Source organism: Chlorocebus sabaeus, unplaced genomic scaffold (assembly GCF_047675955.1).
Source record: "Chlorocebus sabaeus isolate Y175 unplaced genomic scaffold, mChlSab1.0.hap1 unalloc_scaffold_240, whole genome shotgun sequence".
Lineage (NCBI taxonomy): Eukaryota > Metazoa > Chordata > Mammalia > Primates > Cercopithecidae > Chlorocebus > Chlorocebus sabaeus.
The window spans coordinates 36,465-108,553 of NW_027327527.1; the positions used below are offsets into that span (position 1 = coordinate 36,465).

Below are 72,089 nucleotides of genomic sequence, written 5' to 3' on the forward strand. Positions count from 1 at the left end.
ACTGAATGATCCCCACAAAACACAGTGACCAGGATGGGAGGGAGGGCTGGAGGTCAACTCCCCCCCAACCCCTGCCACCACAACCAAGAGGACCCCATGGAGGTTGGCCCCGAGATGTGGGTCCCTGCGGGATGCAGGCTCCCACGGATAGTTCAGGGGATGAGCACGGGTCCTCCTGGCTGACAGGAGCCTGGTGGGCACTGGGTATGTGGGGCCTGTGTAGGTGGGTTGGACAGCACTGGGTTTAACCGGGGAGCCAGGGACTGGTGTGGTCAAAGTGGGTAGCAATATGTTGCTGGAACCAAAACTACAGTGCCACCAGCCCAGCTGGTAGGGAGAAGGAGGCCTGGCTGGCAGGACCACCCACCCCTGTCCTAGCCCCAAGCCCAGACTGCCTGCCTGTACGGGACATCGCCTGGTCCAGGAGGCCTGGGCATGAGGGTCAGGTGGTGTGTCCCTGGGTTGCAGGCCTTGGTGGTCCCTTGGGACCTGAGCATCCTCTGGGCAGGAGGATGGCGCGTGGTCCACTGTTTGTATCTGCCTCTGGGGGTGTGCCCCCACCCCAGCTTCTCAGTGCACACGGGGACGTGGCCAGGGCTCCTCACCTGCTCTGTGGCTCCAGCTCTGAGCAGCTCACTGGGTGACGCTGACAGCATCCTCCCCAAAGCTTGGGTCCTCCTCTGGAATCATATCACAGGGGTGGCGTGCACCCACTGCGAAATAGGAAGAAATATCATCCTGTCCACATTTGCGTCTTAGGGACACTATCACGGGGGAGGTCTACACCCCCTGCAATATTGGGAGTCATATCATCCTCTTCTACCCAGGATACAAGAAACAAGACGACCGAGGGGATACACACCCACTGCGATAGTTTCAATAACGTTATCCTATACCCCCTGGCTATCAGGAATAACATCATAAAGGGGTGTACACTTTATTCAATGTTGGCAGTAATATCATCCTCTCCCTGCCAGATATCAGGAACAAGTCTATTAATTATTAATATTAATAAATATAAAAAATTAATAATAATAATTGATATTAATAATCATAGTAAAGATAGTAGAAATTGATACTGGTTAAAAATATTAATGATTAGTATTAATAATTAATAGTAATATCTATTATTAATAATAAAATAATGATATAAGCAATTAATGTTGCTTCAATCACTACTAAGAGATGTTGGTAATAAAATAATGATTCATATTAAGAACTAATAATATTGTTATATGACATTAAAATTAATAATTAATTTTAAGCGTGTAGAATCATATATGAAAAATAGTTATCCAAAATTAATAACGGTATCATATTAATTAATAGTGTCATTGATAATTATTAAAATCGATCATTGATTATTAATAATTAATCATATTATTACTCCTAATAACGAAAGGGGTGTACACCTACCTGTGACGTCGTTCCTAATATCCAGGAACTGAGATCATGACATTAGTTTTCATATCGCAGTAGCTGTACAATCACGCTGTGACATTAATGCTAATATCTAGGGGTAAAGAGGAAGACATGACTCCCAACATAACAACGAATGGACAGCAACCTGGAAATATTGCTTCAAATATTCACGGATGAAGCGTATGATACTATTCTCAATATGGCAGGGAGGGAAGTGCTCTTCCGTGTTACGGTTAATAGTATCCGGAGGGGCACAGGATGATTATAATTCCAGTATCGCAGGCTATGTTCACCCGCCCTGTGATATAGTTATTAATATGTTGGAAGGGAGAGGATGATATGACTATCCATAGAGGAGGAGGCGTAAACACAGCCTGGGATATTGTTCCTAATATCCATGGAGGGAAGAGGCAGACCATACTTCCAATATGGCAGGAGACCAATAGCCACCCCCTCTCCCCCCCTTGGCTATTGGGAGCCACCTCGCAGGGGGGTGAGCCACCCCCCGCGCGGTGGGGACCAATAGCCACCCCCTCTCCCCCCCTTGGCTATTGGGAGCCACCTCGCAGGGGGGTGAGCCACCCCCCGCGCGGTGGGGACCAATAGCCACCCCCTCTCCCCCCCTTGGCTATTGGGAGCCACCTCGCAGGGGGGTGAGCCACCCCCCGCGCGGTGGGGACCAATAGCCACCCCCTCTCCCCCCCTTGGCTATTGGGAGCCACCTCGCAGGGGGGTGAGCCACCCCCCGCGCGGTGGGGACCAATAGCCACCCCCTCTCCCCCCCTTGGCTATTGGGAGCCACCTCGCAGGGGGGTGAGCCACCCCCCGCGCGGTGGGGACCAATAGCCACCCCCTCTCCCCCCCTTGGCTATTGGGAGCCACCTCGCAGGGGGGTGAGCCACCCCCCGCGCGGTGGGGACCAATAGCCACCCCCTCTCCCCCCCTTGGCTATTGGGAGCCACCTCGCAGGGGGGTGAGCCACCCCCCGCGCGGTGGGGACCAATAGCCACCCCCTCTCCCCCCCTTGGCTATTGGGAGCCACCTCGCAGGGGGGTGAGCCACCCCCCGCGCGGTGGGGACCAATAGCCACCCCCTCTCCCCCCCTTGGCTATTGGGAGCCACCTCGCAGGGGGGTGAGCCACCCCCCGCGCGGTGGGGACCAATAGCCACCCCCTCTCCCCCCCTTGGCTATTGGGAGCCACCTCGCAGGGGGGTGAGCCACCCCCCGCGCGGTGGGGACCAATAGCCACCCCCTCTCCCCCCCTTGGCTATTGGGAGCCACCTCGCAGGGGGGTGAGCCACCCCCCGCGCGGTGGGGACCAATAGCCACCCCCTCTCCCCCCCTTGGCTATTGGGAGCCACCTCGCAGGGGGGTGAGCCACCCCCCGCGCGGTGGGGACCAATAGCCACCCCCTCTCCCCCCCTTGGCTATTGGGAGCCACCTCGCAGGGGGGTGAGCCACCCCCCGCGCGGTGGGGACCAATAGCCACCCCCTCTCCCCCCCTTGGCTATTGGGAGCCACCTCGCAGGGGGGTGAGCCACCCCCCGCGCGGTGGGGACCAATAGCCACCCCCTCTCCCCCCCTTGGCTATTGGGAGTCATGGTGGTCTCAGAGCCTGTTTTGCATAATGTGAGTAGTATCGTCTCCTCCTGTGGAAATAATGAACTCTTTCACAGATGGGTTTGCGCCTTCAGTGTATTGCTCAGGTAACAATGATATAATTAATTATGAAACATCAAGAATCGATTGTAATAATTATCAATAATACTGTCAATTAATATTTTCTCATTATTATTGATAATTATTTTAAATAGATTATGATGGATGGCAAAAATTAATTTGTAATAATTATGTCAGTTATTAATATTAATTTTTAATATTAATGATTGGTTTTTTGCCAGCATCAGTTAGTAGTGATTTAAGTAACATTAATTGTTGGTATTATTTTATTATTAATAGTTATTATTAATTATTAATACTAATCATTAACATTTTTAATCAGTGTTAATGTTTAGTATCTTTATTGTCATTGTTAATGTCAAGTATTAGTATTAATTATTATTATATTTATTAATATTATTAATTAATAGACTTCTTCTTGATATCCGGTGGGGAGAAAATGATATTCCTCCCAATATCGCAGAAAGTATACATTCCTCTATGATGTTATTCCTAATAACCAGGGGGTAGAGGATGACATAATGGAAACTACCGCAGTGTGTGTACTTCCTTTCGGTTATCTTGTTCCTTCTATGCAAGGTGTGAGAGGATGATATTACTCCCAATATCGCAAGGGGCGTCGACCTCCACTGTGATATTTTCCCTCACATCCAGCCGGGGAGAGGAAGCTATTATCCCCAATATCACAGGGGTGTACATCCCCTTGTGATACTGTTCCTTATATCCTGGGATGGAGAAGATGATAGTAGTGGCAACATGGCAGGGGTTTTACACACCCACTGTGCTATTGTTCCGAATAACATGATATGACTCCCAGTATCACAGCGGTCGTACATCCTCCTGTGATATTGTTTCTTATATTCAAGGGGAGAGAATGATATTACTCCCATTATCGCAGGGGTTGTACTCACCTCCTGTGATATTGTTCCTAATATCCCGAAGAGGAGAGCATAATATTACTCTCAATATCTCAGCGGGTGTACACCTCGTTTCTCATATTTTTCATAATATCCAAGATGGGAGAGGATGATAAGACTCCCAATATGCCAAGATGTGTACAGCCATCTGTGATATAGTTTCTAACATCCAGGTGGGGATAGGATGATATTACTGCCCATATCGCAGGAGTTGTAAAACTCCCTAGATATTTAGCCTACGATCCTGAGGGGAGAGGATGATATTACTTTCAATATCGAAGAAAGTGTACACCCCCTTGAGATACTACACCCAATACCCACGTTGGGTGACGATGACAATATGCCAAATATCGCAAGGGATGTACACAAACCCTGGGATATTGTTCCTTATATCTAGAGTGGGAGAAGACGCTATTACTCCCAATAACGCAGGGACTGTGGCTGTACACCCCTCCTGTGATATTATTCTTAATATCCTAGGCAAGAGAGGATGATACTACCGCCAATATCGCAGGGGGAGTACACCCACCCAGTGATGTTGTTCTTAATGTACTCCACCTCCCTCCACCAGGGATATCGTTTCTAATATCCAGAGGAAGAGAGGATAACATTATGCCCAATATTGCAGGGGAGTGTACACACCCTCTGTGATGTTTTTCCTAGTATCCAAAGGTAGAGACGATGATGTTACTGGCCATATTGCAGGGGGTGTACACCCTTCTGTGATATCGTTTTTGACATTCAATGGGGGAGAGGATAACATGAATCCCAATATCGCTGAAGGTGTACAGACCCCTGTGATGTAGTTCCTAATGTACAGGGGAAAGAGAAGAGTATTACTCTTAATATCGCAGGCGGTGTAACCACCCTGCCCCCTGTATGCTGTTCCTGATATGCAGCGGGGTGGAGGCTGATAGTACTCCCAATATCCCAGAAGGTGCACACACACCTGTGATATAGTTCCTAATATCCAGCGGGAAAGAGGCTGATTTTACTTTCGATATCGCAGTGGGTGTACACGGCCCCCAAACCTGGGGTATCGTTCCTAATATCCAGGCGGGAAGAAGATGACATGGATGACAATTTCGAAGGGGGTGGACAACTCTTCTGTGCTATAGTTTCTGATATCCAGGGGGTGAATGGATGTTATTACTCCCAATAAAGTAGGAACCGTACAGCCACCCTGGGATTTTGTCCTTAATAATCACAGAGGAGAGGTGATATTAATACCAACATTGCAAGGGGTGTACACCCCTCCTGTGATATTGTTTCTTATATCCAGGAAACGAGAAGATGGTAATATTACCAATATTGAAGAGACATACAACCCCCATGGGATATTGTTCTAAAGTTACAGAAGGAAAGAGGATGGGACTCCATCCAGTATAACAAGGGGTGTACACCACGCCTGTGATGTGAATCGTAAAACCTAGAAGAGAGAATGACATTGCTTCCAAAAACACACGGGGTGTACACCCACCCTGTGACATCGTTCCTGTCATCTAAAAGAAGAGATGATGATACTACTCCCACTACCGGAGAAGGTACACACCCCCCTGTGATATTGTTCCTCATAACTTGGGGGAGAGCATGATATTACTTCCAGTATGACAGTGGCTTGACACCCAGTCTGTGATATTGGTTCTGCACATCAACTCTGTGCCCCTCGTTTCCCGTGCGTTCTCTCCACACTTTTGGAACCTCGGGGGAGGCTTTGTCTTTGGTTACAGATGAAGAGACAAAGGGTCTGAGAGGTTAAGCAAGTTTGTTACTGGAAAGTGGTTCCGATCCAGACCCCAAGAGAGGTTTCTTGGATCTCACAGAAGAAAGAATTCGGGGCGAGTCCATAAAGTGAAAGCAAGTTTATTAGGAAAGAAAAGGAATAAAAGAATGGCTACTCTGGCCGGGCGCAGCGGCTCACTCCTGGAATCCTATAACTTTGGGATGCCGAGGCAGGTGGATCACCTGAGGTGAGAAGTTCGAGACCAGCCTGTTCCAACATGGCAAAACCCTGTCGCCACTAAAATACAAAAAATTAACTGGGCGTGGTGGCAGGTGCCTGTAATCCCAGCTACTAGGAAGGCTGAGGCAGGAGAATCGCTTGAACCCAGGAGGTGGAGGTTTTAGTGAGCCAAGATCACACCACTGCATTCTAGTTCGGCCAACAGAGCAACACTCCATGTCAAAAAAAAAAAAAAAAAAAGAAAGAAAAGAAAAGAAAGAATGGCTTCTCCATAGGCAGAGTGTCCCGAAAGGCCGCTGGTTGCCCATTTTCATGATTATTTCTTGATCATACGCTAAACAAGGGTTGGACTATTCATGAGTGTTCGAGGAAAGGGGTGGGCAATTCCCAGAACTGAGAGTTTCTGCCCTCCCTTCTGAGACCACGTAGGGTAACCTCCAGATGTTGCCATGGCATCTTTAAACTGTCATGGCGCTGGTGGGAGTGTCTTGTAGCAGCTAATGCATTATAATTAGCATATAATGAGCCGTGAGGACAATCAGAGGTCACTCTCGTGGCCATCTTGTGTTTGGTGGGCTTTGCCCGGTTTCTTTACTGCAACTTGCTTTATCAGCAAGGTCTTTATGACCTGTATCTTGTGCCGACCTCCTATCTCATCCTGTGACTAAGAATGCCTAGCCTCCTGGAAATGCGGCCCAGCAGGTCTCAGCCTCCCTTTACCCAGCCCCCATTCAAGATGGAGTCGCTCTGGTTCACCTGCCTCTGACAAATTGGCTTGGGTTGAGTGTTCCCTAGTGTTGGAGCTGTTCCTAGGAGTAAGAGGTATTGTCAGTAGGAAACAGGCCTCTGTTAGCCCGGGGACTGGCACTCTGCACCAGTATGTCGGCCTCATTTTAGTGGTGACAAAACTGGGGCTCAGAGACATCAACTCCCTCATCCCGAACCCCCAGACTGTCAGTGGTGGGCTGGGGTTTGAATGTGGGGATTGAAGACCCATCATCTCCTCTGGTCCCCCAGTCTCTGCTGCCCAAGAGGAACAGGATCCCAGGATCCAGGCCCCTCATGGCACCAGCCAGGGTGGGTGGAGATGGGGAGGCAGAGTTCCAAAGCCCCCCGGACTCTGAGGCAGGTCGGGGGCCGAGAGCAAGCCGAACCTGCGGACCCCACCCCGAGAAGAATGGCTGCAGGCCCGGCCCGGCGGGCAGGAGTTCTGTGTCCTGAGTCAACGTGACGGCGCTTCCGGCTCCTCCAGCCAGGCCGTGCTGTCTTCACGTTTCCAATCATGCGGCCTCCTCTCCAATTCCCAAGCCCAACCCACAGAGACAGCGATCTGGGGTCTTCGTGAGGTTTGTCAGCAGCTCTGACCGGCTGCTTTCCACCAGCCCCGCGGCCGGTTCTGGAAAGCTCTCTGCTACCCCCTGGTGGGGAGGCTAGGGGCAGGGCTCTGGTTGCAAGCATGGGGTCCCAGAACCTCCTGGCTCTGTCACCTCTGCTGGGTGGAAAACCAACCCAGGACTGAACCAGCAGATGGGTGCCTGATTCCTTATTATCAGAGCTCCGCCCACTGGCAAGTCTCTCTCCGGGCCTCAGTTTCCCCTTCCATTCAACGAGGGGCTTGGGGGATAGCAAGGAGGGGTAACTGCTTAGTGAGGATGGGAGGTTTCTTCTGGGGAGATGAACACATTTTGAAATTAGATGGCGTGAGTGGTTGCACAGGACTGTGAATGCACAAATGCCAGCACATTAATCGCGTTGAAATAGTTAACTGCATGCGATGTGAAAGTCACCTCATTTAAAGTGTTTAAAAAAGGGGCCTGGGAGAGTGCAGTGTATGTGAGAATCACGTGGGACACCCGTCGTCTCTGAACCTCGGTTTTCTTGCCGTAAACTGGCAAAGAGACCGTGTGAGCTGTGTTCCCTGGGGCCTAGAGATTCCAAGAAGGAAATCCTGGGATTCCTGGGACTGGGATGAGGGCCGGGGGCCGGAAGGGGAGGGGCATGTAGGGACGGCTGGGGGGCAGCCCAGATAAGGCTTTCAATACTGGGTAGCAGCGTCTACACAGGCGGAGATCCCTGCATCTCACTTCTCGCAGGGCTGACCAGTGGCCAGAGGTGGGACCGGCCAGGCTCGGCCCAACCAAGTCTGGGAGCAGAGGACACTGAGTGACGGATCCCAGGGACTACCCTCACTGGCCTGTGGCTCTCCTGACACCACAAGAGAAGTCCAGGAGCTGACCTTGGGTCCTAATGGGGGACACCTTCCTGACTGCAGGCTGGCAGGGTGGTGTGGTGGTCAGTGTACTGGGCTCTGTGTCTCGGCCCCTACCTGCTGTGTGACGGTGGGCCAGACTCCTAACCTCTCTGTGCCTCTATTTCTTCAATGGCTAACAGAGACACTAGCAGCCCCCACATCCGATCACAGTGGTCTGAAGGTTAAAAGCAAGGGCGGCACGAGGCCTACAGCAAGAGCTCTGAGCAGGGAGCTGCCCAGGGAGTTCCACCACCATCTCCCCTCTGGCCGCCAAGAAAACTGAGGCTCATGGTGACCTGGCCCAGGTCTGTTGGACTCAGGGTCCTTCTCATCCCCACGATCAGAGGGCTGCCACCAGGGAAGGAGCTGGCCCCTAGACACAGCCCAGGAAGCACACAGGGAAGGATGCCATGGGAACTTCGGTATGTTATTGCAAAAAAACCCCACATTTATTGCTATTTGAACCCTGCTTTCATGCCTCCATTACCCAGAAAATGAGCCACGGGAGACACCAGGAGAGGCAGGAGATCAACCTCCTTGCACAAATCCCACTCCCTCGGATGCTGTCCTCAGCGAGGGTGACTGGGGGCCAACCAGCGGGCCCACCCGCAGAGTGGCAGAGGAGGTAGGTTGACCCTGCGGACGCTGAGCTCTGTGGCGAAGGTCCTGGCCTTCTGGTAGAAGAAGAGCGACTTCTCGCGGTCCAGGAGGAAGTTGTGGGAGATGGTGGCCGGCCGCGTGTAGATCTTCAGCTGTGCCTTCTTGTTGCCCAGGTCCACGGCGGCTGCCAGTGCCAGCTGGTAGTACCCGGCTGCGTCAAACGGGTCCTGAAGGGGACAGGTCATGGTCAGCAAAAGGGGGACTTGGAGCCCGTCTTCCCAGAGGCCGTTCCTGTGTCCAGGTCATTCCACATGTCCAGCCAATGCTGGCTCACCCCATGAGCCCCGAAGCCTGTGACACTGCTGTGGTCTCAGCTGCAGGAGGTGGGGACGACCCTGACACCCCTGGAAGCCTTCCTGACTGTCCCTACACCCCACTCACCCCAAGCCTCCTGCCCCAGTGCCACCCTCTCTGCAGGCAGTGGCTGCTTTCCCCATGGGCTGAGGTCAGGGCAGATCCTGCCTGCTCTGAGAGTTCCATGCAGGACCCGTGGCTCTAAGCCACAGCAGGGGCACTGCGTTGAGTGACCCAGGCTCCCCTCTCGCCCGTGTCCATGCTGACCATTTCCAGGCCCTCCACAGGCCAGGCCAGGTACAAAACCATCTCTCAGGTGTCCTCTCTGGCAATGTTCCCTGAAATATTTACGGAGTGTGACTCCCCAGACATCCACTCCCATTTTCAATGCATCTTTGGCTCAAACTCACCATCCCTGGGTTGGGATGCCGTCTCCCAGACCTCCTCCTTGACCCTCCCATGCCCCACCCGGCTTCTCCCTAGGCACCTCCTCCACATCGGGGTCACCCAAGGGACCTCTCTAAGACCCATGCCTGGCCTGTCCCTCTTTACCATCTCAAGATGGCTCCCATGGCCAACGACAAAGTCCAAGATCCAGCAGTCCATTCCCTCACTGTCCCGCCCCACACACGGAGCAGGGGCGTGAGAAGGCCCCGAGTCACCGCCACTGCTCATCCAATGGCCCCCGGCCCAGCCGAACACTGGAATCTGTGCTGGGTGTGTGGCTGAGCCTAACGTCCTTGCTCCCAGTCTGAGGGACCTGGGAGTGAACACTGACCACACAGGGTGGCCCGGGCTGTGGCAGAAGGGAGCCCAGGAGGCCCCAGACTCAGCCGGGGTGTGGAAGGGAAAGGCCTCCTGAAGGGGTGGGGGCTTCCCAACTAAACAGGAAGGAGCCAGCCAATGCATATGTCTCTGCGTCTGCCTGTGCGTGTTTGTGTGCCTGTGTGTGCATGTCCCTGTGTGCATGCCTGTGTGTGCGTGTGTCTGTGCCTGTGTGCATTTGCGTGTGCATTTCCATGTGCCTGTAGTGTGTGCAGCAGCTAGTGAGTGGAAGGCTGAGCCAGGACACACCTAATCCACCCTATTCCAGGGCTCACTCTCACATGTAGACTAAAGGGGACCCCATTTTAGAGGCAATTGGCAAAGATGTCCATTTACCCCTGCTTCTTTGCCAGCCTTCCAGGCTCCATCCAGCCTGGCTTTTTCTCCGACTCCTCTGGGCCCTGGGTCCAGAGCCTCCTATACAATGAGGAGGGTGTAGCCTTGGAAAGACAGCTGCCCTTGGGGAATTCCAAGGGGGCCTCCCTGTGGGAAACTGGCCTGTGCTGACAACATACTCACGATGAGGCCCACAGGGCTGTGCATGGGAAGGAGATGAAGGAGGGCTGTGCATGGGAAGGAGGGCTGTGCATGAAAAGGAGGACTGTGCATGGGAAGGGGGACTGTGCATGGGAAGGAGGTGAAGGAGGACTGTGCATGGAAAGGAGGACTGTGCATGGGAAGGGGGATTGTGCATGGGAAGGAGGTGAAAAAGGGCTGTGCATGGGAAGGAGGTGAAGGAGGACTGTGCATGAGAAGGAGGGCTGTGCATGGGAAGCGGGACTGTGCATGGGAAGGACTGTGCATGGGAAAGAGGGCTGTGCATGGGAAGGAGGACTGTGCATGGGAAGGAGGGCTGTGCATGGGAAGGAGGACTGTGCATGGGAAGGAGGGCTGTGCATGGGAAGGAAGACTGTGCATGGGAAGGAGAGCTGTGCATGGGAAGGAGGACTGTGCATGGGAAAGAGGGCTGTGCATGGGAAGGAGGACTGTGCATGGGAAGGAGGGCTGTGCATGGGAAGGAGGGCTGTGCATGGGAAGGAGGACTGTGCATGGGAAGGAGGGCTGTGCATGGGAAGGAGGACTGTGCATGGGAAGGAGGGCTGTGCATGGGAAGGAGGACTGTGCATGGGAAGGAGGTGAAGGAGGACTGTGCATGGGAAGGAGGTGAAGGAGGGCTGTGCATGGGATGGAGGACTGTGCATGGGAAGGAGGTGAAGTAGGGCTGTGCATGGGAAGGAGGACTGTGCATGGGAAGGAGGACTGTGCATGGGAAGAAGGTGAAGGAGGCCTCTGCCCCTCGACCCCAACCGTGGACTTGGCCTCTCAGGTACTACTTGGCCCTTTCCTTTCTCCTGGACAGGTGCAGTGGGCGGCAGGCTTCACCAAGAGAGATAAAGGCCTCTTCTGGGAGGTCCGTCCCCCTGGGTCCCAGGCGAGCCCCTGAGCGGTGAGCAGCGTCCCTCTGGGCCTGACACCTGGCACCTCCATGTCTGGCTGGGACTTGGGAGGCCACAGGGACCACTTCTGACAATCAGGTGTCGCCAGCACTGAGCTGAGGCCTCCCGGGCAGCCCCAGACCTGTTGTGGGGGATACGGGGCAGGGTCTTAGGGCTGACCCAGCTCCTCATGTTGTCCGAAGGCCCCCAAGATCTCGGCCCCTGGACTGGAGTGCCCTGGCCCCTCAGCCCATAAGGAGCACTGACACGGTGCCAGTGCAATGCTGAGGAGAGGCGGTGCCTGCTGGGCAGAGGGGTGGACACACCCCAGGTCTGAGTCTGCCAGTCCCAGCTCTCCACCCCTGCAGGGCTGGGGCAGAGGGAGCACAGCCCCTCCCCTCGAGACACACCCGACCCAGCAAGGCCTCAGCCTGGTTGGCTGGGGCCTCGCCCCACTGCACCTGCCCTGAGCTGGGGTTTCCCTGTCTGTGAACCCAATGGTAAGATACTGGTCCCACCCCACCCTTCCTGGGTGGTGTGAAGATTCAAGGTGTCTCGGGACTCCAGGAAGGAGTTGCTCAGTGCAGGCTGGCACCCTGGGCAGGCTTCCTAGAGGAGGTGCCAGGATTTGGGTTACATCTTGCAATGTGGATTCAATGTGAGGATGCTGCTGTCCTCTGAAATGTCCTTCTCCCAACCCTGTTTTCTTTGTTAAATGCAACTTGACATTTGACTGTCAAGACTCAGCTTTGGTGTCACCTCCTCCAGGAGGGCCCCCCTGACTACAATCCCCCTTCTTTACCCAGAGGCCACCATTGCCCACTCATGTGTCAGCCTCCCTGGCTGAGACTGAGTTCCTGAGGGTGGGGCCTGGCCATCTTGGGAACTGGGTTGTCTCTCCTAACCTTGCCGGCTCCTCCAGCCATGTGCAGAGTTCCAGGGAGGCCACTGGGCCATTCCTAAGGAAGGCTGGAACCCAGGCCTCTGGGGTCTGGGTGGAGATCTCATTCCGAGGGGGCCGGGAACACCCCAAGCCCTGCCCCTCCCCACCCACCTTCAGGTCGTAGAAGATGATGCCACCGAGCACCAGGTACACCTTCACGTAGTACAGGGTCTCCTCGTCGAACTCCAGCGGCGAGTTGCAGAGGTACAGGGCCTTGAGGTAGAAGTGCTCCGCCAGCTTGCCTTGGCCCAGCCAATGGTGCAGGGCGGCCGGCCGGTGGTAGGCCACGTGCTCGTTTAGCCGGTCCCCTGGGGTGCAGGCCAAAGGGACAGGTGTGAGGACATGGCTCCTTGGGGCAGGGAGGGCACAGGCCCCTCAGGAGCAGGTATGCAGACCCCGGGCAGCACACCTGGCTTGCCTCTAGGCACCTGTGGTCACCTGGGCAGCTATGGCCAGTCCCTTCCAGGTTCCCAGACTCACTTTCCCATCTGCAAAGCAGAACTAATAAGGCCTGCCCCTGTCTACTGTGAGGCTTTGGCAACGTCGGACTTGGATGGCCCAGCTCTGTGTCTACACATAGCCACCTGCCTTTGCTCACTGGTTTTAACCAGGGGAGCCCAAAAGCCATGCAGTTCAGGTGCTCCCGGGCACCCCAGCTCCAGGCAACCCACAGACGTGACATCTGACTCCTGCTGGGTGTGTCACGATCAGAGCCCCCTACCTTGGGGAGTCAGCTGCACACCTACTGTGTACTGCGCCACGGGGCACAAGGCGCTGGGGCATGTGGCCTGCCTAGGGTTCCCTGTCTCTGGAGAGGGACAGATGACCCTGGCACAGCACCAGGGGATGCCTGGTCTTAAGGGGCAGACTGCTGGAAGGGGAACTGGGATTTTATCAGCCAGAGAGCCGTGTGGTTGATGAGGGTGGGAAGGGCACAAGAGAAAGGGAATGTGCCACTCAGCCTGGCACATACAGGGACCAACGAGATGCCTGGCATGTCTGGAAGGCAGAGGGCACACTGGGCGGCCCTTGTGGTCAGCAGTGGAAACAGGCAGAGGAAGCAGAACTCAGTCAGGCAGGGAGCTGTGCACTGTGTGAGAGACCTCGGGTTGTTCCTCACAGCCGGACGGGGAAGCCAGGTGGGCAGATCTGCCTGCCTGGACAGGAGCCCAGGAAAATCCAGCAGCTGTTTCAGCTCCTGGCCTGCAGACCTGGAGGCTGGACTCTGGCAAAGTGTGGGTCCTGGCAGGGCAGGGGCTGAGGGGACTTACCCAGAGTGATGCTGAGTGCTAGGGCCATGTAGGCAAACTCCATGCCCTCCTAGGGCTTTTCCAGTGTGTCCAGCAGTGCCACCAGCTTGTTGCACAGCTATAGCTGCAGCTCCACCTTGCGGTTGCCCGTAGTCATTGCCAGGGGCAGGGCCCGGTCCTACCACACAGGCAGGTGGGGTCAGGTTTCCCGCAGCACCCACCTTGACCAGCGCCCTCCTCAGAGCTCAAACATGAGCTTGGAACTTCCCTGGCCCCAGCTACCCCTGCATCTCGACACAGTTCTGTGCTCTGGGATAACACACAGTTCAGACACCCAAGTTGGGGGCTGAAGAGTCACCTGAGGCCCATCCAGCTACACCTGAGAGCCTCAGACCAGCCTCTCCCACCTGGGCACCGTGGGTCTGACTGGGGGGAGCCAGCACTCCTCTCTGCTCTAAAAATGCCACATTGATCTGTGCCCAGGGCTGAGCCACACCGTGACCTCAGAGGAAGGGAGAAGCCGTCCCACTTCGGGGTACATGCAGACCTGGGCCTCCCACTGATATGCTGTGTGTCCTTTGACATATCCCTGTGCCTCTCTGAGCCTCAGTTTCCTCATCTGGAAGATGGGGACAAGACTTCCCACTCATGGTTGCTTGAGGACATCAGGTACAAGGATACAGCCATTGTCACGGCCAGGACCCGAGCGTTTGTCCCGGACAGGGGCATGGTCAATATCATTCCTGGTGAGACCACTTAGAAACTCATCATGTGCATGGGTGGCCCTGCCTCCAGGTGTGAGGCCACTAGCCTGCCACACCTGTGCCTCAGCCCTCCGGGTGCCCCACTGAGGCCCACCCACATCAGCCCACAGGCCAGCTCACCCGGTAGAAGGACATGCCTTCCTCCCGCTCCTAGGCCCCATTGAAGAAGATGTCTCCAGCTGCCTCAAACAGCTCCAGCCCCAGGTTGGGGTCACCTGTGTACAGGTCCACATTCTGTGCCACCTGAAAGGACACAGAAGTTCCCTCAAGACCCACACCTAGCGAGGTGGCTACGCGCACCTTTGCCAGGCTCCTTCCTCTCACACACTACAGGTACACCTGAGCATTTTTCAGACCCTGTGCATGAGGGCTGCCCCCACCACTGGCATGAGGACAATGAACTGATGCACCTGAGTGCTGGGAGGTGACTGAGCAGCTGCAGCCCAGGACCCTGACACCTGTGAATCCTACCAACAGCACTAGCCCTAGCCCACTACCCCTGCACTCAAACCAGTCTCCGTGGCCCCCAGATTGCTGGGAGCCCAGTCCCTGGCTCCTTTATGTGTTGCTACATCCCTGCCACATCAGCAGTGTTTGTGGGTGGGCCTGGTCCCCTCTTGGCCATGAGCTCTTGTTCCCTCTCCTCAGCTCAAGGAGGTATATAGCAGGTGCTCAATAATGAAAGCTTCACCAGGTTCGTGGGCTTCACAATTTGTACCAGATCACACTGTGTTTCGGAAAGCCTCTGAAAACAGCCACTATGATAGATTCATTTTGTAAGATGTGCCACGTGTCGCTTGGAGCAAGTTCTTCTGTGTGTTAACTGAGTGGTCACATTATTTGAGCATGTGCTTATACCAGCAGGTGCTGTGCACCGTGAGGGGCCGCGCCTCTGCCCTCAGGGAGAAGATGTTGGCCACTGGGGGAGGATGTGAGGGAACCCGTTGGAGGGAGGGAAAAGGCACACAACAGGTGCTCAGCAGTGGCTTAGGAATGAGTGGATGGATGGATGAATGAATGAGGAGAGGTAGACACATGGATGGATGGATGGGTGTGTGGATAGATTGATGGATGGATGGATGGATGGATGGATGGATGGATGGATGGATAGATGGGTGGAATGATGTGTGTATATCTGTATGTATGTATGGGTGGGTAGATAATGTATGGATGGGTGGAGGGTAGATGATGTATGTACATGTGGATGGATAGATGGTGGATAGACGAATGTATGGATAAACAAATAGACAGATAGATGAATGGAGGGATGCATTAATAGGTAGATTGGTGGGTGGGTGGATGGATGAACGATGGATGGATGGATGGACGAACGGTGAATGGATGGATGGGAGGAAGGATGGATGATGGAAGGATGGATGGATGGAAGGATGGATGAATGGATGAATGGATGGGTGGATGGATGATGGATGGATGGAAGGATGAACAGGTGAATGGATGGATGATGGAAGGATGAATGGACAGATGGATGGAACAACAGATGAATGGATGGATAGACGGGTGAATGGATAAATAAAAGGATGGATGAATGATGGATGGATGAAGGGACGAATGGATGAATGGACAGATGGATGGATGATGGATGGATGGACGGTGGATGGATGGATGGATGGATGGATGATGGATGAATGGAAGGATGAACAGATGAATGGATGGATGATGGAAGGATGGATGGATGAATGGATAGATGGATGAATGATGGATAGATGGAAGGATGAACAGGAGGTGAGTAGATGGTTGATGGAAGGATGGATGGATATATGGACGAATGGATATATGCACGAATGGATAAATGGATGAATGGATAAATGGATGGATGGATGAATGATGGATGGATGAATGGTGGATGGATGAATGGTGGATGGATGAATGGTGGATGGATGAATGGTGGATGGATGGAAGGATGAACAGGTGGATGGATGGAAGGATGGAAAGATGAACAGGTGAATGGATGGTTGATGGAAGGATGAATGGATGGATGGATGGACAGATGAATGGATGGACAGATGGGTGAATGGATGGATGATAAATGGATGAAGGATGGATGATAAAAGGATGGATGGATGAATGGACAGATGGATGGATGATGGTTGGATGATGGATGGATGGAAGGATGAATAGATGAATGGATGGATGATGCAAAGATGGATGGTGGAAGGATGGATGGATGAATGAATGGATAAATGGATGGATGGAAGGATGGACAGGAGGTGAGTGGATGGATGATGGAAGGATGGATGGATGAATGGACGAACAGATGGATGGATGGTGGCTGAATGAATGGATGATAAAGGAATGAATGAATGATGGATGGACGAATGGATGGATGGATGGATGGATGGATAGATGGATAGATGATGGATGGATGAATGGAAGGATGAACAGATGAATGGAAGGATGAACAGGTGAATGGATGGATGATAGAAGGATGGAGGGATGGATGGATGGAAGGATGAGCAGGCAAGTGGATGAATGATGGAAGGATGGATGGATGATGGATGGATGGACGATGCATGGATGGAAGAATGAAGAGGTGAATGGATGATGGATGGATGGACAATGCATGGATGGAAGAATGAACAGGTGAATGGATGATGGAAGGATGGAAGGATGGAAGGATGGAAGAATGGATGGAGGGATGGATGAACAGGTGAATGGATGGATGGATGATAAAAGGATGGATGATGAATGGAAGGATGGATGGACAGGTGAATGGATGGATCATGGATGGATGGAAGATGGTTGGATGGATAATGGAAAGATGGATGGAAGGATGGATGGACGGAAGGCTGGATGGATGGAAGGATGGATGGATGGATGAAGAGGTGAATGGATGGACGAAGAGGTGAACAGAAGAATGATGGATGGATGGATGGATGGATGGATAGAATGATGAACAGTTGGATGGATGATGGAAAGATAGATGGAAGGATGGATGGATGGACAAACAGGTGAATGGATGGACAGGTGAATGAATGGATGATAAAAGGATGGATGGATGATGGATGGATGGATGATAGATGGATGGATGGACAGATGGATGGATGATGGATGGATGGATGGATGGATGCGTGGAAAGACGAATAGGTGAACGGATGATGGAAGGATGGATGGATGGATGCATGATTGGATGGATGGATGGAAGGACCCACAGGTGTATGGGAAGATGATGGAAGAATGGATGGGTGGATGGAGGATGGATTGATGGATAGAAGGATGAGCAGGTAAACAGATAGATGATGGAAGGATGAATGGATGGGTGGATGGACAGGTGAATGGATGGATAGACGGGTGAATAGATGGATGATAAAAGGATGGATGAATGAGGGATGGATGGATGATGGACGGATGGACAGATGGATGGATGGATGGATGGATGGAAGGATGAACAGGTAAATAGATGATGGGAGGATGAATGGATGGGTGGATGGACAGAGAGTGAACAGCACAGGGGTCCTCCTGCATCCCTTGCCACTCACCTGGATGTACAGGTCCACCAGCTCGCTCTGCCACAGGAGGTAATAGATCCTCCCTGCTTGCAGCCAGGCATGCGCCTCCTTCTCTTTCTTCTGGAGGTCAATGAAAATCCCCAGACTTCGTTTGGTGTAGTCCAGAGAGGATCTGTAGGCCCCGGAATCAGACACAGGTGTCAGAACAAGGGCTCTCATCCTCCTGGAACCAGTCTGCCTCCTCCCGTGGGTCTGCTGACAGATGAATCTGGAATGTGCAGACTGGGAACGGCCCTCTTGTGTGTGCAGTGTTCTGCCCTTCCCAGGCTGCTGGGAGGGCCAGGGTGAACACACATGGCATGGAAAAGATGAACGACATCCATCTGAGGGAATCGAGCATCATGATGCCCTGTGGCAGGAGGAGTGTGCTAGTCCATCTTCCCTGCCTCCCAGACATGGCCTGTGTCTTCTCCAGACGCACCAGGAGCCGTTAGTGTTCAGAGGCTATCTAGGCCGATGGTTCTCAATGTGGGCAGGCATCATAGTCACTCAGAGGCCTGTCCTTATAGCTTGCTGGTCCTGCCCCCAGAGCTTCCGGCTCCACCGGCCTGGGGCAGGCCCTAGAACTCCCACTTGCCGCAAGCTCCTAGGTGACATGGATGCTGCTCTACTTGTCCAGGAACTATACATGGCTCTAGCACACTGGCCCATTTTCCTTCTGTGAACCTGAGGCCAAGACTGTAGCCAGTCTTCCAGGTCCCCACGGAATCTGGCTTCTTCCCTGTTCTCTCAGTAAGTCCAACACTCGAAGGGGTGTGACTGCATCAATGTCACCAGGCCCTGTGGGTGGGGTGGCCAGGGCCATGGTTACCCCACCAGGTCAGGATGCTTGGGAGAAGCTGAGTAGGCCACATATGGGACGTGAGACCTTGAAACCCTGCCCCAGGGAAGCAGGTGACACACTGGCTCTGTCTTTTGTGGGAGAGAAGCCACAGGTGGCTGCTGTGGTCACATTTAAGAGGACAGATGATGGCCAGGAATGAAGATTCGGGGCAGGCAGAGGTCAGATGACAAAAGCCACCATAGTAGGAAGAACAGCCCAGAGTGCACCTACTGCCTCTGCTGGGGTTGAGGTGACCTTTGACCCAACAAGGGAGGCTCAAGCTGGGACTCACGGGCCAGCAACAGCCCTGGGATGACCCCAGGCCCGCCAGCTCAAAGCATCTGATGCCAAGGAACCAAATGATGAAAAGGAGAGGGGCTGCTGGCGCCCTGGGCCAGCTTCCCTGTGACCCCCTCCCTGCCCTGCCCGCCTCCACCTCTACCACTGCAAAGCCAGCCCTTACCACTTCGTGCCCAGGGACAGGTAGAGCTGGAGATCATGGTAGATGACACACTGGGCCTCGCTGGGCATGACGGCGCTGTAGGAGTAGCACAGCCACTGGATGGCCCGCAGCTGGCCTGGGCAGAAGACAAAATGGAAGACGTTAGTCTCCCAGCATCGAAGCAAGTCTGGCTGGGCTCGGAGGCCCCTGCTTGCCTCTTTCACACCTCTGTGAGCCTGGGCCCCATAGGCAGGGAGACTGAGCGCAGATAGGCCATGCACCTGTGCCAGGGCAGACGCCGAGCACACCGTGACATGGGCACACCTTGGTGCAGATGCTCATGGTACAGGCCGGCCTTCTTTACAACTCCCAGGGCCGAGGTCCTGGCCAGGCTCAGCCCCTGCACCAGGCCATCTATTTCTGCTTCACAAAGCCCCTGTGGCCAGGACCAGGGCCGCCTTCAGCCTGAGCTGATGAGGCCAGGGGCACAAGTAGCCCCTGTCGCAGATGGAACCCTGAGAGCAAAGCCAAGCGTCATGTCTGCCACACATGGCATCATGTTGGGGGAATGGGGTTCAAAGCCGGCCCCTGGCATTCCTAGACATGCTTCTCTCATGCAACCAGGCTCCCAAGTCAGAGGCTTACTGGCCTCTCCCAAAGCCAGGGCGCTGGGAACGGTGGGAAGCTTCTGATTTTCTACTGTCAGAAACATTCCGGAGATTAACACAGGAAACCAGGTACGCCGAATGGACATCTGTCACATACGCCACCCAACAACAGCCAACACAGTCCTCCCAACACAGTCCTCTCGAGCACCCTCTCGAGCACCCTCTCGAGCACCCATGGGACATTCCCCATGACAGACCATGTGCCAGGCCACAAAACGAGCCTCAGTGAATGGAGAAGGACTGAGACCAAAGCAGAGGTGTTCTTCAGCTGTACTGGCACGAAACTGGAAATCGACAGTGAAGGAAATGTGGGAAATTCAAAAATATGCGGAAATTACACACTCCTAAACAACCAGTGAGTCAAAGAGACCATCAGGGAAACTGAAAACTAATTTGAGAAGAATGCAAACAAATGCACAGCCCGGGCCAGCGCGGTGGCTCACGCCTCTCATCCCAGCACTGTGGGAGGCCGAGGCAGGAGGATCGCTTGAGTCCAGGAGTTTGAGATCAGCCTGGGAAACATGGTGAAATGCTGTCTCTATTAAAAAAAAAAAAAAAAAAATTAGCCGGGTGGGGTGGTGCACATCTGTAATTCCAGCTACTCGGGAGGCTGAGGCATGAGAATGGCTTGGAAACTGGGTAGAAGTTGCAGTGAGCCAAGATTGCACCACTGCACCCCAGCCTGGGCAATAGAGCAAAACTCTGTCTTAAAAAAAAAAAAAAATTACAGTGTATCAAAAATTCCAAGATGCAGCTAAAGCAGTGCTGAAAGGGAAATTTATAACTGTAAATGTCTACATTCAAAGAAAGAAGAAAAATCTCAAATCAAAAACCTAACCTTCCACCGTGAGAAAAAGAACTAAACCCAAAGTAAATAAAAGGAAGAAAATAATAAACGTGAGAGTGGAAATGGGAAGTAAAAATACAGAGAATGGAATAACAAAAGAGATAATCAACAGAACCAAAAATGGATTTTTTGAAAATAATAACAAAATTGACAAATCTTTCACCAGACTGACCAAGAAAACAAAGATGGGGCACAAATGACTAAAATCAGAGACTGAGCACCATGGCTCATGCCTGTCATCCCAGCACTTTGTGAGGCCGAGGGGTAAGGATCGCTGAGGCCAGCATTCAAGACCAGCCTGGGGAAACATGATGAGACCTCATCTCTAATAAAAATAAATAAATAAACAATTACAAACCCAAGTTTCTAAAATCAGAAATGAAAGAGGAAACATTATTGCCAATCTGACAGAAATAAAAAGAATCCATGAAAACACTACGAACAATTTTACACCAAGAAACCAGACCATCTAGACACAACAACCAAACTCCTAGAAGGACACAAAGTACCGAAAGTGACTCAAAAATGACCCCAAGGAAGCATGTGGGGTACCAGCCCCGCCCTCGGTCTCCTCGACCGTTCAGCGCAGGGTGGGGAGACAGGGAAGCATGATCCCCGTTCCCTGGCCTGCATTTCCAAGTCTGAATCCCCCAGCACCCCGGGGAGGGCCTCGTAGGAGGAGGTACCACAGGCTATTGTGCCAGGAGCCACCGGAGGCTGCAGTGGGGGCTGGGGCGCTGGGTTCCTGGAGGGTCTCCTTCCAGTCAGAGAATGCCCCTGGGGAAGAAGCCTGGGTCTGAACCCCCTAACCCTCCTTGGGCAGATGTGTGGGACCGGGGCCCCTTCACACGGTCCTTTCCAAAATCTCATCCCTCCTAGGGCCAGGAGTGGGTGCCAGGCCTGTGCTGGGAAATGGGCAGGTTTGGTCACAGCCCCTGGGGCTCTGGTCCAGGTCATAGGAGGCACCTCTGAGTGGTCTCACTATGCCATGACAAAGCGCTGCAAGACAGAGGGGATCCACAACAGTATCCCTTGTCTCAGCCATTTCCCTGGACTCAACTTCCTCATCTATCCTCTGCGGCCTAGATTTCGGACACCCTGCCCACCTACTGTCTGTTCACTGCTCAGTCTGCAGTGACTGTTCGATAGCACTCCATGGCTCCCCAGTGCTCTTGGGGAAAAGGCCAAGCCACAGCCTGAGGCCCCAGGCCCTGCTTAGCTCTCCAGAAGAGCTTCTCACCATCCAGCACCCAACCCACCCACTCCCAACTCTGCACCTCCCTGCATAAGCCCTGCTCACTCACCCCTGCTCACACCCCACTCATCCCCGCTCCCACTCCCGCTCACTCACCCCCACTCACTCATCCCCACTCACACCCCACTCATCCCCGCTCCCACTCACTCACACCCACTCACTCACCCCCACTCACACCCCATTCATCCCTGCTCACACTCCCGCTCACTCACCCCCACTCACTCACCCCCGCTCACACCCCACTCATCCCCGCTCACACTCCCGCTCACCCCCACTCACTCACCGCTGCTCACACCGCACTCATCCCCGCTCACACTCCCGCTCACTTACCCCACTCACTCACCCCCGCTGACACCCCACTCATCCCTGCTCACACTCATGCTCACTCATTCCCATCACACCTCCGCTCACTCACCCCCACTCACACCCCACTCATCCCCGCTCACTCACCCCCACTCGCTCACCCCTGGGCCTTCACACAGGCTACACCACCAGCCCCTCCCCCACCACCAGTCCCTCATCCACCACCTATTACTTGACTAAATCCTCTCAACTCTCTGGTCCTTGACTAAAGAGGCTTCCCTAACCCAGGGCCAAGTGCTGCCCCGCCATCACGCCACTCACCCTTTTGTAGCTTCTGTGGCCTGAAGCTCACATTCCTAGGCTCAGTCTCTGCCACCCGAGGACCCCACAAGCCCCATTTGTGGGTGGGGCCTGGCACACTCTGCACAACCAGCTGCTTTTGCATGAACTGCTCTGCAGCTTTGGGCAATCACCCGCCCCTGTGTCCTCTGTCAAGTAGGATGACAGGTGCGCAGGCTGCCAACACACCAAGCAGATAACACAGGCAAAAGAACTGGTGTTCACGGCCTGGCTCATGGAGGGGCCCCAAGTCCCATCACAGCAGAGCCTGCCTTGATCCCAGGGTTATGTCTAGGAATTCCCAGCATGTAGGAATTTGAGTGCTCAAGGCAGGATGGTCCCTGGGCAAACCAGGAAGAACTGGCTGCCTCAGTAGGGCACAGAGGGCCTGGCCCTGCATGGGAACCGCCTGTCTCCAGGGCACTTGCCAACATCTGCTGCTGCCCATGACTCAGCACTTTCGATGGTGGAAAATCCAACACTTGTTTCTGAATCACAAACCCCAGGTGTGCCCTGACCCGAGTGGCCCCAGAAGGCGCACAGGAGGAACTGGGGCACTCACTCTCCACATGGTCCATCTCCACGGCGATCAGAAGGGCCCACTCATAGTAGCCCTTGCCCTGCTGGGCCGGGCCCTGACGGGTGCAGAGGAGGCCCAGCTACAGGAGCACGTGGGCGAAGTCCCGGCCACACTCCCTGCAGGGCAGCCTCGAGAACAGCCGCACGGCCCCCAGGAGGTAGTGCTGGGCCAGCCTGCTGGCACTCGCGTGCAGGCACAGGGTTCCGAAGTTGGCCAGCACCACTGCTTGGTTCCTCCGCTGGCCCAGGTCCCACGCCGCCCGTAGGGCGCAGTAGTAGCCCTCAGCTGCCTGCCTCGTCCGGCCTGTCCTCTTCAGAACCACGGCCACCATGTTGGCAATCACACCCTCCTGGTCCTCGCTGGCCACCACTGCATCCTGGACAGACTGCAGGATGTTCAGGGCCACCGGACTCTGTCCATGAAGCACGTGCAGCCAGGCCAGGGCCACCAGGCAGTCCAGGATGGCACGAACTCTGGCAACAGCACTGGCTTCCACCGCCTGTGTCATGAAGGTGATGGCTGGGCCGTGGTAGCCACGGTGGCTGTACAGTTGGGCCAGGCTGGCTTGGAGAAGGCCGCGCAGCGCCTGGCCTGTGCCCGGGGTTAGGGAGGCCAGTGCTCGCCTGTGGTAGTGGGAAGTCTGGTTGTGGAGGCTGTGGGGCTGGAGGGCGTTCTGGAGCACCAGGTTCACGCTTCTCAGCAAGCCGGCCAGCGAGTCCTGTGTCCTCAATGAGGCCACCTTGACACAGCTCAACACCAGGTGGGGCAGACACTTGCGGCCAGGAGTAGGAGCCAGGAGTAGATGTCAGCCAGGAGTAGGGAGCAGTCTGAGAGCCACGCAGCCTCTGGGGCTCCCGAGTTCCTGTGCAAAAGCAGCAGCCGCTCCAGGAAGGGCAGGACCACCTCGGGCTGCTTGAGGTGCACATGGTGCCTGGCCAGCAGGAAGCAGGCCCGGGCCTCAGCCTGCAGGCTCTGGCCACCCACCACCTGCTGCAGCACCAGCTACAGGAGCTCTCCCTCCACCTCCGTGCTGCAGATGTGGCCAGGCATCCCCAGGAGCAGGGCCATGGCTTTGGGAACCACCTGGGTAAACTTCTCCCGTTCTGCTTCCGGTAAATGCTGGCCAGGTTGGTGTACACAGCCACCACCAGGAACAGGTCCCCAAAGCTGCCCTCCAGGGCCCCAAGTGCTTCCTCAAAGTACACCCGGGCCTGGGACAGCTTGAGCCTCCTGCTGCACAGCCGCCCCAGAAGGAAGCAGAGCCTGGCCAGGGCCATGAGGAGGCCAGCTTTCTTGGCCACGCCTCAGGCCTATGCCAGGCACCCAGTCAGCTCCTCCTCGTCGCTAAAGCTGCAGAACATGCCGCTCAGCCATGGCAGTGCCACATCGTACAGGCCACAGAAGCTGGCCTTGTACCCGGGGGCGTTCAGGAACAGCAGCAGTGAGCTCAGGGCCTCTGGGTCCTCCCAGTGGTCCTCAGCTTCCAAGAAGAAGGAGGGCTCCTCAGGCTCCTGCAAGCTCACGTTGCTGGATGCTGCACAGAGACCCCAGGACGCTGCCTCCTGGGGGCAGCCTGGACAGGTCTTGCATTGTTCCAGAACATTCTTCACCTTTGGCAGGGTCTCCTGTGGCTCCAGGCCCAGGCAAGGTGGAGGTATTCCTGCAAGTCACACACACACACACACAAATGTAACTTTTGTCAGTGTATTGGGCCCCCCGGTGAGGTACAGGAATCCATGAAATCCTCAACAGCCAATCAGAGCTATTGATCAGCTCAAAAGCTGCTATGCAAAATTCATAAAGCCACCGACGGCACAGGACAGGGGTGTTGTACCCATGTACCCAGCTCCGTGCAGGGAAACGGATCATCCCTGCAGGAAGGACGGGAAATCTTCCAGGTCCCTGTGGCCACCTTCACCTTGGATGGTCTGAAAACCTGAAGCCCACAGTTCCTAAAGGGTTAACAAAGGCCAGCCTGCTCCAGCAGCCCACTGATGCCTGCTGGCTTTGGTGGGTTCCTAGCCAAAGCCCCCTCCCAGAGGTGAGCAAACAAGCGCATTTCCTGTTGGAAAATCTGGGATGAAAGGAAGCATTACTGGGAAGGAAAAAACCTAGATTTAAACAGACTCTGTTTCAAGCTCACATGCAAAAAATATTTTCAATACAAACTGTCTCCTTATTCATCTGTAAAATCTTGGAATTAAAAAAAAATAAATATGATTTAGAGGCAAATGTCTCACTTGACTACACTAGATTAGCTAAGAATTCTCCCCCAACCGGCAGAGGCACACAGCCCCTCCCAGCCACTACTCTGACCTCCGGGGCAGCTGGAGAGCCACGTGCCTTTGCTCCAGGGACTTTGGCAGAGGGTGCAACCACCGCCTCCTCGAGGCAAACCTACAACAGCCTTCCCTTCCCCACTGGCTCCCCTCAGGAAGGAGCAGACCCTTCAGGGACCTCAGTTGAGGCCCCTGCCACCTAAGGCTCTGAATTCTGCTACCCACTGAGGGCAGTGTGGCCTCCCATCTCTGAGGCAGAGCACAGGGTGAACTGCAGCTTCTCCAGGTCATGAAAAAGGAACCCACAGCTACATGTGGGCTCCAGCAGTGGAAAGGATGCCCCGCCTCGGTCGGGGACCAGGCGGGGGTCAACATGTTCATTGGAAGAAGTGTGGGACCCCACGGCCTCCAGTGTCAGAGTAGACGGGAGGTTCAGGCCCACCTCAGGCGACGTCCCCCAAGCCCCCAGCCCACACCACAGAGGAGTGACAGCCGCATCCAATGCCCACCGGACTCAGCTCTGTCCCCTCCCCCGGTGTTACTCCAAGGCCCAGCTCATAACCAGAGGAAGCCTGAGCCACGGGCAAAACCCACCTTGTTCCTGCGGCTGCTCAGTCTCAGCTTCCTCTATTGAGCCTGGAAAGGGAGAAAAGAGAAGCAATGAACACCCCCAGCCAGCACCTCTGGTGCCATGTCAGGTTGAGCTGGTGTCGGTGTTGCAGGGTGAGAGCACTGCAGGGTACAAGGGTTGAAAGTCATATCATCCTCTTCCCTCCTGGATCATGGGAACAACATCACTGGGGGTTGTACACTTTCTGCGATATTGGGAGTAACATCGTCTTCTGTGCCTTGGAATATTAAGAACAATATAATGGGAGGGGGCGTGTACATCTTCTGCAATATTGGAATAATATTATCCCCTCTCCCCCTGCATACTACGAAAGATATCACAGAGTGGGTGTTCATCTCCTGCGATATGGGGATTAAAACCATCTTCTCCCCTTCCAGATATCAGGAAGAGTATCACACGGGGGTGTACAGTGTCTGCGATACTGGGAGTAATATCAACCTCTCAGCCTTGGAATATTAAGAAGAATATCACAGGGTGGATGTACAACCCCTGCCATATTGGGAGTAATATCAGCCTCTCCTCTCCATGGATATTAGGAACAATATCCCAGGCTGGGTGTGCGCCTCCTGCTCTATGGGGAGTCATATCATCCTCTCCCTTCCAGGATATTAATAACAATATCACAGGGTGGGTGAACACAGCTTGTGATACTGGAATTATTATCATCCTCTCCCCCTCCAGATACTAGGAACCATATCACAGAAGAGCTGTACCTTCCCTGGGATATTGGGAGTAATATCATATGCTTCTTCTGTGAATATTAGGAGCAATATCACCGGGTGGCTGTCCATTCATTGCTATGTTGGGAGTCATGTCATACTCTATCACTCTGGATATTAGGATCAGTGTCACAGGGTGAGTGTACATCTACTGCAATATTAAAACTAAAATCATGCTCTCTGTCCCTGGATATTAGGAACAACATCACAGGTAGGTGTACACCCTCTACCGTATTAGGAGCAATAACATGATTCATTAGTAAACATCAATGATCAATTTTAATAATTATCAGGCTGGTCTAGAACTCTTGATCTCAGGTGATCTGCCCACCTCAGCTTCCCAAAGTGCTGGAATTACAGGCGTGAGCCACCGTGCCCAGCCAACACTTCTTGACATCCCTTTTTGGACCTCAAATTTAGCATGCCAAAAACACACTTTTGATTCCCCCTGCTATAACCCACTCCTCCCATAGTCTTCCCAATTCCAATAACAGCATCTCTAGTCTTCCGGTTACTCAGGCCAAAATCCTTGACATCATCCTTAAAACTTCTTTTTCTCTCTCTTGTCATCCAACCCATTTAAACTCTCCTTTCAAAATATATGCCAGACCTAACCACTTCCCACCTTCCTCATCATTTCCAACCAGGTCCAGCCCTCATCATAGCGCTCTGGGTTACTGCAAAAGCCTCCAATCGCCAGGCAAAGTGGCTCACGCCTGTAATCCCAGCACTTTGGTAGGCCAAGGCAGGTGGATCATCAGAGGTCAGGAGCTCAAGACCAGCCTGACCAACATGGTGAAACCCCTCTACTAAAAATACAAAAAAATTAGCCAAGCATGGTGGTGGGTGCCTGTAATCCCAGCTATCCAGGAGACTGAAGCAGGAGAATCATTTGAACTCAGAAGACAGAGGTTACAGTGAGCCGAGATCGTGCCATTGCACTCCAGCTTGGGTGACAAGAGCGAAACTCCATCTCAGGAGGTTAAAAAAAACAAAAGCCTCCCAACCCACCTCTCTCCTTCCGCCTTTCACCCTGCCCTGCATTCTACCTTCCTCTCTCAAACATTTCAGAAAAGAAAAAATTATATCCACAGAGAGAGAAAGTACAAATGGGGTGAAATGTTTGGGGAACCTGAGGGAAGAGGATATGGGAATTCTCTGTACTATTTTTGCAACTTTTCCGTAAGTCTGGATTATTTCGAATTCAAGAGTTAAACAAAGAAAAAAAAAAAAAAACACTATCTCCCTTTGTGAATCCTTCCTGTCTTTCCCCTGGCAACTTAAGGATGCTCTCAACTAACACATCTATTTTTTCATGAACACTAAAAGAACCCTTGCCGAGTTTTGACTTTCTGTGCTTGGCAGTAAAAGTGTGTGTGTGTGTGTGTATTTCATATATATATGTGTATGTGTATATATATGAGTTGTACGTATAGAGAGGGAGAAATATATATTTGTGTGTATATATAAATATATATTATATATTTACAATGGTAATGTGTGTATATATAAATATATATTGTATATTTACAATGGCAATGTGTATATATATAAATATATGTGTGTGTGTAGATATATATATAATACATACCCCATAGCCTGTCCTTAACCAGTTCTAAACTTAGTCGGAAAAACACACACCTAAGCAGAGAATTTCAAATTAATATGATGAATATTTTGATAGAGGGATGTGTTGCTATGGAACACGCTGCTAAGACACAAAACCTCCTAGATGGGACAATGAATGAACGAAGTTTTGCACCTATAGGCACCCCCTCTGATATCCCCTCAAACGTTTATCGTTATATGCATTTGCTTCCTCCAGGACCCCTATTTCATAAGGGTTAGTCCTAGAGCCTAGCAAGTTCCTACTGCAGCTGGCGCACATATGCCATTCAAGAAACAGCGGCGGAGTGAAGGACGGGTTAAGACCATTTGTCAGCCTGTGCTCAGTAATACAACATGCACTGGTTTGCAAATTATATTTTCATTGAAAGCAACAGCAGGATCACAAATTATCTTTCCAGAGAAAGCAAACCTCAAAAGCTTCTTTACCCTACTAAAGCACGTCATAAGAAGCTCCCCTTACATAAAAGAAAACCTCATTCGTTATCAATGACATGTAAACCTAATAAGCCTTCACCTCTGATGACATCTCTTCCATCTCCAGGGCTAGATAAAGGAGGTTCCGGAAACCCTGGTAGTTGTGAAGGTGGCTCCCAGCTCTGACAGTCTTGAACCCTGCGGGCGCGGAGGTCACACAGCAGAACAACAGAGGCAAACATCATCAGGCTTCGAGTATGTTTGAACCAGAGATGGCAAATAGGCTGCAGTCAACTGAAAACACCAGAGATTCATGGTGGCCACCTGAGGGGTTGTGCTCTTAAGAAACAAAAATAAGAAATAAAAAATAAAAAACTAAGAAAGGAAGGGGTCAAGAATCCATCAGGTCTGACTGAGACGTGTATCAGTGACTAACACCCCATATGGCAAAAGTACTCCGAGGCGCTTTGGGTACTCACAGCTTCAGCAGTATTCAAAGGCGTGTGCCATGGGAATACCCCCAGCAACACTGCCAGGAGAAACGTCTCCCATGGATTTGGCTACAAATACAGTTGTCTTTAACAAATTAACACTGAATAAATCCTGACTTATTAGAGCCTGTGAGAATGACATTCTCAATGATAACAGTTATCACTACAGTCTCCAAACATCTGCGATCCTGCAGGGAGGAACTGTGACAGTGCAGGCCACATGTCCAGAATGCTTCCCAGACTGCCTGTTACAGAATAAAAGAAATGAATCCCCCCCTGAGAATGTCTTCACTTACATTTAGCCAGTTGTTCTTTGGTGTGCATCTCTGTGCTAAAATGGCCATTCTTCCCCACAGCCTGAAGTCATATGCTAAAATAAATGAGACTCACATGAAGCCAGAAACATGCAGATGCGAGGAAACCAACACAAACGAAATGGGCTGGATAGTGTGGCCAGGAGGATGATACTTCCCAGGAAGGAATCACTTCACTTCTGCCCATGAAGCAGGCAGCTGTCATTGTCCCCCAGGCCCACGCCAGCCACTCGAAGTAGGTTCTAACCAAACTACCTCCAACAATCAATGTAAATACACCACACAGTTGGCTTCTGAAAGGACACCTTGCAACCAACAAGAAACTGTTAGCACAACTTTGACAAACTGTACAACTAAAAACCTTGGAACGGGATAAAAACTGCCACATTTTGACTCAAATACTGTTATGTGGTAGCACCGCAATAATTCACTGAAACAAAAGAATGAATGAGGAATACGTTTATATAGGAATCAGAGGAAGCATGACTAATCATTTAAAGAAATAGGTCAAGAAACTGCTAGGTTCAAATGCTACCGTGAGACGCTGTCAGGGCCTTAGGCAAATTCACTTCTCTTGGTCCTGTTTCTAGGTTCACCAAAAACCAGCTTTGGACTAGGGAATCTGTTGTTTCCCAAAGCCTTCCTTCTGTGATTCCAGCCCAGATTTTAGGACTGCTCTCCCACTTGGTCTATGAAAGCATTTTCTATGTAGAATAGCAAGAGTACATTTCTGTGTTGAATGCGGTTTGAGACCTACTCTATGATGCAGAATATCATCATGTAACTTTAAGCATGACGACAAGGCGCACTCTAGATAAGGATAACACATAAGATGGGGCCATACACCTGTGCGTGCCTGGCAGGGAGATGGAGAAGTCTCATTTAATGAAGCTGGGGTGCCTGTTGCACCTGAACATCCTCAGTCCACGTCAAGTTCACAACGTCCTTCTGACATCAAACCACAGGTATCACATACTTTTCCATACCTTCTACCCAAGATTAAAATATGCAGAGCACCGTGATAAAGATACCTCCATCCCGAGCATGTGGGCTCTCATTCTGTAGAATTACATACTTTCGGTGCAAAATGGTGACCAGGTTCCAGCGGCAAGAAGGACTGGGCTCAGTGGGGACAGCAGGCCCTGCAGCAGCCACCACTCCTGTCGCCACAGTCTGATGCAGCTACAGAGAAGCTGTGGCTGAGGCCATGCACTTTGTGAGAGAACCGCACAGGAGGCAAAAGGTAGGGAAAGTTGGGAAGAGGGCAATGTCATGCTCCTGAGCCCAAGCCAAAGCAACCGCATCCCCTGTGACTTGCACTTATATGCCCAGATGGCCTGAAGTAACTGAAGAATCACAAAAGAAGTGCAAATGCCCTGTCCCACCTTAACTGATGACATTCTACCACAAAAGAAGTGAAAATGACCGGTCCTTGCCTTAAGCGATTATATTATCTTGTGACATTCCTTTTCCTGGCTCATCCTGGCTCAAAAAGCTCCCACACTGAGCACCTTGTGACCCCCACGCCTGACCACCAGAGAACCCCCCTTTGACTGTAATTTTCCTTTACCTTCCCAAATCCTATAAAACGGCCCCACCCTTATCTCCCTTCGCTGACTCTCTTTTTCAGACTCAGCCCGCCTGCACCCAGGTGATTAAAAAGCTTTATTGCTCACACAAAGCCTGTTTGGTGGTCTCTTCACAAGGACGCGCATGACAGGCAGGTGCAGAGCCAGGGAAGGACCAGTGATGAGAACAGAAAGGAATGCGTCTCCCTGTGCACACACTCGGATTTTATGACAATGTGCGCAGGGGGCTGAACTGGATGCCTGAGAACATTCCTCCAAATTCTTTTGCTGATTTTCTAAATATTGGTGTAAAATCTGAACTCAGACAAAATTTTTTTAAATCGCTTCAATCAACATCTTTGTCTAGTGCTCAGCATCATATCTACGTGATCATCTAGAAAACCAACTTCTGTTCTAAGGCTCACATCTTCCTATTAAGTCCCAGGGATTTTACAAGGGAATACACCTCTCATTCGCATCAAGAACACACACAACTACTGTTAAAGAAATGCTTAAATTGCTTACATAATTTTTTAAACACCCAGATTTGAAATACAACAGAGACAACTTTTTGATAGCTCTGCTTTCCAACTGCGAACTGCGGGTGGAGAAAATAACCTGCCATGATTTCTAACCAGTCAACAACCTGTCTTCCCTGGCTGCAGTAGGAGCAATCTTTCTGAGCTCAGGATGAAAAAGAACCCAGCTGGTTAGGGGACAGATAATCATCAGTTCTCAGCGGGCTTCCCGGGTCCCAAATCCCCGTGTGATACGTGGAAGTAAAAAGCTATCCATGACCAAGCATCTGAACGCTTATCCTACCTCGCCATCTGATTCTCCTGCCATACAAATTTAAAATTAATAAGCCTGCTATTAGAGAACAGAGTTGGTGCTGCATCTGTCTTCCTAAAATTATGGATAATTACCAGCCCACAATGGCTTCTAATCAGATTTGAGTAGTCCCTTAGACAGGAAGCTAAAGTGCCTCAGCCCTAAACTGAGAAGAAAACAGAAACTGGAATGCTGTAGGTTTGATTTTTTACCCCTTGCTCTAAAGTTGCTGTTCCCGAATCTCCATCTACTGTCTTGTTTATAAAATGTATGAGAAACAGGGAAATTCAAAGACATGATAGAAATGGCCACTTTTTCTAGGTACAAACTTTGTGAACATTATTTTCAGCTACTGGGCTTTTTCTCCACAAACTGTGAACCTGGAGGACATTTTCTCTCTTGTAGTTACACATTCAGAGTCAGGGAAGGTGGCTTTAGCAGTAAAGAGGGGAGTGCAGTCAGAAGTGACCGGGCACTGAGAAGTGCAGACAGGGACTTTACCTCGGTGGGCTACAGCATTCCTGGGACTCCGCCTTTACTTTTCTATCTGTACAAGGGATCTAAAGGCCCGTGATTCTAGGCCACGACAGCTCTTCATACACACATACACAAACATCACACGCCTATGTGAAAAACTGTGACACTTGGCTGATTTCCTGAAGAAATTATCTTGTATCATTTCTACTCAAGTACTCTACCTCCTTCCAGACAAGTATCGGAGGATGATGGGCTATCTCACAGCCATGTGTGTAACCTCTCCTGCTTACTATCCCTGTTCACATAGCATTTTCCAAAAGCATTTGGTGTGAAGTGACAGAAGAAAGAAGAATAAGGTTCTTTCAGCCCATTCATTCATTCATTCATTCAACAAATATTGACTATCTATGTGCCAGGCACTGGTGATATAACAGGGAAGATATATTTTTGTAGGTAGAGATAGACAACCAAAAAGTATGTTAAAGAGTGATCAATGCTATAGAGGAAAATACAGCAGGAAAGAGGAAAGAATACCCCTAGCCACCCTACTCTGTGGTGACGCTAACGTTACAAAATGGAAACAGCGGCTGGGCGCGGTGGCTCACACCTGTAATCTCAGCACTTTGGGAGACTGAGGCAGGCAGATCTCCTGAGTTCAGGAGTTCAAGATCAGCCTGACCAACACGGCGAAACCTTGTATCTACTAAAAACATAAAAATTAGCTGGCCGTGGTGGCACACGCCTGTAATCTCAGTTACTCAGGAAGCTGAGGCACAAGAATCACTTGAACCTGGGAGGCAGAGTTTGGAGTGAGCCGAGATCGTGCCACTGCACTCCAGCCTGGGTGACAGAGCAAGGCTCTGTCTCAAAAAAAGTAAAAATTAAAAAAAATATATAAACAGAGAATAAGATACCAAAAGAAAGAACATGAACAACTAATTGTAACAAAAGCCTTTGTAAGCTGATACTTTCCTTCCTGGATCCTTGTCCCTTACAAATGGAAAAAAAGGGCGGATAGGGGGTAGCATCAAAATGTTGTTTTAAGATGGCTTCGGGTTTCAGATGTCTGACAGCCATACTCATGTACTTCAAGGAAAAAGCTCTAGCTCTAGAAGCCATCTGGGCAATGGTTTAATGTCTTTTTTTTTTTTTTTCCAGAGAGTTTTAAATACAGGAAAACATGTGTGTTTATTTGACTGCTCTGTGCCCACACAAGTGCAAACTGTGTTAACAGGTTTTTCCATGTTTTGCTGAATTTGCCAACTTGCCATAAACAGGCTTCCATGTCTTAATTGTCTATAAATAGCACAAACACCCAAATATGCAAATCAAAACAAGCTGTCCCTTCAACTGCTGCTGCCATGATGACAGCGAGCGACAATTGGCCAAATCAATACACGGAGACTGAAGCTGTCCGGCAGAGAGCACAGGGTCGACTGCTTTTCCCATAGCATTTAAAGAAACAAGCGGAAACGGCTCTCCATACAGGACAGACACGTCCTTTATTCTTTGAATCAACACTGCCAATGTCCAAAATACTTTCTCCATCACACTATCTATATGGAATTCAAGTTCCTTCCAATACCACGAGTAACATCAGTGACAGACTATGTTTAGCCATAATGACCCATTAGCATTCTTTTTCCTCTAAAATGTTGAAATAACATTGAGTGTGCACTCACGAGGTGCCAGGCTCTGAGTTTGATCTCGTTTAGTTCTCATTGAAGTCCTGTAAGATCAGTACCATATTCTCTCATTTTTCATAGATGAGGAAACTGAGGCATAGAACGGCTAAGTAAGTTGTCCATGGTCACAGGTGATTTAGGAACTTTTCTTCAAACTTTCAAAAGTTAACTACTGCCACTATTACACATGGGTTTTTGTTTGTTTTTGTTTTTTTTTTGAGACAAGGTCTTGCTCTGACCAGGCTGGAGCGCAGTGGCGTGATGATGGTTCACTGCAGCCTCGACTTCCCGGGCTCAAGTGATTCTCGCACCTCAGCCTCTCCAGTAGCTGGGATTACAGGCATGAGCCACCACACCTGGCTAATTTTTTAACTTTTATTTTTTGTAGGGATGGGCTTTCACCATGTTGCCCAGACTGGTTCCAAACTCTGGGCTCAAGAGATCCTCCCAGGTCAGACTCCCAAAGTGCTGGGATTACAGGTGTAAGCCACTGGGCACAGCCCTACACATGTGACTCATACAAAGTCAGAGCAGTGAGCAGGAAGAGAACAGAGACTTCAGCCAGTCTCCTGGCTGTGGCAACACCATATCCCTCCTCCATATCGTAATGTGTCTCCACCCACCAAGCTCCTAGACGTTGAAGGCAGGCCAGCTCAGAGACGAAACAGCCGTCAAGAAAGAGAAGATGCAGACATGCGTCTTGATTTCAGCTCGAGCGTGCCTCTCTGCCCTGCAGCTGCACAGGCAGAAACCAGGGGACGTGAGTCTGAGGCAGTGTGTTTGGTTCCTGGCAGGTAATCTTTTGGGAGACCATCCCATACAATTAGTGTTACACTTCTCAGAAAGGAAGTGTGATTTTTATAGAAAAATCGATTCCATTTAGGAGAAAGCCCTAATAAAACCACAAAAGGATAATACATTCATACAACAACAAATTCAATTCATCTGTCACAAACTGAAATCCCAAAGTCCTCTGGGCACACAGCTGCTTTTCTGAGCTGAAATTCAACTCCAGTTGAGAAACAGGTCAACTTTTCTAAAAAGATTTCTTTTTCATATGCCTTCAATAAAAATTCCTTTCCCTCACTTGTCATTTTCCAGATTTAATGGCTCTGTTGGCCTTCCTCTCATTTAGGCCATGAACACTGACTGCATGTCTGCTATGGCCGGGACTCCAAGGGAGGCACCCTAGGGAACACAGATGACCGCAGCACAGCAACACCGTCAAGGAGCACACACGGGGAAGGCAAGATGATACAATCGCAGCCTTCACACAGAAAAGAACTTGGCATCCGTACCCCGTCCCATTTCTAGAAAACAACGATGTTGAGTCAGGAACATTTACCGAACAGCCTGCAGTGTGGAGGCAGGCACGAGGGGGCTCCATGCGGGGAAAAGCACCTTCAGAACGGGGCATGCAAGCAATGTGGAGGCAGGAGACACCCCCACGCACAAGGGCCAGCCTGGGAGCCTGCAGAAATGCTCATGCCTCTGGGAAGAGGGAGAGACAAGATACTTAAATGCTCTAAAATGAATAGAAGCCTCCCAAGAACCTCCCCCGAAATGGGGCAGGGATTTACAAAAGACCAAACCGAGCATGTGCAGTTACCTGAGCATAGCGCCACCAGAGCGAGCTATCAAGGAAGAAACAGGGTCCCTAGAAGCCTGAGCCTCTACTCCCAGCTCTGCAACTCATTCACCCTATGACCTTGGTGAAGGCTCTTAGCTTCTGTGAGCCACAAGAGAATCATAGGAAAACAGAAGATATGAAAACTGCTCTGCCTTTTTCACAGAACTGCTGAGGGAATAAAATCAGATAATGGATTTTAAAATTGTCTGTGAATTACAAAGCAAAATGTAAATGTATGAAATCATTCTTACCATTAATAATAGCACTGTAAAATTAAGAGCAGAGTTAAGACCACAGCATTTTCCACCCCCCGACTCCCGAGAGAAATAGTGAGTCCAGCCATTTGGGCAACCCCAGTATCTAGGCATTGAGAGCCTCAAATAACTCATGAACTCTGACAGTATCACTCCAGCCCAGTGCTCATGAGGTTCTCCAAGACAGCCAACTGACATAAAATACTACAGCTTTTTCAGCTGGGCTTGAAGCCCTCCAAGCTCACAGCACAGCTAAGCAATGAAGAAGAGGTTTTCTGCCACTAGACTCAAAAGCTGGCTTTCGTAGATTCCCATAGAAAGAACATTCAAGGCCAGGCATGGCGGCTCATACCTGTAATCCCAGCACTTTGGGAAGAAGAGGCAGGAGGATCACCTGAGGTCAGAAGTTCAAGAACAGCCTGGCCAATATGGCAAAGCCCCATCTGTACTAAAAATACAAAAATTAGCCGGGCATGCTGGCGGGCACCTGTAATACCAGCTACTCAGGAGGGTGAGGCAGGAAAATCGCTTGAACTCAGGAGGCCGAGGTTGCAGTGAGCTGAGATCACACCATTGCACTCCAGCCTGGGTGACAGGAGCGAAACTCCATCTCAAAGAAAAAAAAAAAAAAAGAAAGAGCATTCTTTTTTACTGATGTTAAATTTTCTGTGCTTAACACAGAGAAATCATACAACACTGAAATCCTGAAAAACATATCATAAAAAGCATTTAGTGACTGAAAAGACATTCAATATAACCTGTAACAGTGAGTTCCCCTACTCTTTCTAGCCAGCTCCACTAACGCTGTGACCCTTAACAATGCTTTCACTAACACCGAGGAAATTTAATAGGACCACTTACCCCTCTCAGCTGACAGCTAAACTGCTGTCTCTCCCTGGGCTCACTAAAGATGACCTTTACCCAAAACCAGGCTGAAACGACCCTGTAGATGTTGACTAACAATTTCAAAATTCCCATATTCTTTGTCCACTCCTAAGGAAGATGAACTGAAGCCAGGTGTCTCCAAGTCAGAACAGAGGCCTTAAACATCAGATGGCCCATTCCCTTCTTTGACAACCGGGGGATCTAAAGCTGAGCTTATGGAAGAAAACAGCCTGTTTAGTAACAAAGCGAAAACCAAACCCTAGTCACCCAACCTCTGGTCCGGAACTCCTGCGACAATCCAGCACCCATACCGGATGAGTCTCCCTAACCAGAAACTCTGAAATCCACAACTTTTGAGTGCCGACGTGACGCTCAACGAAATGTTCATTGGAACAGCTCTGACTCTGGATTTTTGAATTCAGGAGGCTCAACCAGCAAGTATAATACAAATATTCAAAAATCCAAAAATGTAAAAAAATCTGAGGCACTTCTTGTTCCAAGCAGTTTGGATGAGGGATATTCAACCTGCATTTTTTTTTTTCTCTAATGAAGGAAATTAAAAACGAGGCCCGAGCAAAGTCATTCAATCCATACTAAAGTCATTCAATCGTTTAATTAGTACCCATTTAAAGTTAAGTGCTACCCGCAGATATTTAAAAGGATGAATACTTACATGCCTATAATCCCAGAACTTTGGAAGGCCGAGGCGGGAGGATCACCTGATGTCAGGAGTCCAAGACCAACCCGGCCAGCATGGTGAAACTCTACTACTATAAATGCAAAAATTAGCCAGGTGTGGTGGCGCACACCTGTTATCCCAGCTACTCGGGAGGCTGAGGCATGAGAATCGCTTGAACCTGGGGGGAGAACGTTGCAGTGAGCAGAGATTACACCACTGTACTCCAGCCTGGACCACAAAGCAAGACTCTGTCTCAAAAAAAAAAAGAAAAAAGAAAATTTAAATTGTGTTTTCACATGGAGCCCATGTTCCCAGAACACAAACCCTGCTCTATGCTCCAAGGGCACACAGGGTGCCCCTTTATCTTAATGCTGACCATATTCCGTGGGAGCCATTGGCACGTGTCTGTCCATCGCACTAGACTTCCTGCGCATGAGGCAGGGATCATATATTATTACCTTTCTGTCCCCAATGTCTGGCCTAGAAGACACTCAGTAAATGATTCCTGAACTAAGTCAGTTACTAAGGCATTTTAAACTTGTATTAACAGAATTGATTGAATAAGTTTGCCAATGCAACGTTCATACCACACAGCTTAAATCTCAACCTGCGGATTTATCTTGTGTTCTGCTAGATTATCACTTATTAACATTCAGGAGGTACCTAGTATGTGCTAGACATTACTAATTGCTAGCGACCTATCAGTGACAAAACAACATTCCGTGTTCAAAGAGAAGTTCTAGTATAAAGGGGAATAGAAGGAACAGGCTAGATTGATGAGAGAGCTAAGAAAAGGACAGGCTGCCATGGGAAGCACCTGGTCTTGTCTGGATGGTACACAGTTAACAAAGTCTGAGTGCTTCATATAGCATAAGATCATCTCCTCCAAAGAAGCCAATAAAGCTTTGATTCCCCAGTAGCAAGAGTCACCACAAAGGTGCGCACAGCCACATGCTTAGTGTAGGAAGTGAAACCAAACGAACAAACAAAGCTCCAACTTCCAGAGGCAATGGTCCAATTATGAAATCCTCTGGCTACGTTCAATTGAAATTCAAGGTATTCAAGAGGCCAATATTTAAGTGATAAATTAACCCAACTACTTAACACTAAAGTAGTCTTTGGTTCAAGAGGTAAAGGTATACTACCTTTTACAAATTTATTAGCTCTTTTTTTTTTTTTTTTTTTTTTTTTTTGAGACGGAGTCTGGCTCTATCACCCAGGCTGGAGTGCAGTGGCCGGATCTCTGCTCACCGCAAGCTCCGCCTCCCGGGTTTTACGCCATTCTCCTGCCTCAGCCTCCCAAGTAGCTGGGACTACAGGCGCCGCCACCTCGCCCGGCTAGTTTTTTTGTACTTTTTAGTAGAGACGGGGTTTCACCGTGTTAGCCAGGATGGTCTCGATCTCCTGACCTCGTGATCCGCCCGTCTCGGCCTCCCAAAGTGCTGGGATTACAGGCTTGAGCCACCGCGCCCGGCCTATTAGCTCTTAATATTTACATTTAAATATGATGATGGTGTAATAAAAACTTTACTAAGTAGTTACTATGTGTTAGGCATGAAACTAAGAGCTTTACACACACATTTGCACGATCCTGTGAGATGATAATGATCCCTTATCATCCCATTTCATGGAAGAAAGTCAGGTTTATGTAAGCTTAAAAACTTTCACCAAATGACACAGCTAGTTAGCAAAACCCAGGAAGCCTGACTCCATAGACCTTCCTTAAAGAAGTAACATTTACAAACTGTCCAGCACAGCGGTGGTACAAACAAGACTTCAATAAATGCCTGAAGATACTTCATACCGAAAATCGTTTCCCGCCAATCAAACTAGACTTACCCTGGTTCTGCATAAGCAACTGTCAAATTATTGTTCCACAAAGAAATGGTGGAATGGGTAGAGATCAGAACAGAATGGATAACTGGTAAATATACTTGATGGTAGGTAGTAACAGGATATGGCATTTAGGCTATTTCCACATTTGTTTGCTTAACACTTTTTTTTCACAGTTCTAAAACACAAGAGCCATTCTAAGCTGGTGAAAGCATAAAGCATGTCTATGATCCAGGCCTCCAATTCACTGTGGATCAGTGGATCTCAACCTTTACGGTATATCAGAACCACCTGGGGGTTTTTAACAGCACTATAGCTGCACAGGCTTCATTCCTGCAGATTCTATTTCAACTGGTCGGGACTAAGCACGCATGCTTTTTTCACAGTCCCCCAGGAGCAGCTAGGTTTGCAAACCACTGTCCAAGATGCTCTCACACTTCCGCTCAGTTCAACACACACTCACTGAGATTCTAAGCACTACGAATCGAGCTAAGTTAACAAGTCAGGCTCCACTCCCTAATAATATTGGCAAAGAAACCAATTATCAGAGATTTATTCCAGTCCAATCCAAACAAATTGCCGGGTGAAAAAAATGCCCTGGCATAGTTTGCCATACAGAACAACTGCCTGTATCTTCCAAGTCCACAGCCTAGCGACTGACTCTGAGCCATGAGAAATCAGAATCAGGGAAAAATGCCAGTTTGAGGCATCTGCCATACTCCAAGCACACCCCCAAAAGCGCCCAGCTACATTTCACATCCACTGTCCTAACAGGGGTCGAAATAGGGCAGAGCAGTGCAATACAGAAAACAGAGACTGCTGGGCGTCAAAAGGCTGGAGAATTCCAGTCCTAGCCCTGCTATCAATCGGTCTGGTCACTTCTCTCTGGTCCTGGTGTGGCCAACAGTTATGCGAGAGGGTGAGGCATAAATACACAGATGTCAGGCAAGCTCCAGCATCCAAAATACATAGAAATTAAAAAGCATTAAGGTGATATCAAGGAATATATGCCATCAACCAGAAAAGTAACAGAAATATTCCCTTTTCCATTCTTAAGAAATCAAAAGTGGAAGCAAAAAATTGAGCAATCAGCCTACCAAGTTGACTGGGGCAACAGAATACACTCACGGATTCTGCTCAAAACAGTGGGGGTGACAGACCAAAAAGAGAACGGCAGAGCGTCCCTCTCTCCTCTGTCCACCCATGACACCAGCACGTGAGTGCGTCCACACGCAGCGCCCAGTCTCCTGTTCCACTGGCGCCAGTGTCCACTCACCGCAAGCCTACTAAGTGCCACATGTGCTAGGATGCTCCCTCATCTCATCACCATAGACGTCCCTGCTGGAGGTGAGTATGTGACAGATGAAAATCACGGAGGCCTAGGGAGGTTGAGACCCGCATTCCCACTGCGGTGAGGGTGTGCTTGAGAGGGACCCCACGGCTGGGCCCTCCATGCCGCTCTCCTCAGTCATCACTCCCAGACCAGAGCAGCGAGGGAGAATTTTCTTCCTCTCACTATTTTCAGCCCCTTGGCTGACCCAGCATTCCCCAGAAAGCTACCGAGTTCTGGCAGCTCTGAGGCCACAAAGCCATAAAGGCAAGGGACACACAGCCCATCTGTCTCTAACGGGTCTTTTACTTGTCATGCTGGTCATTTCTAAGAGCAGATGGATTAGGAAAGACTTGGCAAGTTACCACGAAATGACCCCTCCACTCCTCCCTGGGGGAAGGTTGACTAGCGAGCAGTCAGGCCGGTTTTCTTCCCCCACTCCCTGCATTCCTGTCCCCAAGGAGTCACAGACAATCCCACCAAATAGAGGCAGGAGACAGCCACCTCCTTCCTACAGCTGGAGGGGGGAAGGGTCCTCTTGGGCCTTTCTAACTGCATGAAAACCAAACTGTGAGCTGTACTGACCCGGGCCTCACCGATGTTGCAGGCATGTACAACACAGGTGCCCAGTGGTATTTTCGTACAATGATTCCAGAACCACTATTCACACAGCTCCACTTCCAACACATACGACGTGCTTCACGGATTACACAGCATGTTCACCATGGCCCTCATCCACTCCTCCCAGCAGCCTTGTGTGATCCCTTGAATATGCTTCCTCATACTGAGGTATGAAACCAAAACTTTCCCAAGAACATCCAGCTAGTGTTAGAACCAGGATATGAGGGCTTCTGATTCTAGAACCGGTATTTGTGCCACTATTCCACATGGGCCCCTCCAGGAATTTCTACCTGATCTTAAAATGCAGACAGCAAATCCGTCTCTCTACAGTCCTCGGGTTCCCTATAGACAAGAAGTCAAACTTCTAACAGAAAGCTTACACTTACTTGGAAGGCTACCTGAGATATTTCTTTTAAGTTAGTTTGTTCATGTTTTGGAAAGATTGTTCCAATGACGATGCAGGGCATGAAGTGTAGAAAGGATTCCATGATGAGACAGAGAAACAATTCGGGGCTTACAACTGTTCAAATGAGGCATGAGGTGCAACCAGAAACGACAGAGGGAAAATGCATTGGAAAGAAATGCAAAATGAAGTCCACTCAGACCCAGGATGGGAAAAAGGGGAGTAAGCATGATGGTGGTTTCTAGTTCGAAAGACTGATGAACAAGGATGTCATTAACTACTGCAGAGTGGTGTCTGGGGCCTGGGTGCACCAGTTTGTTTAACCAATCACCTGCTGAGCAGTCTCCGGGCTGTTTCCAGTTTCTAGCCTTTATAAATAATGCTGCTATCAACAGATACATATAGGCTTTTGTGTGAACATAAGTCTTCATTTCTCTGGGATAACTGCCCATGAATGTGAATGCTGCATCCTATGGCAATTGCACATTGAGTTTTATAAGAAACTGTCAAGCTGTTTTCCAGAATGGCTGTATCGTCTTCCATTCCCACCAGCCAAGTGTGAGTGATCCCGTTTCCCTGCGTCCTCACCAGCATTGGTCTTGTTACTACTTTTTATTTTAGGTATTCTGATAGGTGTATAGTGACGTGGCTTTAGTGTGCATTTTTCTGATGGTTCATGATGTTGAACAGCTTTTCATGTGCTTATATGTTATCTGAAATGTCTTTTCAGGTCTTTTATTCATTTTCAAACTAGATGATTCGGTTTCACTGCTGAATTTCGATAGTTCTTTATATATTATAGATATGAGTCCTTTATCAGACATGTGGTTTGCAAATAGTTTCTCCCAGTCTCTAGCTCCTCTTTCCATCTTTATTTTGCATTTTACATTTTAGTCTATGATCCATTTTGAGTTAATTTTTGTATGACGTATGAAGTTTAGAGCAGAGTTCAGGTTTTTCTCCTATGAATAATCAGGTAGCCAGTAACTTTTTTTAAGAGACAAGGTCTCACTCTGTCACCCAGGCTGGAATGCAATGACAAGATCAGAGCTCACTGCAGCCTTGACTCCTGGGCTCAAGTTATCCTCCCGCCTCAGCCTCCTGGAGTAGCTGGGACCACAGGCAGGTGCCACCATGACCAGTTAATTTTTTTAGTTTTTGTAGAGACAGGGTCTTGTGCCATGTTCCCCAGGCTGGTGTGGAACTCCTAGGCTCAAGTCATCATCCCACTTATATGGGGCCAGGCAGTGGCACATGCCTGTAATCACAGCACTTTGGGAGGATGAAGCAGGAGAATCACTTGAATCCAGGAATTCCAGACCAGCCTGAGCAACAGAGGGAGGCCCTGTCTCTGCAAAAAATTTTAAACATTAGCTGGGCATGGTATTGTACACCTGTGGTCCCAGCTACTTGGGAGGCTGAGGTGGGAGGATCTCTCGAGCCTATGAGGCTGAGGCTGCAGTGAGCCATGATCGCACCACTACACTCCAGCCTGGGAGAAAGTGAGACCCTGTCTAAAAAAAAAAAAAAAAAAAAGCTAGAGCATCACCCATATTAAAGACAGGTATTGTCTTTTTGATAATTTAATTACAGTTATATAATGGACATGTAAAATATCCAGTTTGAAAGTTTGAAAAATACATAACTTTAAGTATTCTTACCTTAAAATTCTGATTCCTACCTAAGATATCACATACTGTTTACATAAGTATCACAATGCCGGGACAACAACTAAAAATGTGTACGAGGGAGAAAAATGAGCATGTATGCCTATTAAGGTATATTTCCCTCTTATTACATAAAAAGGTCATCACGGCAAATCCCTGTGACTGTATCTAAAGCAAGTCTACAGTTTTACTTCTCGGTATTATAAAATGCAAGGCTAAAATTCAAATACTACACATTTCCTGAAGCCAAGGGTAGTTTACTTAACATAAATGCCTAGGGTCTATATAAAAAATATGAAAAAGCTAGCTACTTCATAGCCATTCCAATCTAAGTTGTTTTTTCTTTTTTAATTGACACATAATTGTGTACTGTACATATGTATGTAGTATATATAGTGATGTTATAATACATGTATTGTAGGTGATCAGCATAATTAGCATATCCACCATCTCAAACATTTATCATTTCTTTGTGTTGGTAACGTTCAATACCCTTCCTCCAGTTATCTGGAACTTTATTTTTCTTTCTTTTTTTTTTTTTGAGACAAAGTCTTGCTCTGTTGCCCAGGCTACAGGGCAGTGGTGTGATCTCAGCTGACTGCAACATCTGCTTCCCAGGTTCAAGCTATTCTCCTGCCTCGGCCTCCCTGGTAGCTGGGATTACAGGCACCCACCACTATGCCCGGCTATTTTTTGTATTTTTAGTAGAGTCGGGGTTTCACCACGTTGGCCAGACTGGTCTCAAACTCCTGACCTCAGGTGATCCACCCACCTCAGCCTCCCATGAGCCACCGCTCCCAGCCTGAAACTATATATTCTTGTTAACTATAGTCATCCTGTGTTATAGAACACTAGAACTTATTCCTATCCAGCTATAATTTTGTATCCTTTAACAAATTTCTCCCTATCTCCCTCTTCCCCCACCCTTCTCACCCTCTAGGATCCTCTGTCTACTTTCAACTTCCAAGAGATTCACTCTTTTTTGCCTTCCACATAAGAGAACATGTGCTGTGTAACTTTCTGTCCCTGGCTTATTTCATAATATCTTCCAGTTCCATCCACATTGCTGAGAATAACAGGACTTCATCCTGTGTTATGGCTGAATAGTATGCTACTGTGTATAAAGACCACATTTTCTCTATCCATCATCTGCTGTTGGACACCGAGGCTGATTCCGTATCTTGGCTATGGTGAACAGTGCTGTAGGAAACAGAGGTGTGGATGCCCCTCCGACACTGATTTCCTTTTCTTTGGGTGTCTACACTGTAGTGGGACTGCTGGATCACACTGTAATTTCATTTGCAGTTTTCTGAGGAACCTCCATACTGTTTGCCATAGTGGGTGCCTTAGCTTACTCTTACTCTTTCTCTCTTTTCTCTTCAAGACAGAGTCTCACTGTTGCCCAGGCTGGAGTACAGTGGTGTAATCTCGGCTTGCTCACTGTAGCATGTGCCTCCCGGGTTCCAGTGGTTCTCATGCCTCAGCCTCCTGAGTAGCTGGGATTATGGGCACCCGCCACTGCACCTGGCAAATTTTTGTATTTTTTAGTAGAGATGGGGTTTCACCACATTGGCCAGGCTGGTCTTGAACTCCTGGCCTCAAGTGACCCACCCACCTCAGCCGCCCAACAGTGCTGGGATTACAGGTGTGATCCACCGCTCCCAGCTAATTTTTGTGTTTTTAGTAGAGATGGGGTTTCACCATGTTGGTCAGGCTGGTTTCAAACTCCGGACCTCAGGTGATCTGCCCGCCTCAGCCTCCCAAAGTGCTGGGATGTCAGCGTGTGCCCCGTGCCCAGCCAGCTGCTCTAGTGTGCACCCCCCTACAGTGTGTAAGAGCTTCCTTGTCTCCATATCCTCGCCAGCACTTGTTATTTTTTGTCTTTTTGGTAATACTCATCCTCACAGGTGAGATGATACCTCACTGTGGCTTTGATTTGCATTTCTCTGATTATAAGTGATACTAAGCATTTTTCTCACATATTTTTTGGCCATTTGTATGTCTTCTTTAAAGAAATGTCTGTTCTGTTGGGTGTGGTGACATAAGCCCAGCACTCAGAACGCTAAGGCAGGAGGACAGCTTGAGCCTAGACCAGCCTAGGCAGCATAGCGAAATCAAAGAAGAAAGAAGAAAGAAGAAAGAAGAAAGAAGAAAGAAGAAAGAAGAAAGAAGAAGAAGAAGAAGAAGAAGAAAAAAGAAATAGCTTTGTCTGTTCAGCTTTTTGACCTCCAAAAATTAAGAGCCCATTTTGGAATCTGACGACCTGCCTGATTCAGAGACAATCTGTGTTTGGTTCTACTCTGCTACTTCCTATGTGACTTTGGGAAGTTCCCTTAGCCACTTTGAGCTCAACTTCCTCAACATTAACCAGGAATAAGTGCCACCTGTCTCTGCTGGTTAACGCTGAGGACTGAAAGGAGAACCTCCACAACGCCACTTGACAATGCCACCTGGGGGAAGCCCCTCAATGCGGGGCTGGTAGGATCATCTGAAGCTAAGTACAATTTTCAACTTTTCCAGGCTCATTCTGCATACGATTAGCAAGGAATAGCGAATAAAGGAAACCAAAATACTTGCCTAATTTTTTATAAGAAAATTTTAAAAAGTGGGGGTGGTAGAAAAATAGGAGGGAGATGAGGGGAAGAAAAAGCAGCCGGTCACAAGTTCTAGTCCAGAGCGCATCCCCGGCCTCCTCACTCAGGCAATCACCAGTCCCCACCTCCTGGGGTGGCGGTACTTTCTCTGCGGGCTTCACCCACATGGAAGGCACTGCCACAGGTGTTCAGAATCCAGGAACACCTTGAAATGGGCAATGTGCTTTGGGTAGGAGACCTAAAATTTCCTCAAAGAAACCACGGCACGAAAGTGACCCACAGAGGAGGTAACCAACGGCTGTAAATACTTGGTGGCAAAAACTGATGTCATACCTTCTGTACAGGAGACACACACCCAAATAAAACTTGTCAAAATAGCAGAGAAAAAAATACAGCAGACATCCAGTACCATTCTGTTACAGAAATATTTATATCCCAAAGCCAGGGACCTCTCTGGAACACTGCCTTTATTTCCATGTTTCTTGGAAGATGTTTGAGTGCACTCACATGTGTCTCAACAAACTTCCAGTCCCTGCTCTAAACCCTGTGGCTCCTCAGCAAAACCCAAAGACAAGTGTCCGTTTTCCTTCCAAATGGGAAATTTCCTGACCTACCGAAACCAGCATCAAATCCACTTATTATGAGACAGCTGATTACAGGTGAAGCCCTCTAGTCCCAGGATGACTCCCCTCCTGCAGGAGCGGGAAGGATGGGCATAACACTGGCCTTCCAGACCACATCTCCAGGCAGTTCAAAACCATTGCTGCTCAGGTGAGCCATGATAAAAATCGAAACCAAGTATCTCTGAAAAGTGTACATGTCAAGAGCCACACCTCGAACCAGACTCAGCAGAAATGGACGTTGCAAGGTTTGTTCAGAGACCTCCTCTCCATGCCCCCTCTCCCGGGGACCTCCCTCCTTGCACTAGGGGCCCACGGCCAATGGACCACTCCCTTACCTCTAGCCCAGTGCATTTTCAGGAACAGCTCCCAGACTGTACCAGACCCTGAAATGTATTCACTGAATGCACTATTTCTTCAAATGATCATAAATCACCTGACTATAACAACAGTTGTTTTAAAAGTGTTCTCTCTCTGTGTTGGGAATCGTACCATGAGTTTGAGCAAGCAGCTTTGCTTCTCTCTACTGCAATCCTATCATTTGCAACATGTTAACAATTACTGTGTTCACCCATAGCATTGTTGTAAAAAGCCTTAAGACCCACTTCATGTAGCCTGCCTGGAGCACAGACCCTGTCACATGGCAAACGTCCACTGAAGGTGAGTTATCTGTAGCTATTAGTACCTAGCACTCCAGTGAACAAAAGGAGTCGATCAGGTCTCATCGTATCACCATGAAAGGATGTCCATGTAGACTGCGCAGTGGGAGTAGGGGGACTTAGTGTTTATCAGGTACTATTTTGTATTTTACAAAGTGTACATACATATTTGTAGGTACACTGGAAAAGATCTGGAAGGAAATACACCCAGTGTTAAAAGTGACTACCCCAAAGACACATTCATCCAAACACACAACAGAAAAACACTATCTTTCTGTCTTCCATATCATTTGAACTATTTTCAATAAGCATCTATGGCTTTTGTAAAGTTTTTGAAAGGAATTTATTGCCATTTTTTCTGGAGAAACAAGCAGGAGCATGAGAAAGGTGGAAACAGAAGGTAAAATGGAATGGGACTCAATGGAATTGAGTCCAAGCCAGGCTCAGCAGGCACACGAACCACGCACCTCTCACTACAACTCAACACCAGCTCTCTCTTCTCTTGGCCCAATGGCCCAAGACTTAGAGATAAAATGTTTTTTTTTGTGATCACATCAGTCACACCAAGGAGCTTGGAACCACCCTTCCAAACTCCTCTGGTTCTGTGTACCTGCCCGGGGCTGTTAGCTTTCCTCCTGTGTCTTTGGCTGGCCTGTAATCCCCTAGTGGTGGAAATGCACCCTGACACTTAGCCAACATCCCCACAACACTCAGTACTGCATAGAGACCAGGGCAGTGATGTCCACTCGGACTGTGATTCTACTTATACAGCAAAGGACCAGGGACCAGATGTGACTTGTCTTTGGTAACTCACCAGCTGTTGCTTGAACCAGAACAAAGCCAGGTCTCCTGATGCCCAGAAAAGAACTAGTGCCTCTCCCACTAGAAAAGTGATGAAAATGTTTTGCTTGCTGTGAAAAGATGCACTACTGGAGAAGATGGGTGCAAGTTCTCATGGAGGCACTCAGCCCAGATCACCAGGAAACAGGGCTGCCAGATGAGACACTCTGCCCAGATCACCAGAAAACAGGGCTGCCAGATGAGACACTCGGCCCAGGTCAACAGGAAACGGGGCTGCCGGATGAGACACTAAGCTCGTCCACCGGAAAGGAAATCTGCCTGGGCAGTGGAGGGAAATTCACACAGCGCAAGGACAGCAACAGCATGAACAAAACAAAAAATACCTGCCTGGAAAGCCATAGCCTGGCTAGCAAATTCGAAACAGAGCCACAATCCTAGCAGCACACATCACTGCAACACAGAGCTTCAGTCAGTGTGCGCACACTTTAAGTAGAAATGTAAAATATCCATGTTTTTGGAACAAGCGGGCTATTTTTGTGTGTGTGTGATGTCAAGGAAAACAGCTGAGAGGAAACTGTTGGCAAGGAAATAGAAATAGGCGCCCTTACACATTGACAGTGAGATAACGGTATGGCCCTAACGGAAGGGAATCCAGCAACACCCATCAATATTTAAAAAGCGTAGATCCCTGGATCCCACAATTTCATTTCTAGCAATGCATCCTATGAACATATTCATGCAAATATGCAAGAATTATGTACAACTCAGCATTGATTAATCCAGACGGTTGGGAACAGCCTAAATACTTACCAGTGGGGAACTGGGGGAGAACCGTGTTTATCTTATGCCAACATCTGTGTTTTTAAAAACAAGACACATAGGCTGGGCACAGTGGTTCATGCGTGTAATCCCAGCACTTTGAGAGGCTGAGGCAGGTGGATCACGAGGCCAAGATATCCAAACCATCCTGGCCAACATGGTGAAACCTCGTCTATACTGAAAATACAAAAATGATCTGGGTGTGGTGGCGCACACCTGTAGTCCCAGCTACACAGGAGGTTGAGGCAGGAGAATCGCTTCAATCCAGGAGGCAGAGGTTGCAGTGAGCCGAGATCACGCCAGCCTGGTGACAGAGCAAGACTCTGCCTTGGAAAATCAAACAAACAAACAAACAAACAAACAAACACTGGCAACAGTGGTCACAGGGCAGTGATGGGAGTAGGACTGCCTTTCACTCTCCAGTACGTTTTGAATGTCGCTCATATTACATATTCAAAATATATGACTACAGCAAATATTTTCAAAGTAACTATGAAAAACTGGGAAAATAATATCATCTAACACACAGAACTGCTGTATAATTAAAGGATGGAAAATCATTAGGCACTATCAGAGTTCAAAGGAAGAAAGATTAATTCTAGCTTGGATGTCAGAGCGGGGATCATGGAAAGGAAGTGAGTATTTCAAGTCTTGAAGGATGGAGAAGATTTAAAGAGGCAGAAGTGTGGAGATGATGTCCCAGAAGGAGAGAAGAACATAGGCGAAGACGATGAAGAGATGAGAAGGTATAAATTCTAAGTGCAGCTCTCAGGCTGGGCTTCAGAACAGGGCTTAGGCAACAAGCTGGAGTGCAAGGCTCATGGCGGGAATGGAAACACTGAAACCCAAACTTGCATATCACGACCTGATCATGAGCCTAGAATGCCAAGCCAGGGAACCCGTCCTTGATCTTAACAATGAAAAATCACTGGGCCGGGTGTGGCGGCTCATGTCTGTAATCCAGTGCTTTGAGAGGCTGAGGTGAGAGGACTGCTTGAGGCCAGGAGTTTGAAACCACTCTGGACAACACAGCAAGACTGTCCTTACAAAGATTTAAAAATTAACTAGGCAGGATAGCACACCTGTAGTCCCAGCTACTCAGGAGGCTGAGGCGGGAGGATCACTTGAGCCCAGGAATTTAGGGTGACAGTGAGCTGTCATGGCACGCCTGCATTCCAGCCTGAGCCACAGAGCAAGGGCATGTCTCAAAAATCAAATAAAATGAAATAAAATCACTACAAGCTTGTAGAGACATAAAGTATAATATCATGCCATATATGATTTAATCCAGCTATATAATATAAATTAGAGGGGGGAAAGAGAAATTAGGAAGCTATTATAAGAAAACAAGACTCAACTAAGACATGAGCAAAGGCCCTGGGCTCACAGCACTATCTTTATATAAAGGAATGAACTACTACATTTATTTTCATGGCATCACCAACTCAGATACAGGCTACAGTATTCTGGAACCATCTCTGTATCAGTCAAATCAGATGGCCATAACACCTTAGGCAAATACCATAAAAAACACCATAGGCTGTGTGGTTTAAACATTAGTTTATTTCTCATAGCTCTGGAGGCTGGAAGTCCAAGATCAAAGTGTCGGCCAACTCAGTTCCAGGACAGGGACCTCTTCCTGGCTTGCAGACAGCCACCTTTCTTCTTGTTTCCTCACACCAGGTCAGTGCGAGCTCTCTGCTTTCTCTTTTTTTTTTTTTTTTTTTTTTTTTTGAGACAGTGTCTCACTCTGTCACCAGGCTGGAGTGCAGTGGCACAATCTCAGCTCACTGCAACCTCCAACTCCCTGGTTCGAGCAACTCTCCTGCCTCAGCCTCCCGAGTAGCTGGGATTACAGGCACGTGCCACCACACCCAACTAATTTTTGTATTTTTAGTAGAAACAGGATTTCAGGATGGTCTCAATCTCCTGACCTCATGATCTGCCCACCTCGGCCTCCCAAAGTGCTGGGATTACAAGTGTGAGCCACCACTCCTGGCCTGGTTTCTCTTCTTCTAAGGGCACTAATCCTGTCAGACCAGGGCCCACGCTCATGACCTCATCTAACCCTAATCACCTCCCAAAGCTCCTTCCCCCTAATACCATCACACTGGCAGTTAGAGCTCCAGTACTAGAATCTGGGGGAGACATAAACATTCAGTTTATAACATGTCTTTTCAATCCTGTTGAAAAAAACAACCAAATGAGTAGGCGTCAAAGTACCTTATATGTAAACAAGTCAGGACTTTTCATATTTCTGCTAACACATTTAGGTCAATTTAAAATGTCTGATAGCAAGAGTCAGAAGCAAAGACAAATGAAAGTTAATTATTCTGCATTTTAGGCCCACATTGAGCTGTCTTCCAATGACATTGTGGCACAAAGAACACTGCTTTCTATTCCTGGTTTTGCCACCAAAAAAGCTGGAACATTTCCCTGTATTTCCGTTTATCTCTAAAATCACTTGGTTGACCTAGCAGAACTCCAAGGTCCCTTCCATTCACAAATTCCACAAATAACTTCCTACCAACAGAGGCTACACAAATAAACTACACTGACGAAGGGGAAAGGTAACACTAGCAAACAATGAGATACACACAAGGTAAGACGTATAGAGAACTGGGTCAACCACAAACTGGTGGACGATGAGCCGGCGGTGCATAAAAACACATTCCCTAAGGATGGACAAAGAGGCAATGGCGCCGAGGTAGTATTGTTGAAGATTTCCTCTTTTAAATCTTCAAGATAAATGGCCCCATTGTTCATATTCATTCTGATTCCATGTGAATGTGAAAACTTCCTCCAGGGGACACAGACATCTAAAATCTTCCCAAGGTATCCAATTTGTCACTTGATGTTTTTTCTGACAAGAAAAATGAGGGACTGAATATACAAACAGACCATGCCTGATCATATGTATAAAGACAGAACTCAGACCACAACCTATGGCTGCCCACCCAGGAAACCAATCCCCTATCTACAGTCAACAGCCAGGAGGCCAGCCAGGCTAGCACATCAGACAGGAAGCCAGACTGCTCTCTCTCCACAACCCAGAAACTAAACCACAACTCTGTCCCAGGTGACCAGGACTTGACTCAAAACTGACAGCCACCCTAATTTTGGCCCCTGTTTCCAGTTAGGATCATTCAGAGAAAGCCAAATATGCCCCTAACCAATCACATAGGACACCCCACTTCTGCACAGTCGCCTCCAGCCCCCACAACAGCCTCCACTGGGAGCCGTTCTTTCCATCCTGAAGCTTCCCCACTCCTCATCCGCCATTCACTTGCATGTCAGTCTCTGCCACCCACAAGTGACGGTGCCGACTCTCTTGCCACAGCAGCTCTGAGAAAGTCGCCTCTGCCTGTCTCATGTGGGCGGCTTTCCTTCATTTTCCCCAAAAAATAAGTCTTAAATGAGGGGCTTCTCACTATATGGCCAAGCTATACAATTCAGAAGCCCAGCATGGCAGATTCCAAGCCTGGAAAGACCATACACCCCTCAGGTCCTCTTTCCACAAAACACAGCTTCCTTCAGTTCTTCAGTCACTCCCACCAACCAGGGAAGGAACCACGTGTTATGGAAAGATCAAGGGCCTTGAAGTCAAACTTCTGGGTTCATCAAGTACTTCATCTTTCAACTTAAGAAATGACATGGCCTTGGCCAGGCGTGGTGGCTTGCACCTGTAATCCCAGCACTTGCGGAGGCTGAGTTGGGTGGATCACCCAAAGTAGGGAGTTCAAGGCCAGGGTAACTAACATGGAAAAACCCCGTCCCTACTAAAAATACAAAATCAGCCTGGTGTGGTGGCACATGCCTGTCATCCCAGCTACTCGGGAGGCTGAGGCAGGAGAATCACTTGAACCTGGGAAGCAGAGGTTATGGTGAGCCGAGATCGCACCACTGCACTCCAGCCTGGGCAAGAAGAGCAAAACTGTCTCAAAAGCAAAACGAAACAAAACAAATGATGTGACCTTGAACAATTTTCTCAACTTCTCTAAGCCTCTATCTTCAATAACATAATTTTACCTCCAAGATTGCATTAAATGGAATCCCACAGGAAAAACAGCCGACAAATATTAGGGGCCCAACAGCTGTGCGCTGCTACTGCCACCCACTTTACCCCAAGGGAGAAGCGCAAGATGTCCAGAAAAAGCCTGTTCATCCCTCCACCTCAGCATCCTGTGTTCACACAAGGCGCAGTGGCATCCAGACTTACCGGGGTCACCCAAATACAAGCCATGTTTTGGTTTTTCAACTTAGGTACACATGGCTTCTAACGTTCACCATATATGATCCATAATTTAGAAGAGATTTTCCTACACTACCCTGTGGTTCTATTTTAGCAGACTTAGATGTGCCATAATAGCTCACTCTCTTAAGCCCTCTTCAGTATCAAAAACAAAATTTTCATCTGTAACACAGTTATCAGCAGTGAAAGTGGAAAACGTACCTAGGAGTCAAAATGACCCTCTGCCCCGCCCCACCCCGCCCCACCCTACAAAAAGCTGTTCAGGAGTATTTGGGCTGCTTATGAGAACGCTGTCTGTATTCCCAGGGACAGACACATGCCTACCCTGGTTAGAAGCTGCGCAGCTCACCCTCCAGGGTAGAAAACTCCCCACAACCCCTACCCAAGAAGAGAAGCAAATGGGGTGGCCAGGCTCCAGGATGTGGACTGTTTAGTGTGGTTTCTGCAGTCCAGGTCACCGCCATGGGTGAAGCTCTTCCTTCTTTTCCACCCAAGTGGCCAAGGTCCTACGGCTGCTGTGGGGCCTCTTCCCTATGAGTCAGCCCAGGCATTCCCCTTCCCCTTCCTTCTGTTTTTTTGAGACGAAGTCTCGCTCTGTCACCCAAGCTGGAGTGCAGTGGCATAATCTTAGCTCACTGCCACCTCTGCATCCTGGGTTCAAGCAATTCTCTTGCCTCAGCCTCCCAAGTACCTGGGATTACAGGCACCCGCCAACAAGCCCAGCTAATTTTCATATTTTCAGTAGAGACGTAGTTTCAACTTGTTGGCCAGGCTGCTCTCAAACTCCCGACCTCAGGTGATCCACCTGTCTCGGCCTCCCAAAGTGCTGGGATTACAGGCATGAGCCACTGCGTCTGGCCGAGTCAGCCCAGCCATCCTGACTTTTTGTTCTGGCAAAATTACTCTCTTCCACGTCTACCTTCCAAGTAGCTAAATCAGAGATCTGGCCTTGGGTCAGGCTTGAAGAATCCCTGTTTTTGGTCTTCAAGAGGTCCTACCAGGGTCTGCGACAATTCCAAGACTTGTGTTCTTAAAGAGGAAAGAAACCTCACATACACGGCTCTCGCAGAGCTCAGGCGAGCCCGTATCGGAGGCAAGGCTTGGGAGGCGGCCCTAAGGTTTGGGTGTGCCATCTATGATAACAGCTAAGAGATCTGAAGCTAGCTGTCTGGGTTCAAACCTCAATTCCAACAGCACTGGCTGTGTGATGTTAGACGACGTCCTCAGCCTCTCTGTGGTTCAGTTTCCTCACTGTAAAAGGGCCACAATGAGAGCTGCTCTAAAAATTAAGTCAATTGGTGCATATAAGGTATTCAGAATAATGCTTGGCACATGGGGGACTTCAAAAGACACATATTGAACAGAGTAACTTAGCAATTAGTAAATATACTCATGCAGGCCAGGCGCCGTGGCTCATGCCTGTTATTCCAAAACTTTGGGAGGCTGAGGCGAGAGGGTCACTTGAGCTCAGGAGTTTGAGACTAGCATGGGCAACACAGCAATATTCCATCTCTAAAACTGTGTGTAACATACATGTCTATATACACTCAAATGTTCACAGTGTATTTATAGTATACAAAATAGCTGGAATACAGAGTTAACTATTCACAATGGTTACTTCTATAGAAGGGGGATTGCAAATTTCAGCTTTTTACCCCACACATATATTCTTGTATCATCTGAAATATTTAAGCAAATTGTATGTAGAAATTTGCCCCGAAACACATAGCAGAACAATGTAGTTTTCACTCAAAAATCTTCAAATCGTGATGGAATTGTCCTGTGAAAGTAAAGTTATAGAGATGAAAAGCCTCCCTCCAGCCTAAATGCTCGTTCATATGGCCTATAGTACACAAACCAATGCAGACACCCCAATCCTATCCCCACTGTCATAAGAATTTTTCAGTGAACTGCATTCCCCTTTACAAACTAGATGACAGTTAGAGTTACCAGGCAAGAACGTGGATCCAGTTCTGCTTTTTCAAAGGCCAATGTTCCTCCCATAATAGCAATGCATTCTTCAACCGGTCAACTGCCCCCAACACCTGAGCTCTCTGTTGTACACAACTCAACGAGGCCTGGGAGAAAACAGGTGCAAGTTTCACTTAGTAACAAAACATCCCACCTGATTCCTCTGCTGGGCTAGTTCTCAAGTCATCTTTTTCTAAGCTTTCATTCGGCTCTACCACACGTACCTAGGCTGGGTAAAACACTTTACCGGGTTTTTTTTTTCGAGACGGAGTTCACTCGGTGGCCCAGGCTGGAGTGCAGTGACGTCATCTCGGCTCAGAAGCCAGCGCACGGGTCCATGCAGCCCCCTCCGCGGCAGACGCGGGGAGCCGGGGAGCAGTGGGGACAGGCCCCTACCGGCAGGGCGACCGGGACCCCCGCGCGGGCCCACGTGGTATCGCAGCAGACGCGAAGCCCCCGGTGCCACCCGAGGCCGAGACAAAGCCCAGGCGCAAGGACCCCGGATCCCGACCTCGGACCCTGCGGAGCCCAACTCGGAGCCGCCACGCCCGGGGCAGAGACCCCCGCCCGGTCCGGAGACCTCGTTGCCCGTTTTCACCTCAGACCCCCGCCTACGAGTGCTCGCTCCTCGCCGCGGCGCCTGGGCCGACTGGAGCGCAGCTGAGCAGCCGACAGAGCCGCGGCAGCCTCAACAATGGAGTCCCGGGGCGGGGCCGCTGCCGCGGGTTCAGCCCGTGTTCCACGCTCAGGATCCGGCTCGGATCAAGGAGCTGCAGCTGGCGCGAGGCTGCGGCCGGAACACACACCACGCTGGGGCACAGGGCCCCGCCTGCCGCCCGCCGCACCGCCTCCAGCAGAGCCGGGCGTCCAGGGCCCGCCACCCGGCCAATGGGGAGCGATCCGCGCGGAGAGGGCGGGGCCTAGGGGAACAAATGGAGGCTGGGCGGGGCGGTGCTGGGATTGGGCGTACAGGTTTCCGCGGGAGGACCGGACCCAAGAGCTGGCCGGATCCTGGCCTCCTAGAAGACCCAGCTCAACGTCCACCTGCAGTCTGCTCTACAGGACGCGCTCATCTCAAGCCCAGAACTCAGGCTTTTAGGGCAGAGAGCGAGAGACAGGCTTGCTTTACAAAAAGTGAAACTGAGGTCCAAGCAAACATTTGGAAGCACGTATGGTGGGCTTTAGGACTGAAGTAGGGAGGGGCGCGGTGGCTCGCACCTGTAATCCCAGTACTTTGTGGGGCCGAGGCAGATGGATCACTTGAGGCCTCGGGTGGCACCGGGAGCTTCGCGCCTGGCCAACAAGATGAAACCCCATCTCTGCTAAAAATACAAAAACTTAGTCGATCGTGGTGGCGCATACTTGTGGTCCCAGCTACTGGGACCTGTGTAAAACAGGACCTGCACCCTGAAGGCACTCACTCGGGGAGGCTGTTGGGATGGGTGGATGCACCTTTAAGGTCTTCATGGTGGCTGGGGCTGACCCCATCCCCATCGCTCTTCCCACACACACCTGAACACTCATCACTACCACGCTCGCACCCACCACTGAAAGCCTGGCCCCTAATCTGATTTGCCTCACAAGGTCTCCAGATGAACAACGCATGCTTCCCTACCTCTCCCCTGCTAGGGCCCCACCGTGTTCTGGGATGTACTCAGGGATCAGGAGAACAAAACCTCAGGGAGAGAAAGGACATTCCAGGGTGCAGGCCTCTGCATCCCCCTCCATGCCCTCACCCCTGCCTGACACACCCTCACCCCTGTACCTGGCCAGCTCCTACCAACCCTTAAATTCTCACCAAGTTCAGTGGTGGCAGCCACACCCTAAAGTGGCTGATCCCCCAATAACCTATGCCCTTGCATAGTCTTCCTGACCTTGGGTACGAGCAAAACCGGTGACTGGCTTCTAACCCATAGAGCCTGGCAAAAGCAATGGGATGTCACTGTCACAGTGCGTCACCTTCTCACACTTGAGAGAAAGGTTCCGCCTGCAGGCGCTGCCGGAGGGAGATAATGTGCTGAGAAAAGACCTTTGGAGGGGCCCCGTAGGCAAGGAAGCAAAAAGCTGGGCCCTTGCCAACCGGGTCCCAGGAAATGGATTCTGCCCTGGTGGAGCCTCAGATGAGGATGCAGCCCAGCTGCTTAGCGTGAGATCCCAAGCACAGAACCCACTAAAATGTGCTCAACTCCTAGTTTGCCAAAATTGGCTTAAAAGTGTGTGTTGTTTTAAGCTTCTAAGTTTTTAGTTATTGCCTGTGAAAGTGTTAAAATATGAGACAGTAACTTAGGTCCCCTCCCCATCACACACATTCTTCTTTCTGGCATTCATCACAATTATAGTTATTGATTGAAAATCTCCCTCTTGACTGGGTGCAGTGGCTCAGGAGTTCCAGACCAGCCTGGCCAACATGGTGAAACCCCATCTCTACTAAAAATACAAAAATTAGCTAGACGTGGTGGTGCAATCCTGTAATCCCAGCTACTCTGAAGGCTGAGGCAAGAGAATTGCTTGAATCCAGAAGGCAGAGGTTGCAGCGAGCCGAGATGACACCATTGCACTCCAGCCTGAGTGACAAGAACAAAACTCTCTCTCAAAAAAAAAAAAATTGTCTCTTGCCACTAGCATGAAGGTCCCATGGGAAGAAAAATGGAAACTCTTTCTCATAACAGTACCCCAAATGCCCAGCACGGTGTAGTTCTAGGGCAGTGGGTCGATGGTGGACGCTGCTGGTTGGAGGGCCCAGCTGGCCCTCCCAGCTGCCTTCTCCCTGGTCAGGTTCCATTATAGAGAACAGAATAGTTTCTTGCCTTTCTGGAGTCCCTCTTAGTGGGGATTGGCCAAGTGACATTGTCCTGCCCCGGGACACATAAGTGGAAGTTGGCTGAAAGGTTTCTAGCCATGGTGTGCTGGGGCGATTTGAACCAGGACATGAGAGCTGACCATCCATTGTTTGAGAATTCTGCAAGTTGGTTGTTCAACACATTCAATACTTCAAAATATCAAATAATATAAACTCGCAAATTAAAAAATGCATTAGACTAGATGCAGTGGCCCACGTCTAACACATTGGAAGCCTGAGGCAGGAAGATCACTTGAGCCCAGGAGTTCAAGACCAGCTTAGGCAAAAAAGGAAGACCCTGTCTCCACAAAAAATTTTAAAATTAGCTAGGCATGGTGGTGTGTGCATGCAATCCTAGCCACTCACGAGGCTGAGGTGGGAGGATCGCTTGAGTCATCTGTTCAAGGCTCCCATGAGCTATGATAGTGCCACTGCACTCCAGCCTGGGTGACAGAGCCAGACACTATCTCAGAAATAAACATATTTCATATATCAATAAATTTATAATAAATGTATATTTATATATACATTTATGTATTACAATTATATATTTAGACGTAAATATATATTTCTTGTTTTATTTATTCATTTATTTTGAGACGGAGTTTAACCCTTGTCACCCAGGCTGGAGTGCAATGACGCAATCTGGGCTCACCACAACCTCCACCTTCCGGGTTCAAGTGATTTTCCTGCCTCAGTCTCCTGAGTAGCTGGGATTACAGGCACACACCACCATGCCTGGCTAATTTTTGTGTCTTTAGTAGAGATGGGGTTTCTCCATGTTGGTCAGGCTAGTCTCGAACTCCTGACCTCAAGTGATCTGCCCACCTCGGCCTCCGAAATTGCTGGGATTACAGGTGTAAGCCACTGTGCCCAGCCTATATGATATATTTATATATTATAATTATGTATATTAATTTTATATAATTATATATAAATATAAATATAAAAACTTTCCTTGCCTTCTCTTGTGTCTACCTACAGTCAGTCCCATAACTTCAAATACATGTAATAATTTCAAAGTATATTTATATATATATTTTTTTGTTTTTGAGACCGAGTCTCACCCTGTAGCCAGGCTGGAGTGCAATGATGCAGTCTCAGATCACTGCAACCTCTGACTCCCGAGTTCAAGCGATTCTTCTGCCTCAGCTTCCCAAGTAGCTGGGCTTATAGGCTTCCAGCACCACGTCCAACTAATTTTTGTATTTTTAGTAGAGACAGGGTTTTGCCATGTTGGCTAGGTGGTTTTCGAACTCCTGACTTTAATTTATCTCCCACCTCGGCCTCGTAAAGTGCTGGGAATACAGGCACGAACCACCTTGGCCAAAATATTTTTCTGTTTCCAAGCACTTTACATGAGAGGAAAGCGGAGAATAAATCATCTGGCACTCTACTGTAAAAAAAATCTTTGTGCCTCTCTTCTTTTCATCTTTCCTAAGGGGACATATTACCAAAATGTCTTTAGGTTGAGGTCCCCACGTGAAAACTTTACAGGGTGCTGTGTTCTCAGCCACCCTCCTGTCTTTTCCTTGTCCTGGTATTTTAGAACTGTCTGGGGATGACCCAGGATACCCACAGTGGCCATGTCTATTAGAGGGTCTAGTGAGTATTAGCCCCGGGGTCATCTCATCGCCAAGGACAGCCTCAGGTAGGGATAGAGTCTCTCAGGGGAGTAGCTGGATGCTCTTGGCCTTAGAGGAATCTCCTGGTATAGTTTCATCTAAAATGGTGACCCCTTAGGGTTATTAAAATTTTAGGACATTAAAATGAATGGACAATACAACGTAATATGATTAAAGCTAGGCCATTAAAACTGTTCCTCCAGCCGGAGTTTTTATTCCTCGGAGACACATTGACAGTCTGCCAATGGGATGGTGATATTGAGAGGAAAAGGCAGAAATGGTTTCTGCTCTCTAGATTGTCTCAGACTTGTGAAGAGAGAAAAACTGTCCCAAAGGACCAGGAAAACCCACCCCAGAGAGGATGTGCAAGAACCTGAACATGAAAATGCACTGAAGGCACACAGGAGGACAAAGAGCAGTGCCAGTGCCTCCTAGGTAGTCACTGAGTACTTTACTGAAGAGGATGGGTGTCCCGAGGGATAGAATGGCCTGCCGTGACACTTAGAAAGGTCTGTGTTGGAGTCAGCACTGCCCCTCCCTGAATTTGTTACCTTGAAAAGGCTTGTCGGCTGATTTGAGTTTCAGTTTTTCATTGACTGTAAGATACATTTTACCTGTACAGCTTGAAAGATAAACATACTATTTCCAAAGAGGCAAAGTAAAATGATGTATTTTATTTACTAAAAATTCGTATTTATTTCTTCCCCGGAGTGAGTGTAGTAAGTTTTAAAGGTCTGTTCTTTTTAAGGGTAATTTCAAATGGAATTGTAGGACTTAGCTTTGTCAATGCTACCGGTGAAATAAAAGTGTGATAGATAAATTGATGATTTATAAAGATTCACCAAAATGTCAGTTTCCCTCTTGTAGCATGGTGAAGAATTAATGACAGTGGACACATCTGTATCCTCTTCTCTGCATATCTGAGGGTTTTGTTTTTGTTTTGTTTTTTTTTTTTTGGAGACACTGTCTTGCTCTGTAGCCCAACCGGAGTGCAACGGCGCCATCTCTGCTTACTGCAACCTCCGCCTCCCAGGTTCAAGTGATTCTCCTGTGTCAGCCTCCCGATTAACTGGGATTATAGGCACCCACCACCACACCCAGGTAATTTTTGTATTTTTAGTAAACACGGGGTACTAGGCCTGGCACAGTGGCTCAGGCCTGTAATCCCAACACTTTGGGAGGCCAATGTGGGCGGATCATGAGGTCAGGAGGTCCACAGCAGCCTGACCAATATGATGAAACCCTGTCTCTATTAAAAATACAAAAAAATTAGCTGAACCTGGTGGCAGGCACCTGTAATCCCAGCTACTTGGGAGGCTGAGGCAAGAGAATTGCTTGAACCTGGGAGGTGGAGGTTGCAGTGAGCCAAGATGTTGCCACTGCACCCCAGCCCAAGCGACAATGTGAGACTCCGTCTCAAAAAACGAACAAACAAACAAACAACAAAATGACAGGGTTTTGATATGTTGGTCAGGCTGGTCTCAAACTCCTGACCGCAGGTGATCGCCCTCCTCAGCCTCCCAAGTTGCTGGCATTACAGGCGTGAGCCACCATGCCCTGTCCACTCTATTTTCTTTTTATTTCCTAAATTTTAATATGTTTGAGTTTGTCTGTTCCTTTATTACTGTTTTCTTACATAAAAGAAATTCTGCCTAATCCTTCGTAAAAAAAAAAAATCTTCCTGTGACTTCTGAAAGTGTTCTGGTTTTATCTTTCATATTTGAATATATAATAAGTTGATTATGGTTCATGGAATAGAGAAGAATGCGATGCATTTTCCCAAGTAGATGCCAGCCTGGTTTGTCTCTTATTTTAAAATGCATGTGATTTCTTTTTCTAGTCTATAGTGCCTACTCTATCATTCATCAACTTTCCATATGAATGCTGGGTCATTAACACTTTTTTTTCCCTTCATCTGCTTGCTCATCTCTCTGCTAATACTGTGCTGTCCTGAATATTTTCCTTTGAAAATCTTAGAAGTATGTTAGACAAGCCATCACTCTTTTTTGAGATGACTAAAAATCATTAGACATTTGTCATTTTTACTACGTAAGAAAAAGTAGTTTTTCTTGCCTAAAAACAACCTGAGCTGGGAATTTCTGTGATTTCATAGGAATAACATCTGGAAGTCGTGATATAAATGTCATTTTAAAAAACATGTGTCGCATTTCCTCTTATTCTTTACTACCTTGATATTGTGCAATAGAAATTTTTAAAATTGTGGCATTAGTATTACCAAATATCAATTATTGGTTTGATTTACTACTCAGTTAAATTTAATGAGCCTACTCTGTCTTGGTGTAATCACATGGCATGGGCTCAACTCCTCAGTTAACATGTGACTGCACGTGTAAAATATTGTCTACCAGGGAAACTCATTGAACACTTAGTGTTCAGACTGTGTTTTGGTGTCTGGTTCCCTAAGCACCACTGCAGTGACACAAAATAATGGACCTTCAACAGAAAAAGTTTTGGCAAATATATTGCATAAGCCATTTAGATGCAGTGAGTCATTCTTATTACTTGGGTTGGTGGAATCCCTTTCAAAATGTAAATTACTAATACAAACAAAGATGGAACTTTGTGAGCAGACGTTTTTAAGAATAAATAGTCTCAGGACTGATAATATTAACTCCCTTATGCACATCAGGTAGGACTTTATTATGACAGATACTAGAAATGTACAAAGTGAAGTTGAAAGGTAACTCCTAGCAGCACATCTTACTCCCTGGATTCTCTAATAAGATGGGTGTTTCTACTTTGCTGTTGCCTTTTTGAATAGTTCAATTCTAGCATTCGTACTGCTGTGTGGGAGGGAATATGTGTGAACAGAGTAAGAGTTGTGACAATCAAGTCACAGAATAAATGCTTGGAAATTTTAGATTCATGTAAACAGCTTATGGATTGAGTATAGATTCCCAGTGCTGTCAGTCCCACCCATCCTTCTATCCACATGTGTGGGATGTTCTAGGACTCCATGGCTTTTGAGAATGTGGCTGTGAACTGTACCCAGGAGGAATGGGCTTTGCTAGATTCTTCTCAGAAGATTCTCTGCAGAGAAGTGATGCAGGAAACTTGCAGGAACCTGGCTTCTGTAGGTGAGAATGACAACACATTTCACTTAATTACAGAACTATTTCCCTATCATCAGTGCTATTTGTGATTTGGAATGTGGCAAGGGAATGATTTGGTGAAGAAATCAGGCATGGGCACTGTGTACAATGAACATTAAATCTAGTAATGTTTCTATAGTTTGTAATAATTTGTGAGAATTTTGTGGATCTGTATTTTAGGAAACAAATGGAAAGGCCAGAATATTGAAGATCACTTTGAAAAACCTGGGAAAGAGATAAGATAATTTGCACTGAGAAGAGGAAATAAAGTCCTCTGAACGAATCTTAGCTTGTCATGAACTTAAAAACAAGCGATCAAAACAAATAAGAGTCACTTGAAATTTATTTCTTTTTAGAAAAATTTCATCCAAAATGTAATGTACTTCAGCGTAGCAGTCAGTGTTTGGAAAACAGTTTACTTGAAAATAGTACTACAAAATTGTGTACATGAATGTTACTAATTTGGTCATAGCCATGCAGGTGGTAGCTGTGTTTTCAGTAGTAACCCATTTACTTTCAAATAATTCAGTCATGGCAAAAAAAAAAAAAAAAAAAAAAAAAAAAAAAAAAAAAAGCATTTTCCTTGGTATTGGTAGCAGTGTAAGTCAAAGACCTATTAATAAGTAGAAAGTTATTAAACCAAACTATAATAATGTGCTTGTCATTTTTTTTTTTTACAGAAATCCTATGATACAGAGACTGTGTGAAAGCAAAGAAGGTAGTCAGTATGGACAGTTGCCAGCCAAATTCCAAAGCTTGATCTGAATGAGAGCATTTCTCCTGGATTAAAGCAATGTGAATGAAGTATTTGTGGAAAAGTCTTTGTACGTCATTCCCTCCTTAATAGGCACATCCTAGCTCACTCAGGATACAAACCATATGGAGAGAAGCAATATAAATGTGAACAGTGTGGGAAACTCTTCGTTTCTGTTCCAGGTGTTAGAAGACACATGATAATGCACAGTGGAAATCCAGGTATACATGTATGATATGTGGGAAAGCTTTTTATTTTCTCAATTCAGTTGAAAGACATCAGAGAACTCATACAGGAGAAAAACTCTGTAAATGTAAACAATGTGGTAAAGCGTTCACTGTTTCCGGTTGTTGTCTAATACATGAACGAACTCACACTAGAGAGAAACCCTACGAATGTAAGGAATGTGGAAAATCATTCAGATTTTCTTGTTCCTTTAAGACGCATGAAAGGACTCACACGGGAGAAAGACCCTATAAATGTACCAAATGTGATAAAGCCTTCAGCTGTTCCACTTCCCTTGGTTACTATGGAGGCATTCATACTGGAGAGAGACCCTATGAATGTAAACAATGTGGCAAAGCCTTTAGTGGTTTGAGTTCCCTTTGTAACCATGGAAGTACTCATACTGGAGAGAAAGCCTATGATTGTAAACCATGTGACAAAGCCTTCAGTCGCCTCAGTTTCCTTCACCTCCATGAAAGAATTCATACTGAAGAAAAACTCTATGAATGTCAGAGATGCGGTAAAGTCTACATTCGTTCCAGTCACCTTACTCGCCATGAAAGAAGTCATGATATAGAGGCTGGGTGTAGTGACTCAGCCTATAATCCCAGCACTTTGGGAGGCCAAGGAGTGTGTATTGTTTGAGCCCAGGAGTTTATAACCAGTTTGGATTAAAACAATGTGAAACAACCTGGGCATCATGGTGAAACCCTGTCTCTACAAAAAATAAAATAATGCCAGGCGCAGTGGCTCACGCCAGCTACTAGGGAGGCTGAGACAAAAGAATGGGGCGAACCTGGGAGGCAGAGCTTGCAGTGAGCCGAGATAGCAGCAGTGCTCTCCAGCCTGGGCAACAGAGCGAGACTCCGTCTCAAAACAAATAAATAAAAATAATTAGCTGTGCATGGTGGCACATTTCAGTTGTCTTAGTTCTTTTTCAAGGACATAAAAGCCAACGGGGGGTTGGAGGAAAGCCCTGTGCATGCGGATCACGAGGTCAGGAGATCGAGACCATCCTGGCCAACATGATGAAACCTCGTCTCTACTAAAAATACAAAAAGTAGCTGGGTGTGGTAGCATATGGTTGTAATCCCAGCTACTCAGGAGGCTGAGGCAGGAGAATCACTTGAACCCAGTTGGCGGAGGTTTCAGTGAGCCAAGATTGTGCCACTGCACTCCAGCCTGGCGACAGAGTGAGACTCCACCTCAAAATCAATCAATCAATAAATTTATTTATTTCAAAATAAATAAATAAATAAATAAAGTAAGAAAATGTGGTAAAACATTTACTCTTTCCGATTCCCTCATAAACATGAAAAGGCTCACACTGCAGAGAAACCTTAAGAATGTAGGAAGTGTGGTCAAGCCTTCAGATGTTCCTGTTTTTGAAGATTTGGGAGGACTCGGAGTGCAGAAAAGCCTTTTGAATTTAAATTTGTGGTAAGGCCTTCAGTTGTGTTAGTTCCATTTGAAGACATCAGCTCATTCCTGAGAAAAACCCTATGAATGTCCAGAATGTGGGAACGTTTCATTTCTCTCATCTCCACTCAAGGACAAATGAAAATGCACACTGTAGCTGGCTGGACCTTGTAAATAGAAGAACGTACACAGGATTAAAACTCTAATAGTTTAGAAACTGCAAGAATATTTTCAGTTTTCACATTTACTTGAAAAGTCATGTGAAAACTACCATGGGAAAGAAATTCTGTAAGTGAAGCTTTTCTAATTTGGAAAGCCTGATGCAAATTAATTATCGTGCAGTGTTTGAAAAAAGTGTATGAAATATTACACAAGTTACAAGTATATTGTTTTTATCAGTGGCTCATTCTTAAAGAGCCTTGAGAATGCATTTCACGTTGTTTTGCAGGGAAAGCTTGAGGTGAGAGTGCTGTAAATGCTCTTTAAGCAGTAGTACTTGAGTTTCATAGATCATGATATTAAGTTTGTTGGTAGAATTCTTGTCTATTGATTTGATAATGTGCTGGATTCATGGTTGAATTTGGATGTTTTTCTAATATGCAGGTAAGTTTAATTTTTTTATTTCATTATTATCTTTTTCTGAGATGGAGTCTCACTCTGTTGCCCAGGCTGGAGTGCAGTGGTGCGATCTCGGCTCACTGCAACCTCCACCTCCTGGGTTTAAGCGATTCTCCTGCCTCAGCCTCCCGAGTACCTGGGACTACAAGCGCCCACCACTACGTCCAGCTAATTCTTTGTATTTTTAGTAGAGACAGGGTTTCGCCATGTTGGCTAGGCTGGTCTTGAACTCCCGACCTCATGATTTGCCCGCCTCGGCCTCCCAACGTGCTGGGATTACAGGCATGAGCCACCACACCCGGCCAGGTAAATTTCATTTGTATGTATTGCCTTGTGATAAATGGACCAGTGAATAATGATTGTGAATTGTCGGGATAGTCTTACTAGCCTCATTTGGCAAATTTTGATTATCCCTTGTCCATTATACACATTTCACCTTTCTTCATTAAAGGAAAAACTACTCTTGATGTAAAGATGTTTCTTTTTTGCTAATACTGAGTTGGTATTAATTCATAAGTACATAAAGTTTACCATAGAGTATCATCTCGTGAATTATTTGCATCTGTTGCCCTTTATTCTTTATTATTTCTGTCTGTTATTTGGATCGTTCACTTTGAATGAAGGAGAGAGGACTGTGATAGGACGATACGTTGTAACCAATCTGAGGGAGGAAGCAGTCAGTCTCTCAGTCACATATGATAACATTGGGCTTTTCATCGATGTCTTTGGTATTGTAGTAGATCGTATTACACCATTATGGTATGATGGTTTATATATTGTATTTTAGAATATTACAGTCTTCCGAGTCAGTGTCTCATGATTCAGTTCCCTACCAGCCAACAGATAAACCAATCACATACTCCTGTAGGAACAAAGGAACATCTTCGGCCTGGCGCGGTGGCTCGCGCCAGTAATCCCAGCACTTAGGGAGACCGAGGCGGGTGAATCACGAGGTCAGGAGATCGAGACCATCCTGGCTAACACGGTGAAACCCCGACTCTACTAAAAATACAAAAAATTAGCCGTGCGTGGTGGTGGGCGCCTGTAGTCCCAGCTTCTAGCGAGGCTGAGGCAGGAGAAGGGCATGAACCCGGGAGACAGAGCTTGCAGTGAGCCGAGATCACACCACTGTGCTCCAGCAAGGGTGACAGAGCGAGATTCTGTCTCAAAAAAAAAAAAAAAAAAAAAAAACATCCTTACGTTTTCAAAGCTATACCACTCTCTGCTCCCAAGTTAATCCCTGTTTGGGCCTGTGGGAACTTACACCTTTCTGCTATATGTAATTAATAACTGATGTTTGGTTTATCTGTTTAGTAATAGATGTTATGTTTAACGGTGTTTAACGGTGCCAGTAAACGTAGGGTGCTCATTCCTTCCTCACCAGTGGGGTGCATGAGACGCTATTGAAACAATTGACAACACAAATGGAATGGACCAGCCCTCATGCAGGACACCTGCTCAACTTGACCTACCTGCTGTCGGCTGATGGTTCCATAACACATCAGCAGTCTCCTGAGTCAGAACCGTGAGCTGACGATGGGCCTTCCCTTTGTTCTGCACAGTGTTTTGTGGTCTTCAGGTGTTGTCATCTTCTCCCACACTAAAATGCTCTCATCTCCTAGACACGAATGTTTAATTGCACCCCAGCATGACATTTGGCCTGTGCTTAGCAGGCAGTTTGGAGGCCCTGGCTTATTAATGCACAGAAGGGCAGCACATAAGCCGACACTTAAGTCCTAATTAGCAAGAATCAGGCTGTATCTCTGTAGTCCCTGCATCTACTCTGGTCACCATCTCTGTATGCTGAGGGCAGCCATTGAACATTATTAATTATTGCACACTCCAAGACAATAGTTATTATGTAGGCAGAAGTAGTGGCCTTGTTTGTTTCTTGTGCTGCTGTTCCCCTTGCCACTGTCCCCTACACCCTCCTGATGAGGTGTACATCTATGGTGCCTCATGGTTCAGGCACTGATGAGTAAAGAAAATGGGAAGAAAGAGTTTGATATTAGCCCCTACCGAAGCATATGAAGAAGCGTCTCAGCTGCTTGCATTGAAAAATTCCTAGCCAGTGTGTGGGCTTTTCTTATCACTGCTGCTTATCAGCATGTCAAAAGTCGAATCTTCGGACTGCAAGTCTTGCCGGCCTTAGACATAATGGCCTTACTGCATGTGGAGCTAACCCCAGGAAGATGGAGTGGCACTCTCTGGAGGATTAGGTGGTCTCCTCCAATGTGGCTTGATGGGCTCCTGAACTCTTTCTTGTAACCATGCAGAGAGTGTACACTGCCAGCGATCATGTGCCTCAACTCTGTAGATGTAGAAACTCAAAATATTCAAAATATTCTGAGACAGTTTCCATTGAAAGGAAAGAGAAAAGAGGTCAGCTGCCATGCTCTGGTCAAGAGAACTAGTAGATGGCTCACAAGAACACTCTGTTGCTACTGTCTGTGCCTCTGTCACAACAAATATCCTGATCCTTCAGTTTTAAGGGTGCAGGGCCATTTTCCTCCCTTTCTTACTGGTAATTCTCAAGATAACTGTATGATATGCTGGGAAGGCAATATCCTGATATTCAGGTGACATTAGAACAGCTCAGGCTCTGTTAGAGTCCCTGCTAGAAACAGAACGGTCTTTAATGCTTGTGTCCAGCAACCACATCGTGGGGGAAAACCCAAGGTGGGCTGCTTTCTGGGGTCGCTCAGTTGTAGTGCAAGTGAAGGGTTTACCGTCAAAACTCCATCCATCTGCTCTGGGTAGCCTTCCTGATCTTGTGGTAGCGGTTCATATTGAATCCTAGGCTTCTGTTGTCTTTTGTTTGCTATTTGTAAGTAATAAATTCACTTCATGGAATTTATGTATGAATGTGTTTGGTCTCATTGTACTCAGAAAAGTTGGTAGCCATTGCACAGTGAACCCACTTCATAATTGGTGAAAACACCTATGCCCCTCTTGTGCCACAGGAAGAAAGTTAATTCAGACAAACATAAACTTCATGTTCGAAAAACCCTGTAGCACAATTATTACCATGTGGGAGGCCTTTAATAATGGTGATGCTGATTTGAAGAACTCTGAAGGAAGAAATTTATACAAATGGGTTGGGTACACAGGAGTCCCTCCTAATTCAAAGCAACCCTTACTCCCCTCCGTTTAAAAAGAGTGGAGAGGCCAGGCACAGTGGCTCAGGCCTGTAATCCGATCACTCTGGGAGGCCGAGGTGGGCAGATCACAATGTCAGGGGTTCAAGACCAGCCTGACCAACATGGGGAAGCCACATCTCTATTAAAAATACAAAAATTAGCCGGGCGTGGTGGTGGGCACCTGTAATCCCAGTTACTTGGGAGGCTGAGGCAGGAGAATTGCTTGAACCTGGGAGGCGGAGATTTAAGTGAGTCAAGACCACCCCACTGCACTCCAACCTGGGTGACAGGGCAAGACTCCGTCTCAGGAAAAAAAAAAAAAAAAAAAAAGGGTGGATAAGAACTGAAACAGGTTTAAAATTTCACCTAATTGGAAATGCAAAGTTTACAAAAATAATATTTAAAGTAAAAGGTTAAGTGAGTGCTCACTGAATTTTACGCCTCCACAAAGTAGGTTGTGAATTAGCTCCCTCATCTGTTGAAAGCCACCAAAGTTGGGAAGCCTCCGTGTCTAAATTCACATGTGGCTCAAATAAGAATTATACCTGGGGATACCCCAAAGTTTAAATATGGTATCCCCTGTGATATTATGAGGAATTACTGTACAAAAAACAGGTTGTCTTCCTTTAACTCTGAAAATCATATTTTCTTTCCTAAATTCTCCAAAACGCATCGCTCTGCAGTATCCTATAGTGGACATAGGTTTCCTGACCAATGAGCACTAAAAGTGTGTGCGACTCACCTATGTTCTTGTCAAAATGGAAATCCCCAAATCCCACCAGTTAGAATAACATGACAGAATATCAGATTTTTGGAATATATAGGTTTTCTGTAAGGTTATTAGGTATTGATTCCATTTTTAAAATAGATATCAATATATTCGGATTACCTATTTCTCCTATGTTTTAGTATTAGTAGATTGTGTCTTTTAATTCATCCAGTTGGTCTAAGTTACCAAGTTTGTGACTTATGGAGATTGTAATATTCTTTATTATTTTATCATCCATGGGCTCTCTAATGTAAAGGCCTCTTTTAGTTCTTCTATTATTAGGTTGGTGTCAAAGTAATTGTGGTTTTGGACCATGAATTTTAAATTTTTATAACTAGGCTGCAACACATCTTTATTAATCAAAATAGAATCCATTACAATGGACTGGGCACAGTGGCTTAGGCCTGTAATCCCACCACTTTGGGAGGCTGTGGCAGGTGAATCAGGATGTCAGGAGTTTGAGACCAGCCTGACCAACATGGTGAAATACCATCTCTACTAAAAATATAAAAAGTAGCCGGGTGTGGTGGCATGTGCCTGTAATCCCAGCTACTCAAGAGGCTGAGGCAGGAGAATCTCTTGAACCCAGGAGGCAGAGGTTTCAGTGAGCCAAGATTGCACCTTTGCACTCTGGCCTAGGCGACAGAGTGAGACTGTCTTTAAAAAAAAAAAAAAAAAAAAAAAAAAAAAAACCATTACATTGAACACACTTTTGCCAAAGAGAAATAAACTTGTTTATTCCATGCTTTCAGTGTTCGATGAACTCTTGGAAAGCATTTTCTGCATCCTACTGGATGTGTGTTTTCCCTGCAAAAAGTTGTCAAGGTGCTTAAAGAAGTGGTAGTTGGTTGGTGAGAGGTCAGATGAATATGGCAGATGAGGCAAAACTTCATAGCCCAGTTTATTCAACTTTTGAATCCCTGGTTATATGGCATGTGGTCAGGCGTTGTGGAGAACTGGGCCCTTCCTGTTGAGCAGTGCCAGCTCCAGGTGCTGCAGTGTTCCGTGCATCTCATCGAATGGCGTGGCATACTTCTCAGATGTAATGATTTCACCAGGATTCAAAAAGTGTAGTGGATCAGAAGACCGGCAGCTGACCACCAAACAGTGACCATGACCTTTTTTTGGTACAAGTTTGACATCGGGAAGTGATTTGGAGCTTCTTCTCAGTCCAACCAGTGAGCTGGCTGTTGTATGAAATCCACTTTTTGTGGCATGTCACAATCTGATCAAGAAATGGTTCATTGTTGTTTCATAGAATAAGAGAAGATGACACTTCAAAAGGATGATTTTTAAAATATTTGGTCAGCTCATGAGGCACCCACTTATCAAGATTTTTCAGCTTTCCAATCGGCTTCAAATGCCAGATGGCCATAGAATGGTCTACATTCAGTTATTCACCAACTTCTCGTGTAACTGTAAGAGGATCGAATTCAGTGGTTGCTCTCAATTGGTCGTTATCAAATTCTGGTCCAGAGCCTGGGGCTGAGGCTGCCATGACCACCCTGTTCTCTTCCTTCTGGCATCCCCAGGAAGCTCCCAGGACTGAATGATCCCCACAAAATACAGTGGCCAGGATGGGAGGGCTGGAGGTCAACTCCCCCCCGCCCCTACCACCACGACCAAGAGGCCCACATGGAGGTTCGCCCTGAGCTGTGGGTCCCTGTGGGACGCAGGCTCCCATGGAAACTTCAGGGGATGAGCATGGGTCCTCCTGGCTGACAGAGCCTAGTGGGCACTGGGTGTGTGGGGCCTGTGTAGGTAGGTTGGACAGCACTGGGCCTAGCCAGGGAACTGGGGACTGGTGTGGCCAAAGTGGGCAGCAATATGTTGCCAGAACCAAAACTACAGTGCAACCAGCCCAGCTGGTAGGGAGAAGGAGGCCTGCCTAGCAGGACCATCCACCCCTGTCCTGGCCCCAAGCCCAGACTGCCTGCCTGTACTGGACATTGCCTGATCCAGGAGGCCTGGGCATGATGGTCAGGTGGTGTGTCCCTGGGTTCCAGGCCTTGGTGGTCCCTTGGGAGCTGAGCATCCGCTGGGCAGGAGGAGGGCCCGAGGTCCACTGTTTGCATCGGCCCCTGGGGGTGTGCCCCCACCCCAGCTTCTCAGCGCACACGGTGACATGGCCAGGACTCCTCACCTGCTCTGTGGCTCCAGCTCTGAACAGCTCACTGGGTGACTCTGACAGCTTCCTCCCTAAAACTTGGGTCCTCATCTGTGGGAATGGGGTGTCCCAGGCCCCCTGCAGGCAGGAACCCACCCCCAGCTCCTCTGGTGGGCCCTTCTGGGCTTTTTTACCTACTGGCTTGTGAGACCCGGTTGGCCAAACTTGGTGTCC

The 72,089-nt window shown here is 48.3% G+C and overlaps 2 pseudogenes; one reads left to right on the plus strand and one right to left on the minus strand.

Annotated features, from left to right (window-relative positions):
* Nucleotides 1-7,878: 7,878 nt before the first annotated feature.
* Nucleotides 7,879-37,306, minus strand: LOC119625744 (SH3 domain and tetratricopeptide repeat-containing protein 1-like; annotated as a pseudogene).
* A 15,859-nt stretch (nt 37,307-53,165) lies between these two features.
* Nucleotides 53,166-56,799, plus strand: LOC140711165 (uncharacterized; annotated as a pseudogene).
* The last annotated feature ends 15,290 nt before the right edge of the window (nt 56,800-72,089 follow it).